We start from the raw sequence: 72,089 nt of genomic DNA, 5'->3' as shown, positions 1-72,089 counted from the left end.
ACACAGGGTTGGAAAGAAGAAGAAGAGGGAAAAGGAAAGGACAGAAAATAAACACAGATCTAACAAGGAGTTTCTTTCTGGCAGTTAGTGATATACATGTATATATATAGAGAGAGAGAGAGAGAGAGAGGGGGGGGGGGGGGTGAGGTGGGTGGGGTGTAGGAAGGCATGCAGGCAGGTACATGTAGACATACACAGAATGGGAAAGATATCATGATAGAAGTACAGGGATAGGTACATGTATACAGTGTCCAAGATAGACCTAGAAGGTGTAAGCATCTGATAGTGTTTAGATTCATGTACATGTAGTTAGTGCGTTTTCATAAATAGATGGAAATCCTTATGTCTGAGTGGATTGGCCATTTTCTACTTTCACCAATGCCTGCATAGTGTTGATAAAGAAAATGCCAATTTAAAGGGGTGAGAGAGAGGGAGAGAGAGAGAGAGAGAGAGAGAGAGATAGGGAGGGAGGGAGAGAGAGAGAGAGAGAGAGAGAGAGACAGAGAGACAGACAGAGACAGACAGACAGTGATACATGTAGTAGAGATTGAGAGAGAATCAGATGTAGAAGAGAGTCTGAGAAAGAAGCTGAGAAGAAAACATCAAAAGATTAGTCTAGAGATGAACAGTGTATTTCAGAATAATGCTTTATTAGCTTCTACACCCATCACTGATCATTGTAAGGCTTTTTCACATATGGTGCTTTAATCTGATGCATTTTTGATGAGTAAATGTATAGCATGATGGGTGAAAATAAAGAGCTGTCTGCAATAATGGTTCTAGTCCTACATGTACTCAATGAGTTTGTTGTGAGATAGAGAAGCGCAAAGTGCATTATCCTTGTTGTAAAGAGTTGCCATGGTTACTGCACATTATGTGTGCACGAGGCTTTATTCATCATGTCAGGAATGTAGTCGAGCAACAAGCATGAGGGCACTGTACTGTCTAATACTCTCGACCTTGCCCTCGAGCTATGGTAATGAGCAAATTGTGCATTTGGTTTGTGAGTAAATAGTCAGCTGAGAGCTAAAAGGGCATTAACTCTTTTCAGAATTACATAAAAATAAGTCCCTTCTGTCTCTGGGGACACAGAGTTTAGTAATGTGCAAGAACAGGGAAGGAATCTTGATGATCTAGGAAGTAGGCAATAGTGACATTTTCAAGGTGGATGCCTCATTCAGTCTAAGTATTTCAAGTGAATAAAGTAAGAGGGAGTGACAGAGAGAGGGAAAGAGAGAGAGAGAGAGAGAGAGAGAGAGAGAGAAAAGAAGAAAGAGAGAGATTTAGTAGGAGGACCATGTCCATGGGATTTCATGTGAATGAAGTAAGAGGGAGAAACGAGAGAGGGAAAGAGATAGAGATCAAGAAAGAAAGAGAGAAAGAAAGGGAGAGAAGCGGAGTGAGGGAAGGAGAGAGGGAGAGGGGGTCAGACATGTCCTCAAGGTACAGTGAAGAGGTAGAGACTACACAGAAAAAGAGGAGATAGATGGAAGCGAAGAAAGGAGATAAGAAAAGAGAGATGGTAGAGCCTGTAGGAAGCCATGCTTACAATAATCATTGAAAGGAGAAAAAGGAGTGTATTGAATTTTGATAATAACCATGAGTGCATACATGTACAAGATAAAGATTAAGTCAACATGCATTTCTTTTAGTCACAAAGAATGAAATGCACTATCCTTCTTTCCTTTTTTTTTGGGGGGGGGGGGGGATTTCGAATAGATTAAATGAATATATTGATGGGTATGAAACTATATACAAACAGGACTACAATAAGTACCAGTGAATCATTTATGTGCTGCTATACTGGTTGTGCTTCGTCTATTCACATGTCTGGTATTATACAGGCACAATGATCTACAGTAGATATGAAATAAGGTGTAGATTGTACAACACAACCTTATTCCTGTAGTGAACCTTAGACCAAACACTATACCTGACCTTAAGACTCTAAGACCCAATCGCAACCCTAACTCTAATCCTACACTTTGCACTAATGAAGCCCAGAGCATTTGCAGCTGGCTGGAGCATATGCTCGGCCGGGTCACCACAGTGTCCTGTATAACTGTATTCCATCATTTTAATATTCTCCTGGCTGCCATAGTGTGTGTTAATGCCATGAAGGTCAACCTGTAATATGAATAGAGATTGATACCAGGTATATATAGCGGAGTGAGATTATGGAATCTCTTGATTGATGACACTCCCGTACACAGTACAGTCTTTATTACATGCATATACCATACATGCTACATTCAATTCAATCCATTTTATTCCATTCATCATATACAAACATACATAATTATAACATTGATATTTACAGATAAGTAAAGAACATACAAATTAACATAACAGAAGATAAACATAAAATATAAATATATATATATATATATATGAATGAGGAACCAGCAAGAAAGAACAATTAAGTCTTATGTCAGTGGTGCTGGTCCCTTGTGACATAAAAAGAATCTTAACCTATTACACTTAACACCTTACAATTATTGTAAAACCTAGCACATGCATTTACTATCGCTGAAACTTTGTTTTAAAAAGAAGAGAAAACAAAGAAATCACACACTCAATGTTTCATACTTTATTTAGATTTAACAATCTTTACAATTTGTAGATTTCAAGAATGAAATATTACACATTTAAATTAATAGTGTAATTTTGTTCAGTATACTTCTTGTTGACAATGCTATACAGAACTTGCTGTTTTGAAAAGGACAGTAATATGGTCATGCTACTGCATGTACATTGTAGATGGCATATTCTGTAATGCACTTGATTTCTGTGTGTAGAAATACATGTCAATACATTGTACATGTAGATGCAGACTGCGGGATACCTTTCAGCAAATAAATATTGCCTCTGATTGTTCAATCATGCAGTACAGCGGTCTGAAATGCTGAATTGTGGTTATGCATTGTCTGGTCATATTGAAGGTGATAATACTATACAGGACATACTCCAATAAAACAAAACAATACAATTGTATAGTTGTATCGTTGTGATATTGGATGTTTGATGTGCAATAGATGTGCATGATCATTTTCCCTCAATAATACATTATTGAGTTCATAACAGATTTTGCCAATGGCAAATGATAAATCATATGATTTAGATGATGCAGAGGTATAGGAAATTCAGCAATTTCCTTTAATAACAAATCAAGAGATTCAAGAGATTCAAGATTAATGTATTGTCATATAAAAAGTACATAAAATTTGTCTTCGGACATTTGAAGGTGTATACATATGTACATAAATGAATATATAAATACAAACAGAATAATCACATTTGAACATAACATTTAACAATCATCACAACTTTAAGCAGGTTGCATTATTAAAAGAATAAGATCATACTGAGGAAGGCAAATCACTAAAGTAAAAAAAGATTACATGGGTAAAGAAAAAATAATTTTATCTTTCCTATCAGGTACTTCTGTTGACATCTTTAATTGAATAACAAAATAGATGTCTGGAAATGAAGATTAATTGTTCACCAGAAATGTCCGTCCTGAATTCTGATCAATTTGTTGCCAGGTTTATTGTGGCAAGCCGAATAAAGGTCAATCTAATTTAGGACATTTGTAAAGGACACATTTAGGTGCAATCTGGCATTGGATAGTATTAACTCCATTAAAGAGATTGCCATATCAAAGCTTATCTAATAACATCATAATTAGATTGTGCCTACGACCACTTTGAGGTTTTTGATTTTATATGCGTTAGTATTAGTAAAAACGGTCATTGATTTTTCGGGTGTGCAGAAATGAAAATGTCATCATGGAGAGGATATATTTGCATTTTTGTGATATTTTGGTTTAAACTTGGTATTAAGATATCGTCGCTGTTTTCACGAAGTGACGGTAGTGAAATAAAATCGCATACAGTTTGCGTGACGATTTTCCTCACTACCGTCACTTCGTGAAAATAGGGACGATATGAATAAAATCCTCTAAAATACTCTTCCTAATTAATTTTTAGGTGCTTTGCAAAGCAAATGAAATAAATTTTTATAAATCAGATAAATCAGAAAGAGTAATATCACACAAAATTTTGAATCTATTTCTAATGCAGTACATGTATGATAATTGTGCCATTCTCAAATAAGAGGGATCTGATTGTAACTAATCATTCAAGTCTTCAAATTGGCAAAACAGAATCACATATAATTACAATATTTACTCTTTTAAAAAAAAAGAGTGAATTTTCACTCTATTTTCACTTTCTTGGGAGTGACGTCCGTGATCACTTGTTTAGGAGTGAAAATCGATTGATTTTAGAGTGCTCTCTAAGAAGAAAAGAGTGAATGTTCACTCTATTTTTACTACATTTTCACTCTCCAGAGGAGTGACGTCCGTGATCACTCAATTTTTTTTAGAGAGTATGAAACAAATTGGCATTTATTCAGTTAATTTTTGCAAATTTTTTTCACATTGGTTTATTTAATAAACATTTTTTCTTCTTCAAAATATGAGTGGGAAATAAGATTAATTGTTGCCAATATGAGGTGGGAAAAGGGTTAATTTAGAAAATAAGAAAACTCTAAATGCTATGGATTGATGAAGATAAAACAGAACCTTAGAGTTGGTCTGTGTAAACAATAGGCATTCTCCATACCTCGCTTGCTCAGGGTGTGAGAACCAATCAAGCAGAGAAATTGTTATTCTTCATCCAGATTAATGACACACTGGAGAGTATGTGGTTTAATATCATAACCTTATATTAAAATGCAGTGCCTACAGCAAACTTATGAATATGAGATGTCATACTGTGTGTGTGTGTACGTCCACACTGCCAGGAGTTTGTGTGTCATACTGTGTGTATGTCCACACTGCCTGGAGTTTGTGTGTCATACTGTGTGCATGTCCACACTGCCTGGAGTTTGTGTGTCATACTGTGTGTGTGTACGACCACACTGCCTAGAGTTTGTGTGTCATACTGTGTGTACGTCCACACTGCCTGGAGTTTGTGTGTTGATGCTCCTGATGTTTAAGTGTCCCCGGAGACTGTAATATCAATGTTTCAGTGTATACACTCCCATGCCTCGATGGCCACTCTAAAAGCACATGATTGTAAAACCTTAAATTACTTTAATAATCATTTATTTTTTTTAATTTTTTTCATAGATTCCTCTTGTTTATTATTACTATATAGAATTAACAATATTTTGACACTAATGTTGACATGCTCATGTTTATTTTTAAACAGGACCACAATTTAAAACAGTGAATTGCAACTTATTCTTTTATCCTGAATAGATTAATATGTTTCAGTAAATAGAATACTTTATTATCTTGTATATATTTACTTGCCCTTTATTTGTGAACAAAATAGAATATAAAACTTTAAATCTATCCAAGTGTGTACTGAATAATGATTTATTGTAGTGACTGCATGAGGCACATGCTTCTTACGATAACAGTAGGATTAGTTAAGCTTCCTTGCAGAGCATGACATGCACCTGCAGTAACACAATTAGCAGCAAGCTGTGATAAGGTATGGCTCCTGTCTTTTGCCATTATTTTGCATCTCAATCACAATGTAATGTGTACCAGCGTGGATTTAACAGTGCTCATTAGCTGGAGGCAGGTTTTATCTAATAACATAGAAATGTACAACTACACCGATATACAAGAATTTGCAGCGATAATGGTGACATGTAGATGTACATATTTGACATTAAGACAGCATTGTTTGTTTGTTTGTTTTATTTTACCTGACTGCTAAGAAAGCATGTGTATGCTTTTAAGTAAAGGCAGCATTGTGTAAACAAAACACTGTATGAGATACATGTACATACAATGTTTATGTAAGAAGGCACAAAATATGGATATTTAATTTGGTTGTGAGTTTTGATAAGATATAGTGTTGCATAATGAATAATTGCTCTAGATATTGGAGGAGTAATAGTTGGAAGTAGCTCTGGTTGCCCAAGTTGCCTTGCCTATGGCAGCACTGAAATCATACAATCTCAAATGAAGCATGAGGCCGAAACTCCCATAAAATTGCCACTTACAACTATTTGGTCATGTCTCAGGATTTCATGGAATTGACAAAAAGTCAAGATGAAAAATGTAACGAATATGAAACGAAGTACAAGCATCTTGACTCCATCTGAGACGAATCTCATAGAGCGTCGCGGGCTCACCACCCCAGCGCTCACCTCACACGATTTCATCTCATCCAGGATCTCACTGTAGCTCTTGTCTTAGCTCTTACGTTGGTGATACCATCAGCAATGCCTCAAGAGGTACTGAGCTAGGGATGAATTAGGAAGTAATTTGATTTGGAAGGATTGAGGCATGTGAAGGGGCACACTGAATCCAAGCTAGCAGTATTGCACTCTTTACCTTCAGCACACCTAGGATGATTAGTTTGGAGACAGAGTCAGAGTTGTTACGGGTGTGAATTCAGTCATTAGGCACATCCCGGTATGCAGAAAATCTCTGATTAGATCATATAAAAGCACCTGTTTCATTAGGGATTTATTTTCTTTCAAGAATTGCTGCTTTAAGTGCCTTTTCACTTCTTAGACTTTCTTTTCGGCTGATAATGAACTAGAACCATCATACTTTGTCATTTGTTGAGAAAATTTGAAAATCTGAATTTCGCTGAATATCCTAGTTCTGTTTTGTTCTGCAAAATTGCCCTTAATGATAATGATAATAATATTATATTTGTAAGGTGCCGAATCCACTTGAAAGCAAGTACTCCAGACGCACTTGTTAAGAAAAAAGAAGAAAAAGATATGATTTAAAAGCATCTGCAGCATAAAACAAAGGAACAGAAGTAAGATAAAAAAATATATGAAAATGACAGAACAATTAGTTATATACCAAATTAGATAGATATATTGGAAGATTATTTTCAATTATCTTCAACTGATCTGCTGTTATGAATCTCTCAAGGAAGGTCCTGAATGAGCAAAGTTCCTCCCCCCCCCCACTTAATATTGAGCTTAGGAAGAACTAAAACAACAGAGTTTTTAGAGCGTAAAGATCTTGAAGGAATGTAATTATTTATCAAAGTAATATTGTGCTGTGGAGCAGAGCCATGGACACAATGAAATAAAGCAAAATTTTGAAACAATGCATTTATGCATTCATGGGTAACCAATGCAGTGCTTTTGAGAACTGGTGTGATGTGACTGTGTTTTGTTGGAGAGACATACATGTACTATACCAGCAGCATTACAAAGATTGTTTAATCATTTGTTATAATTGAAGGTTCCAAACATTTCACATGGTTGTTTTAGACATAAATTTGTGACCTGTATGAACACTGTACAAGTAGCTATCAGGGTAAGATGTTAAAGTATTTCTTTTCATTTTCCAATTTTTTCCTTTTCTATTTTAATTTGTGACAGTATAATTTCTACTGACATCTTTAAAATGTCTTAGAAAAATGGCATGATCATAGAGAGAATGTGATATACATGTAAGACTGTAAAGTGTACATTTGTATGACTGCTGGAAAGGTGTAACAATGCAGGTATTTAGCAGGCTTGAGATGAGGAGAGGGTTTAATACTTCTAAGGTATTTTTTTAGTTCCACGGTGTCTTGAATACTTTAAATAGATGAAGTCAAATGCATCCTGCTACAAACACATTATTGTGCTCTAATCATACTCTAACTGTATGTTAAGTGTATAAACACCTGCAGGAATTAGATGGCTTACTATGTTTGAGCTTCGTGATATCGATGTCACAAAGCTAAAACGCAATGGCAGGCTACATAGATGGAACTATATAATGGAACTCATTCACACAGTAGTCTGTGTGATAAGTTAGCGAAATAAAGTGGGCTCTAATAATACTCTGACTGTACATTATGTGTAACATAAACACCTGCAGGAATTAAAGGGCTTACTATGTTTTAGCTTCATGATATCGATGTCACGAAGCTAAAACGCAATGGCAGGCCACATGGATGAAACTGTATAATGGAACTCATTCACGCACTAGTCTGTGTGATAAGCTAGCGAAATACATACATGTAAGTGGGCTCTAATAAAACTCTGACTGTACGTTATGTGTAACATGAACACCTGCAGGAGTTAGAGGGCTTTACTATGTTTAATGTATTCAGGATATCGATGTCATGAAGCTAAAACGCAACTGCAGGCAATGGCATTGACAGAACATTGGAACACATTCACGCAGCAATCTGTGTGATAAGCCAGAGATATACATCCATACACGTGGCTGGCTGTGCATATAATTTAGCTTGGGGCCATAGGGAGAGTATGCTTTCCTATCTGGAGGATCATATGTTCATTTTTGTTCACATGGCGATGCAATCCACAATACGGGTGTGTGATGATGTGCCAGTGTGCTGCATAGTAGCATACTGATAAGGAATACATTTCATTCAGATCACTAAATGCTTCTGACATACAGAACATGGAAAAAGAACATATTGCTACTGACATACATTAGATAAGAACGCATTGTGGACAAAATGTTGTACGTAACTGGATAGATTTTATAAATCGTCTGTTCAGAGTCAGATAGGTGTTAACTCTGTGTTTAAAGTACAAGAGTTAACGGCCTTCTGGCTCCAAACACGCAACATGTCCTCCAATGTTGGGAGATGCATATTGAATTGATATCAAGCAGCAAACTGAAGAAACCCAGCATATAAAAAGGAAATTGAAAATCATCGATTTTATGGAGAAAGTTTGTCTGTTTGAACAGAAGGACATTAACTGATATCACTTAAAACAGAGTTAACATCCTTCTGGCTCAAAACAGACAATATCACAGTGCTGGGTGAACATTACCTACTTCCTAAATTAAAGCCAGAGAGGTTTTGAGGGGTTATACTTTAATACAGCATGTGAGGAAAAACGTATTTTTTAAAGTAACTGAGTTTTCTACTTTAACTAAACCTAAGGTCTTAACTATTGCATAGCTTGACATTCTACTGAATACATTGGAGATGTTATTTGCACACTCCTAGAAGAGCACTCAATCTACTCCCACGGTATCTTTTATTAGGACTGCTGCACATACATGTACTATGTGTACATTTAAAGTAATGACAATGATTGCATTTGAATTGGTTGTCACCTGCCTCAATAAACACAGTGGAATTAATGGATGTTTCATGGTCTACTTAAATTATATCAGACAAGGTTTTTTCTCTGAAATGGAACAACATGTTCAAGTACCTTCACATTCAGAATATGCGCGAGCAGCTTGATTTTGATGCCTCTTCTTTAATATGGATAATAACCTAGCCATTAGTGGAATTAATTGATATAAATGTCAGGTATTTCAAATTTTAATTAGTTCGTTATCCTATGAGACATGTCACAAATTTCTTGGAAGTAGTTTTGAATAACAATCAATATTTGAAGTCGATATTTCATCTCACGAACGCCTTTATTATGCGAATTAATTTCTTTTTCTTTTTGTGTGTGTATGCTCTTGCTCTCATGATTTCTATCTTCTTATTGTACCCTTTATTACCAGGTTATATGTCAAAAAACATTTTCCTTCCCTATTTACATGTACATCTGATGACATTTGGTCTTTTGACGTTTGCTTCTGGCCTTTTTAAATATCCTCAGAAATTGAGAATCAAATAGAATATGATTGATGATAGGATACATCATGCTGAGGTTGATGCACTTCATCCTTCCTCCAGGTTATCCCTTTTCACCATTAATCTTTAGATTGTGATCTTGGGTATGGCAGGTAAGATCATAAACCCACATTTTTTTCCTATATTATGAAAGAAGAAGGAAAAAACATGGGAGCTTTCTTTTTCTTTCTTTTTACCCAGAGTAGCAAAATAGATTACACTTCTGTATATTAAAATGACACATACATACTGCATGTGTATAATTAGCATGATAAAGCGCTTCATCAAATATAAACTGCATTCTTTAAAAGGTATGGTAAACTATGCAATCTGGCCAAGTGTGTGAAATGTTCTCACTCACACTGGTCATCAGGGAGATGTAATGTTTTTTTAGACCAATTTTTAATTTTTTTTTAATGCACCCCTTACGTTCCACTGCATATCATTCTTAGCTATACAACCTTATATGAAATACTGCCTCCCTTCTCTCTCTCTCTCTCTCTCTCTCTCTATCTCTCTCTCTCTCTCAATCTCTCTCTCTCTCTCTTTCTCTCTCTCCCTCCCTCCCTCCCTCCCTCCCTCCCTCCCTCCCTCCCTCCCTCTCTCCCTCCCTCTCTCCCTCCCTCCCTCTCTCCCTCTCCATCTCCCTCTTCCTCTCCCTCTCTCTCTCCCTCCCCCTCTCTCTCTCTCACTTTGGATATTCACTGGCTAACCCCTCTTGAGGCTGGCATGAAAACACTGCGACCCCCTACAGCACTTTCAATCGGTAAACACTGTCTGCTGGCTAGCTTCGGCCATACGTTTGGGGGATGAGCATGAGGATGGATTGGTTCTATATTTAGCTTCAGGAGATTATGTTGACTTTGTGTGAATGGGTATCCTTGTTTAAAGTATGCCCGGTGCATATACATATAGCTGAGAATATGAACATATGATAATACATGGAGCATCATTTTCTCTCCTACAGCAAACATGTAGGTTAAATAAGAAATGTGTACACTACAGTGTCAATGTACATAGCAATCATTTTACACATTTTACCTGACATACTATTAGTAACATTAAGGACTAATTAATTAATACATCAGTAGACAACCTTGCATGTAAAAATATTCCATTTTCTTCACCAATATCCTATTCTCTACATTGTTGTCAAAATGAAGGTAATGTATGGTGTGTTCCCCAAAATATGTTTTCATGCAAAGAAAATAGTAGTGTGACTTAATGGCTATGTACTGCAACATCCTAGATGGAAAATCAAGTGTAATTGAATATTTGTTACACCCACATGTAGGTCAGCAGTGCAATCAATAGTATTATGTTCACAGAATATCATATTGATAAAAGTACATTTTTGGTGCTGCAATTTTGATATATTTCTTTATTTTTACTAGAATACTTTTCTATTATTCTAAAGCTGAATCTCTGCTCTCATGTATTATTTTACTGCAGGGCGCCTATTGGAATGTCATCACTGACCAAACAATGCATGAAATTGAAGCTGACATTCCAGTGCTATTCTTCCCTTCAATTATATTATTCTTGTATAAAAGCCGTGAGCTTATGACTTTAGCAATTTCGGGAGCATCAGTGCGAAATACTGGAATAAATGCTATGATGAAAAAAACATTTGGATCAGCAATTATTAGATAGTGAAAAAATGAAATGGCAATGTAAATTGTTTTTTAGAAGAAACACACATTAGTGTATGCAACATTCTGCATGTAAAAGATATTAGACAACAAAGTAATGACCTTTTTAAGCAGCATTGAACACCGGATGTATACCTTAAAAGTACAAATGTTGAATAACAAATTTATTATATTACAAAATAATATATTCCTTTCATCATCAACTTCATAATTTATAAAAAGTTAATAATATGATGCAAACATTTCCCAGAAATTGTAATTCTTAAAGTGGAGTGGCTCAATTGCAAAGTCCTGTATCTAAGAAACAACTAACAGCCTGCAGGATAACCCTTATCTAATTTCCCATGGCAATTTACATTTAAATTGCCTCAAAGGACTGTCTTTGAACAGTTGTTATGTTCATTATATACATGGGATATGATCTTGATTGATTATAGTATTGTGGTATTTTCATCCCAGGCTGAGTTGCTTGGTTGCACCCAGACATTTATGCATAGAAGCATGATCCCCGCATTACATATCAATACCAGTTTGTCTGCGGTAACAACCTGTGCTATGTATGTAAATGTATTAGATGGCTTGCAAAAATGCCTTTAGAATTGATTTCATTATTTCAAGTTCATGCATCAATGCAAAAGGATAATTTGAATAAGGAACATATCCAGTTGTTATAGATTAACTATTATTCTCTAGAACAAAACTATTCCAGCTTTCAATTTATGTTTACACATAGTGTATGAGAAAGATCATCACAGCTACGGTTCGAAAGGCACATACCCTAGTTACTTATAATAAGGAAGTGAGCAATTATATATATCTCATAAATGTTATTGGAATAACCTTCAGATATATATTTATACGTCATTATTTATAAAAGCTGTGTTTGCTTCAGTTTACATATTTTATCTATGTATACCTTTATCTCTGTATTATCTCTTTCCATACGCATTTCAGAGATGAGATATAACAGATAGGTGCATAATTTTTTTTAAATCTAAGAGCTATTGATTTAATAACAATACTAAGTAATCATTATCTGCCCATTGATACAGTGCAACTACTATACAAGTATACACGTAAATGTTTTCTACCACCCTTAATACACAGTATACAGAATATCTAAATTTGTTGCAACTATAATGTTTGTTACATTTAGACATCCAGTATATTACAACAATACTAATGCTTATTTGAATGTTCTTGTTTTTTCTTCTTCAGGATATACGGTTTCTATGATGAGTGCAAACGTCGATATAACATCAAGCTATGGAAGACCTTTACAGACTGCTTCAACTGCCTACCAATAGGTGAGCTCACTTCTCTCTTTAATAGTCAAATGATTCTAGAGAATATGATTATCAAAATATAGGCCTTAGATTGCTATGTTCTGTTTTGTTTTGTTTCTACAATTAATAAATGTGTAGAAATTTCCTCCAGAGCTATTTGTGAATCAGAAACACAATACCAAACACTAAAAATGTTGATTCCCCTGTGCATTGCCAATTAACACTAGTGTTCTTTGCATATATTGCTCCGATTGTCTCATTTTCGCTCGCTGGAACATTGCCAGCACAAACCACTGACCTCTACCTCCTGAACGGATCATCGCCCATTCCATTCACTATACGTTACGTACTAAAAGGCTGTATTGTCTGACCGTTCATGAATATTCATGTTTTTGCTAAACTCGGCAAAATGTTTGTTTTTACTAAATGGAAAAATTACGGTGGGGGGTTGGATGAAATGGACATAATGAAATAGGCAGAAGTGATCTATGACAATTCATGCTTTTTATGTTTCGTGTGCTCGACCTATAATCTTCAAATCGCTTGGTAAACTGAGTCCAAAGTTAGACTTGTTTCACATGTGTATTATAGGCAATGACGAGCTTGCAACCTATTTTGAAAAATTATGGTGGGTGAACTTTCAAAAGTCAATGAGACATGAGGGCTCCAATGAAAGAGCTAGTGATAACGTACGTCGGGGTGGATGTGCTTTTCGTTTAAACAAAAAATGAATTTTTAACGATTTAAAAAAAAAACGTCCATAGGCTAACATGTTAGGCTGCTGATTCTGATCATGCTCTGACGATAGGGGGCGTTGTGAAATGAGACTAAACGGAGCTATATGTATGTTTAGTCAAAACAAGATTTCTTGCACATAAATGTACATGTGAGACTCCAGCATTGCCCTAGAGTGAATTTCTTGAGAGGCATTGTATGCACTTGCTGAAGGAGATGATCTAAACAAAATACATCTTTATAAGAAAAAAATAGCATAGCAGTGCAAGCAGATAAAATGTTAAATGACTTTAAAAAAATTGAGGACAATTGAAAGAAGGAACTCATCATGAACAACAGATTTTACCTAATTTCATCTTGCTTAGATATGAACCCACTGATATAATGTCATGTAAAATGACAAGTGTTTGAATAATCTTCTGCGTAGGATAAGCCTGTAAAGCCTATTGTACAAATTTGCATTTAAATTGCATTTAACTGTGCAAGAAGATGACTTAGAAAAATTGTGCATGTCAATTTCGCTTTGCAGGGCTTGTGTGGAGAAAATTACTTTTGCAAATTAAACAGTGACCTGGCCTCATTCAGGCATTCAATAAGTCTGCAGTGAACTTAATTGGGACATTTAAATTCCTATAATGGAATGATTTGATCAGCCATTTGCAGTTTGTGAAATGCATGGAGTTTTTGTAATTTTTAGCAGACATGTGGGGAAATTCTCATGAGATAAAACATGAAACATTTAAAAAACAAAAATGAGTCAAAGGATAAAATGGTATTTGATAAATATAACTTGATAACATATTAGAACAGAGAAGAGTGGAATTTATGGAGAAGAATAGTAAAGAATAGAATCAAATAGAATTGAGTAGAGTAGAATAAAATAGCAAAGAAAAGAATAGAATAGAATATAATAGAAAAGAAGAGCATAGAATAGGAGAGAAGAGAAGAGAAAAGAAGAGCAAACAAAAGAAGAGAAGAGAAGTGAAGAGAAGAGAACAACAACGTAGATTAGAATTATAATAGATTATTAATTAGCACTCCAATTACACATGCACTACTCAGTTAAATGAGGTCATTCAATTGACCTCTTTGGTTCAATATCTGATATTTATTTAATTTAATCACTATCTGGTACTACTACTAGCATGGGGTATCATAATTGTTTCTAATTAATCTAACCCTGATTAATGCTTATTAGCCAGAAGAGTGTTAAACTTAATGGCAAGAGTTCATACCCTTCTGGCTTGTAGCAAATGATCTATCACAATGCGCTATAAAACAAGAAAATTGTGCATGTACATGTAAATGGTAAACTAGTTTATTCTCCTGATTCAAAGACAAGATGTGTTACCAGGGTACTTTGATTAATTACTCTCACATTATGTCACCCCTTTCCTAATGGAAATAACACCACACTATACTATCTGGTATATATTATGCATGATGTGTGTCATGTTAAAGGGGCATGACTGTCCTCCATGCCATCATGCACATGAAGTTTTCTCTGGTATTGCTTTCTGACTTTGCTTTCTGACTTCTTTCGTGTAAACTCTCTCTCTCTCTTTCTCTCACTCTCCGTATGTATTTCTGTCTTTCTTGCTCTACCCCTCCCCTATTTCTCCCCTCTTTCTGTCTTCATGTCTTTCACCTGTCTCTTTCTGTCTGTTTTTCAGCATTTAATCATCATCTCTCTCTCTCTCTCTCTCTCTCTCTCTCTCTCTCTCTCTCTCAGTATGTATCTCTATCATTCTTGCTCTGCCCCTCCACTATTTCTACCTTCTCTTTCTGTCTGTATTTAAACATTTTATCATCATATCTCTCTCTCTTTCTCTGGATCTTAATTACTAGATTATCTTATTTCCTATTCTTTTTTCACATTTCTCTTTCTTTTCTCAATCTCACTGCTACTTGCTACTGTCCATTTCTTGTTGTCTCTTGACGTTCTTTCCAAGTTTCTCTCCTCGCAGTTTATTTCTCTTACTCTCTCCCACTGTCTCAGTCTCATTTCCATCTTTGTTTCACATCACATCTCTATCACTCTTTTTCTCTCCCCATATGTTTCATGAATACATCTTCATGTGTCGTACAGTAAGATGGAATGACATTCAATCCGATTGCGATTCTGAGTCCTCATTAGTACATTCTATGTGAGTTGCACCTGATGGATATATCAGGGAAAAAATGAGACACACACATTTCAAGAGAAAGAGTGAGATTCAGGGTAGTTATGAATAAGGAAAGTAGTCTCTCTATCTGTTCCTCACTCTTTCTCTATACAGTTTTTCATGAAGATGCCTAATTAGTATGCTGTGCAGAAAGATAAGTATAGCATTTGGTTGGGAGATTAAAGTCAGAGATTCATGTCGCACATGATTTTGCAGGACATAGCCATCATTAAATATTGAGAAGATTAATTAGTTTGCTTGCTGAGAGCCAGAATAGTGTATGAGTTGATGTTCTTTTGTCTAAATGGCTAAAAGACTGTAGTGTAAAATTTATATAAACATGAGATTAAAAAATAAAAATAAAAACAATGAATTTTGTGCAGACCATATAAAGGTAAAGTTGTAGAAAGGGAATTTCAAATTAGAGACAAAAGGAGACATTAGAAATGGAGGCCCAGAGCCCAAAATAACCTAAAATCTCATTTATACATGAGATGATAAACTGCTTTAAAACAAAAAAAACATTGGGAAAAACCAGAGACTCGGTCAAGTGTACCTGCTCCACATTTCTATAGTCCATTGCATATAGATTAGTCAGTATAAACTGGAAACATTTTGTGTGGGCAGTTGTGCTTTAAATTTACCATGTAGCTCCTCCCTCAAAACAAAAGGTGAAAACAACAACAGGCCTCTAGATAAGACGTAATTCCAAGCAGCAATAACAGCAATGAGTGCTAAGAAGCAGGAGGCTAGCAGTAATTCAATTCCTCGACCAAGATCTTTCCTGCTGATATATACACCCTCCTTCAACCAATGAGGTCAACTCAGCCAATATCCGTAGCAAATCCTGACAGCATTTCAAAAAGAAAGGAGTCAATATGTTGTCACCTGCTTTCTCGTCCACCCAGCGGTCAAGACTGGTCCCATACTTACGAAGCGTGGGAGCTAGGTCACTTTAGCGTCACATGGTGGAAAAACCTGCTTTCATATGAATTTGGATAATGTAATCTAAAGTAGATCATGGTGTATGTATAGTACGTGTTGTGCACAGGCCTTAAATTTCGTCATTTTTAGGGCAAGGCCAGTTTGGCCTTGAGTACCTCATATTTTTAAGGGCACCAAGGCCAAAATATTTTTACAAAAAGGGCATCGAGGCCAAAATATTTTACAAAAAGGGCATCGAGTATGAGGCCAAAAAAATTGATTCTATTTTTGTTAGATGTCATGTGTATTTTATGAAACTTGTGCGGGATCAATTTCCCATGACTTTTAGCACCAGCTTCTTCACAGAATGTATAGAGGTCTACGGTACATACAAACAAGGCGGCGGCCCGCAAGCCTTAGATTTAGCAGCCAGGAGCAAGGGGCAATTTTTTTTTTAATTTGCCCTTTGCCACGGGAATTTACCAGAGCAAGGGGCAATTTTCCAAAAACAGATAGGCCCCTTATCTAATCATAAGTTCAAAGAGAGTCTACAAATGTTAATTTCATAATGTGAATAGATCGAACGATCAATTTAATAACTTTTTAATCTTAACAATATGAACAGGAAAGATTGATTAAGAACATCAAACTTGCACATTAAACAGTATTTTAAAGTAACTAAAAATATTGATGAGCAAATGAATAAATAAATTGTCAATTTCACAAACATCGAAAGTCAGAAGGACTTGGCAAGTTTACCGGGCCGGGTATCCCAAATCAAAATCGCACCTCACACACAAACCTTCCGCCACTCTCTCGGTAGTAGGAGCAAATTTGAAGAAATTATCTTTTTAAATGTTGTATAGAAAGGTCTAGATAGGCCTAACTAATGAAATAAGATGTAAAAATGTCCTTATAGACATTCGACAGCTGAAAGTGACACGCTCAGCTCAGTTGCGTACCGTGCATTCACGAAACCAAAATCGTTCCTCGCACACACACTCTCGCCACTTTTGGTGGGAAGCTGTCGGGCTGGAAGTTTGCCAGCGAAACCGATGCACCCTCGGAGATTCGCAGCGCGTAATTTTACCGGGACTCGAAACGTTCGTCTTGGGAAGCTGGCGGGGTAGCTTTTTGAAGCGAGGTCGGCTGGTGGCAAAATGAGAGTAACTACGATCGAGAACATCGTAGGTGTTCTTACCTTATTAATAAGATAATTCTAAATTCTATTTGAGATAGAATAATAAACTAGACCTACAAACAAACCTCGACAGATATCTAATGACTATTTGAATGCTTGTTTATTTCTCCATTTGACGATTTGTTTTCTTGATCCTGGCCTTTGATTTGTACGTACGTACGTGCGTGCGTCAAAAGCATGCACCATATGCATATCATGCGATCGCATGAACGTACGTACGTGCGCTAGCGCATTGCCTATATAATAACAAAGGGCGCATTTTCACGTCACTTGCGCCTTATTAGCACTAAATACGAAGCTAGAAGAGAGCTCGTGGGCGGCAGACTGTTCGTGATTCGTGTATTTTTACTGTTCTAATAATTTATGGGCGCATTTTCACGGAAAACACTTGCGCCTTGCCGTCTAGTTTTAGATGATTATGGGCGCAATTGGTGATTTTATGTGCGCAAATTTTTAAAAAAAGGGCACGTCCAGTTGGAAAAAAAGGCACGTCGGCCAGTTTGAAAAAAAGGGCACGGCCTTTTTGGCCGTGAATTTATCTTTTTTTGGGAGGGCACCGCGGCCAGTCATAGGGGCATCGACGGCCTGGCCGTCGATGGCCGTCGATTAATTTAAGGCCTGTGTGCAGGATGAAGGCAGGAGATATAACAATGAGTGTTTGTTTCAATCTTGTATTTTTAGATCATGATGACCCATATATTGTGTGATTTAGAGTGATAGAGAAAGAGAGAGAGAGAGAGAGAGAGAGAGAAAGAGAGAGAGAGACAGAGACAGACAGACAGACAGACAGAGAAAGAAACAGAGCAATCAATGTTGTACAGATATACTTGTGTGCATATCAGACAGGAATTTATGTAATTACACCCTCAATTTAGAAATGAGAGAAGGTGAAGAAAAATAGGGTCGGCATGAAAGCCACCCTTTTTCCTATTACATAGCGTATCTAAAGGGATTTCTCCATTGCATTTTAGTACCTTACATAAAAGATTCAAGAATAGAAAAAAAAAAAAAAAAAAGATTCAAGAATAGATTACACACTCGTGACTAAAATATCTACAGAAATGCTTTTTACTATGTAAAGAATTTCAGACATTCTCATATTGTGTCATTTGTGAATACATGTATGTACATTACACATTACAGCTTTTAATTCCATCTCCATCTCTCTCTCTCCCTCTTTTTTTTGAGGGGGGGGGGGGGAGGGGGTCTCTCTACCTGTCTATTGCTCTTTATTTTATATTTGCCTTTCATTTTCTTCTTGCTGTCTCCTATTCTTGATCCCCCCCCCCCCTGCACATCACCCTTGCCTCCTGCTCAAAGCCCCACATGAAAAATGATCCTCACCGAAGTAGTACGGTGCAACATTTTACATTTTTAATGTTCTAAGATGATTCAAAGTTTCATTCAGTGATATTTCACACTAACCCGATCAAGTTACAAGTTGCCCTATAGCTTTATAATGTAGAGCGTGTATAAGTGTGAACGGTGATAGTAATGGGACCCAAGGGCCTTTTGAATGCAAAGAGTTATTGCTACCCTCTAAAAGGCTTTCATCCATTTGAAGTAATTCTGCTATTCCCTTGCTGAATATTAGCTTTTAGTAATACATCTCTGTGTGTGGGTGGAAAGGATTCAACTTAAAGCATGCATGCCTTGAATTAGTAGGGAAAGAAAATTGATATTTCTTGTGATCCAATATCTTGTTAATGGATTTTAACAATGCAGAAGGCCTACATCTTTCAAGTCACAGAAGAAATAAATATGGTGTTTTGCTTGCTTTTAACTTTGTATAATGCCTCCTATTCCAGGGTTGGGAGGGGGGGGGGGGCAGATGCATTAGCGCTATTCATGTAAGAGTGTGACCCTTACAAACAATGTCTTGTATGTACTGTCTGTGTTATTGAGCAGCTAGAAAAGCCTTTGAAATAAAGCTTGGATAAGACATCATTCTTAATATGTATTTCAATAAGAATTGTGTTACCAGCTGTGCACTTCATAAAACTGAGTTTGACGCTTGTTATACATATACATTTCTAGAAAATTACATACATGTACATGTACATTGTAGGCATACCTCTAGACCTGCCTATGGATACTATCCATGCTTGACCTAAAAACAAGATGGATAATGTTTGTTATAATAACAAAAAGCAAAAATGAAACGAAAGAATAATAACATTTTTTTTTTTAAATCACCATACGTCATCAAAGTTGTTACTAAGTATCTACATGCAGTAATAATACACTCATACTTTTGTCGGAGATGACTGAGATTTAAAAAGCTCCTTGGCATCTTTTGATTAACTACTAGAGTTTATTTATATTTAATTAATGATATAAATATAATCTATGGACCCATTTACTCCTGAACCCATTTGAGCCCATGGGAATGAAAGAATTCAAAATTCAACAAGTTATAGGACAGAATTATTCCTCCCATTTAAATTTGTTATCTGATGGCTTTAAAACCAGAAAGCTTTGTAATAAATGCCTATTCTTGGAACATATTAAAGCAAAAACTTGATTTATCAAAAAGCAAGGATCAACCACAAAATACACACACTCAAAAAGAGATAAATGTGCAAGCTTTATTGCAACATAATTTTTTTGGGTATGTTGGTACATTATCATACAGTTTGGACCTTTTATTTTATGATTGATTTTATAATCTCAATAAACCATTCCATGTATAATAATTCTATTAGCATGCTTGAGAACAATCAATCCTGTACATTAATGTTTTGACATATTTATTACACTCGATAGAGGAATGGACAATAAATGACATAATAGTCTACTCTTTGTCTCCAATAATACTCTGTATGTGATTGTATTAAAGTTATGGCTTGATGAAGGGAAACATGTTTATAGATCCATTAATCACTTGGAGAGAACTGCAGTTAATAGTATTCCAGGTACATGTAGTTATTAAATGATATGAGGGATTCAGTATCAGTTGTCAAGTAGACTATTTGACATAAATAGTGTGATTGTTAAAATGCATTTGATAGCTATCATGAAATGATTGTTTCTACAACCTCTTTGTCTACTGCTTATCTCAATTAGACAATAGTATTGGCACTGATAGCTCAATCTTTCAGGCCTGATAAAAACCTGATTTAAAACGGTTTCCCGATTTTTTTGATTTTTTCCCGATTAAAAAAAAAAAAAATTTTTTTTTCTTCTTCCCTATTTTATCTTGATTTTCCCGATTTCCCCCTTATTTTCTCTATTCTTCCCTTTTTTGCCCTATTTTTTCCACAATTTTCTTACTCGAAAGGGGGGAATGTTGTTATAGATGCCATTTTTTCCCCGCGAATCCTCTTCTTTTTTTTTTTACTCAAGGGGGGCGTTGAGGGTTGAGGGGAAAACAAAAAACCTATTTTTTTTTAGTGCTTACTATCACCCCTGATCTTTTCAGATCCATGTGCTTTTTCTAACCACCTAAATTCAATCATCGGACATGTATGTGCGTTAATTTTTTTTTTGAGTTGTTGTAATTGAAAGTAGGCTTGTGAATTGTATTTTTTTTCAATACCAATACCATGGAGCACTGTTTTGCATCAAGATTGAAAAAACAACAACAACTACCATTAATATCCTGCGTCATGAAATCTTCCTTGTGAAATATGTATGTCATCTTGGCGGCTTCATAAGGGTTAATAGAACAATAATGAGCATATACCGGCATGATAGAGACATCCCTCTTATTGTAATTACGTACCCGATAAGTGGTCCCAGTCAGCCGTATAACAGAATGAGCATGTCAGCATTGGAGCAAGAAGTTAAAAGCTATTGACAATGGTTGTATTTGTACATGTGCTGACATACCCACGCAATACTAAATAAACGTAAAGGTTTTACATTCATCTATGTTCAACATCTAAGTCGTAACTCTAATGTAACTCTAATGTTTGATTTGGGAAAGGTCAGGGCCTAAACTGACTTTGCCCGCATGTAATAGAATTCAATTTAAAACTTGATTGTGTCTGTTATTCAGAGCTCTTAAGAATATACATACCATGAACAACATCAGAGAAATTTTTGTTGGTTCATTTTTAAGAGAGGAAAGCAGTTAATGTTAGATTTCCCTTTACAAATATTGTCTACATTTTATTATGTTAACTTTGATTTTGTGATTCAATGTAGCTGTGAAGCCTAGTTCTGACTGATTTAGTCATCTTAACACAATTTAAAAGTTGACCTTGTCAGCCAGACAGAGTGATTAAAGATTAAGGCCATGAGAACAACCTACTTTGATCAATCAGATTTGATGGCTTGGTAATGAGAATAGCCCCATACCATCCGTGGGGGGAGGTTGCATCACTAATCAACTGGATGATTGAGCCAACCTTGGCTGTTCTACAGTGTGTGTCATATCTGAAGGCTTCATTTGATGTACAACCATACTTTGCCTGTCAAACAGATAGGTGCTATTGTATATTTGTGTGTGTGAAAGTTTAAATAATTACATCACAACATGAAACAATCAAGAAAACAGACCCATACCATCAGTAGGGGGAGGTTGCGTCATTAATCAACTTGATAATATAGTTGACCTTGGCTGTTCTACATTGTCTGTTTTACCTGAAGGCTTTGCTTAATGTACAACCATACTATGCCTTTTAAACAGATATGTGCTATTGTTTTTGTGTGTGTGAAAGTTTATATAATTACTTCATAACATGAAACAATCTGATTTGATTGTTTGGTAATGAAAACAGACCCATGCTATCAGTAGGGGGAGATGGGTCACTGATCGAATCGATAATTGAGCCGACCTTGACTCTCGTTATAGTGTCTGCCAAACCTAAAGGTGTTGCTACATGTACAACCTACTCAGCCTTTCAAATGCAATAAACATTCTACATTATTCATTATCAAATTTGGTAATCCATAAACTCAGTTCCTGGCAAAGAGTTAAAAAAATAAAGAATCATTGCACACATTCACATTTTCTACAGGCTTCTATTATTCAGCAGTATTTTGTTTGGTTCCCAATAATTTGTTTTACTTAAAGTATTTTCATTTACACTTGAACACCCAGGTGTTAAATGGGTACCCGGTAGGATGCGACCGTCATTGTTGGTCAAACAGCTTGTGAGCGTCAAGTAACGCCCGGCTGGAATGCTACCCAGGGAGTGGAGATTGTGCACACAGTGTGTGCGGGCAAGCACTGAATCCAATGACCGGGGTAATAGTATATATTTGTAAAGCGCTTAGAGACATTTGTATTAAGCGCTATATAAAAAAAACTAAAATAAAAAAAAAAAAAAAAAAAAATCATATTGATACAAAAATAGGGGGTGACTTTTCAACAAAATCTGTCCGACTCAAAAAATAAACGAAAGGGTAGTAATTTTTTTTAAATTTTAGAACCACATGAGTAGAGAATATCAGGTAATTGCTCCTCCCCCAAATGGAAGTATTGCAGCCATCTTGTGAGATGGTATTTTAGGAATATATTTGTGTATCTTCATGAGATATGAACGTAGTATATTCTTAAAGTCTCTTTAGGAGCAACCAATTGAAATGAGACAGTGGAACGACACAGGAAAAATACACATGTACAGTGTATATCAAGTCAGTTTATAAATCATTTTTTATCAGTGTTCATGATACTTACATTTAGCAAATAAATTATTCATACCCCTTGTAAATTTGATGATCTTTGTGTACTCAAAAATGAAAGGTGGACATGTTGAATTAGGGCCTTTCCTAAATACTTTCAGATGTAAGCTTTAATATGTCACATTCTCAAGAAACATAAATCTGGACAAATCAAATTTTCACAGGCTTGAAAAATTACAAATTTGGTAAGGGTATGAATAATTTAGTTGTTAACTGTATATACTCGATATATTTTGGAATTGCTTGTCTTCATACCCAAAGTATGAATTAATCCCCCTTTTTTCTTGGTTTTGCTTTGCAGCCGCTGTAGTTGAAGGTACAATCTTCTGTATGCACGGGGGACTGTCACCTGACTTAAACCAAGTGGATCAGCTAAGACATATCAGCAGACCTCTGGATATCCCTGATCATGGACTGGTGTGTGATCTCTTATGGGCTGATCCTGATGAGGTAGGAACATTGATCTACATTCTTGATAAGATTAGATTAGGATTAGGATTAGATTAGATTAAGTGAGTAAGTAAGAGAAGTAAGATGTCAATCCAGAATTGTTCAGTAGATGTTTGTTTTCTTTTACTTTTTCATTCTTAGAAAAAAATCTTTGTTATCCTATTAATTGCTGAAATATGACAAGAGAAAAGCTTTATCAAATTGTCAATCCTAAAGAAATCAGTCATCTATCTTCCTCTCATGAACAAACACATTACATGTAATCTCTTGAAGGCAGAATATACTAAAGTAATCTGATCAAAATAAAAATAATAAATCTGGATTTATATAGTCCAAAGCTCATTAGCACTAAAAGCCCACTGAATAAAGATAACGAGGATGACAATCCTTGAAATGATAATGTCTTACCTTTTAAATTCACTAATGAGGTGGTAGACCTTCAGTAGAACAGTGCAAAGCACATAAATATAATCACCATAGCAACATGCATGGTTCCAATGTCACCCGAGCGTAGGTATATATCTAGAGAAAGTGTAGATATATATATATATAGAGAGAGAAAGAGACAGAGAGAGGGAGAGAGAGAGAGAGAGAGAGAGAGACTGGAATAGAGGGAACTCCATTATATTAGTAACATACAGTGCACAATATTGATTGCTTTGAGTGGCATTGTTCACATTATTACCCAAGGTACATTGTATGTATATGATCAAACTTGATTTGCAGTCTTGAAGTCACTAAGGGACTATGGTTTGAACTGTGACACGAAACATAAGTTGTCAGGTTTTTGTTAGGCATTTGTGACCCTTCTCTCCCCCCCCCCCCCAACAAAAGAAGAAGAAGAAAAAAAAAGGGGAAAAAAATAGTGATATAGTTTTCCTGTCACAACTCATTTGACTATCGTTACAAAAAATACAATTTATGTTACGCCTGCCTCGAAGGCCCATTAGGTAAGATATCTTTTGAGGAATTTTGGTCAAGACAAAATGGTATAAATGTTTTTACTTACAACACACAAATGAAATTGTGCTCAGCTGTGCATTGTTGGTGTGTTTTTCTTATTTCTCCCACAACATCGTCTTTAGCTGTTTAATCAAATGTCAAATTGTGCTTCAGCATATTTTCAGGGTTGTTTGTTGTTGCAAATTCTAAGTAACAGTGATTAAGTCATCCTTCTGAATCTACACAAACAATATGTAATCAAAAAGTTAAGGTAACATCCTAAGCAGCATTTGTGATATGGGTTACTTGTGTTTCATAGAATAAAACGCTCTGCCTAGATATCTACAGGTTAGCTACGTGCATTAGAGCAAGGATAGACATGAAGCATTGAGCAGACTATAGGACTCCAAAATGGAAGCTTATCATATTTCTGTTGAAATAGCCATCGGGCAAAACAGTTCACCTGTCCTCATCTTAGAAACACGATCCCCCCATCCACCCACGGGAGACCACGGGAGACCACGGGAGACGGGTAAAGTGCATGATTCGAGCTCAAACAAAGCTTCACTTCTAAGATGGAGATGGGATATCTGCCGAGTTTGAGTAATACTCGGCTGGCCGTCTGTCGGGTTTACTCAAAGATGAAGAATGATGGAGAGCTGGTGTGTGCCTCCGGGTAAATTAAAGGCTGGTCGACCTGCATCATTCATTTCATCGTGATAGAAGGAAGACATCATACCTCTCTCCATCCTATCCAACCTGCTTGACTTATCTACCATCCTGTGATATGCAAAAGGTCATTGTAGATTATCCCTTTCTATTTATCCTAGAGTGCATTTTCCTTTATTGGATTTCAATCATTTGGTGTGTAATTCACCTGACTAGAGGTGTTGTGTGGGCAAATCAGATGCAAGTCATTGGCCTATAGATCAAAGACCGTGCTGCTGCACTATGGTCCCTGTGAAGACATTATTCTGCATTTGCCTCTTTGTACCCAGGTGGTATAAGTGGGTACCTGGTAGGAAGGAATCAACTGAATGCACTGAGTGCCTTCAGAATTCTGACAAAATCAGATTAAGAATAACCCGGAGCTGAGTACCAATCTTTCTCTATTAAATGTGTGGTATGAAACTGCATAAAATCGACTGCTGAGAGCCACAAGGGCGTAGCCAATATAATTATCCATGACATTAAAGATAATGCCCTTCTGGCTCTCAGCAGACTCTTTAAAATCCTTATCTTTACCTTAGCATAATGACATAATAATATAGTAAGGAAAGCAGTAAAGGAATTCAAGTAGGTGGGTAGATTAATCATAATCCACTGCTCAAATTTGAGCAACGATTGCAACGATTTAAATGCCACCTGAATTCTAATTCCCTTGCAATTTATTATGTATAGTTTAATATTGATTCTGTTGTGGGTAGAGGCTTACTGTTTGTAATCGGTTGATACAATCTCCGTTCCCCCTCTTTCAACCCACCTCCTTTATTCTGGGTAACTCTATTTCCATACGTCAACAGTGGCAGGCTGGAAAATACTGTGTAAATTGTTTAACGCGGTCGTGATGAGGCGCTGCTGAATGACGGATCTGTTAACGCTGCGTTCCGTGTGGAAACGGGATACCTGTTTGCCACGCAGTGACATTTGGAGTATGCCGGGTATTTGTGTACATCACCTCAGGGATGGGACATGACAATGGAATGCCAGGGAATGCCTGTTATTTATTTGATTACGCTGTGGCTTATCCAGCTTTTTATCAGCTTGCCTAGCTGGGAGGGGCCGGGAGAGTGGTTGATCTTGTAATGGCCACTTCCTTGTCAGTTTTGCTATTATTTCTTCAGCGTATCTAAATCAGTTAAATCTTCTCAATCCTTTATATGCCAAACTCTCTTGGCACATGACAAAACATGCAGAACAAACTTGCGTACAACCAAATTATCAATGCATATCACTTGCCAATTAATGCATTATAACTATCCAAGTTTTTCCTTATCTACCTGGGAGGGGTGGGTAAATGGTTAGCCCCACCTAAGTATAGCATTCAAAATGACAAAATTTCTTTTTCTGCCTTCCTCTTAAAAAATATGATTGATTATTGCTTGTCAGTAGCATATTCAGTGAAATCCATCACCCATGAGGAAGGGGAATACAAGCAGTTATTCTAGTAGTGTATCCTCGATCCCTTTACATACCCCTGAATAGAAAAAGCAAGATCAGTTCAACTCTAGTGGTAAGGCTTCTTGCAGCTAGATCAGATTCGACTTCTAACCATGAACCACATGTGAAGTGTCCTCGGACATTCAACCTTCACCACAGACCGAATTAAACAATAGCTCGTAAACATTAACCAAGGAAACAAAAAGGATGGTTTCATTTCTACAACGTGTCGCACTGCATCATTCCCTCATCATTCCTGAAGCACGCTATGCTTGTGAGTTATGGTCACCCCTGTGGTGCATGTGGTGAGCCGAAGACAGACCAAATCTCATCAGTCGTTGACATGTAGTATGTCTGCTTATCACATCATGTTAGGGGCACACAAAAGGGGAGGCTATAGGTATGTCTTCATCAGCTTGAGATTGCCAAATAGCCTGCTATCTCTGATTTGGGAAATAAGCTTGAAGTTAAAAATCGCGTCTTCATCAGCTTGAGGATCAACCTCGAAACCCGAGCTCAAGATATTTTGCTCAGCATAGTGTGCATAGTGGAGTCTTTGGGCTGGTGAAGACGCACCGGACAAATAGCGGGATATTTTGCCAAATAGCAGGATATTTTACAAACTTGCCCAAGATATCCTTGAATGATCATCTCAACCAAATATCCCGCTAATTGCAACTGCGGGCTGATGAAGACGCAAATTAGCTAGATATTCTGCAATCGGGATAGTTAAAATAGCAGGTTATTTGGCAATCTCGAGCTGATGACAACATGCCTTAAGTGGCTGCTGTAATGGTTATTTAGTTTAGATAACCGTGACAGAATCCATGCGATATATTTGGCACTCAGAACTATAAACAGCACATAGGTTGTTCAGATGCATGTCCACTTTGAGAATGTCAACCTAATTTTAGAGAGCAGACGTCAATGAAGTGAAGTCTGAATGAGAAAACATGTTGTCATACGTTATTTATTCAGTTCTGACGTATTCTGTTTAAACCTTTTATTCAACATTTTGGGTGACTGCTTGGTCTTGTCAAACCCTGAACTATTGTTCATCTATTCTAAGTTATGATAATGGCAGAATTAGTTATTGTATATCAATGTATTTTAAGTATTGGACTGGATGCAGGGAACGTAGGGGGAAAAAAAAAATCAAATTTATATCATGAATATATGGTTAAATCATAAATTTCAGCAATTAAATGAAAATGCCTTTAAACCTCTATACAAGCAGGTATTCTTCCATTATGAAATTTGATTTTTGTTTTTGTTTCAAAATACAGCCATGACAGAAATTGATTACATTTACAACAGATGAGAAAGCAGTCTTATGACATCCAAATGCTATAATTAAGAGTATGTGTGTTCACAGAGAAAGGGAGAGAGAGAGAGAGAGAGAGGAGGGAGGGGAAAACAAGGGGGGGGGGGTAATTCCCCTAAGGCTTATAGTCATCTTCAAATTCTTTTGTCGAGTGACGAGTTTAAGTCGAGCGTGAATCCTTCAGTACCAATCTCCCACTCATTAACAGGAAATTTCTCCTTCAAGATGTTCCCAATTTGACAAGTATTGATGTTTCGAAGAGACCATATACCTCCTCTTGAAACCTTGTTCATACATGTTGTGGTAAACTGTCCTGAACAAAAACGTAAACCATTTCACATGTAAGCATGTAGCTTTGTGTTCATCATAGGCCCTCAATCCTAAATATTTATTTGTGTTAGAAGGACTTAGGAATGTGAATGAGCACTATGAGCAAATAGTTACATTTTGCTGTGTATAGCCTTTTAGTTGTTGTTTATGTATTGTGGTGGTTGGTTATCTTGTCATGTGAACAAGGCTAATGGTGTGCTTTCTATACACATGTGAATAACCAAAGTGAGTGGAGATTTCTAGTTGCCCATCCTTCTCCTCCTTCAAAGGAGATTGTATAGAGTTGTCTTAAGGTTAGATGGGATAGTCCTATATTGCCATTTCTCATATATTTCGCCTTGTAAACTGAGAAACCAAGATGCTTAAAGGTCAGTGACCTCTTACTGTTCAAATATTCTACTATGGTAGTTTAGTGAAATGAAGTTGCATGAAAAGACACATCCAGGGACCCATTTCATTAGTACATGTTTCAATGAAAAACCATTTTGGAATCTAAATCCAAATTTGCTTTCTGCAGTAGATGTGAACTCATGAGGATGCTTCCAAATTGACTTGTCAAGATCATCACCGTATTCATTCAATACTATCATCAGGATAATCCTAACTGTCATTGTTAATAGTTTCATTCTCTTCAAAGAGATCACTTGTTTGCATAAGTTGTTGAGAAATGAGGCTTTCACCTAAGGACACTAACAAAGCCATTTTGGTTTAAAGAACAATTGGTTTACTTATTCCTAGACCATTGGTATTAAGTCATCACAACAATCCTTCTGAGGCCTTTCATTGCTGATAAGTTGTCTCAATTTTAAAATGAATCTATTTAACCTATTTCAAATCTAAATCACAGTGTGCTCTCTAAAGTAGATGTGAATATGTTCTAAGCATTTGTCCAAAGTCTCATCACTCTCGACCTAATCATAGTCATGATCATAATCACAACGTTCTTTAATATCATCAATTTAATTGTCATTATTAGCATCATGAATCATCAGCAATATCTTCATCATCACCATCATCAACATCCTCATCAGTCATCACCATCATCATGGTTGTCATCATCGATAATCACCGTTATGCAATGTATCCAATATCACATCAAAGAATGATTTGATTCATTGATGAGCTGCCAGTGGCACCAGCTGTGATTGTGTGATTCCTTATATGTTCCTTTTGTTTTTTTGCAGCTAGACTTCCTCCTTACATGTGTGTTGAGCTTATATTTCATGCCATGGTTCACATTCAATTCTGACACTCTGGCTGAAACTTATTGACAACTGAATTGGAATGTAGATTAGTCAATCAAATCTAGAAATGGGAAACATTCCTGTCCAAAGGCCTGTAGCAATATCTTATAAGTCTACTACAAGATTTGGAGGCAAGTGGCAATTGAGAATAAAATATGAAAAATAAATGAAAAGACTTAAATATCAAGTAACAAATTTCTTACTGATCATAAAACATTCAAAACGAAATTGAGGCAACATCAGAACAGTACATGTAAGTCATAAAGAAAATTATCACAAATGCGATTTATCTTCTATGTGTTACCTTCCATACAATTCTTTCAAAGATTGGTCTCATTAGGCCCTTGGTGTACTGTGTATACTGGGTGCAAAAACAAACAAATTAAATCGTCTTAAGAGCCAGAAGGCATTAATTGATAAGACAGTTAAAGCTTGGCCTTCTTGCACTTAGCAGATGTATTGAGAAATCGAATCAAGTTTCTTTTTTGTTTTGTATCTTAACAGGACATCACAGGTTGGGGAGAGAATGATCGAGGAGTATCCTATACGTTTGGTGGTGATGTGGTCAGGCATTTCCTCAAGAAGAATGAACTCAGTCTCATTGTCAGAGCACATCAGGTTAGCATCACCAACAAAATACTTTGTTTTGATTTTAAATTTGATTATTTGATGAGTGATGTTGAAGAAAAAAGTTCATTTTCAATTAGATGTATCCATGTATTCAAACCTATTGACAATGTGACACAGTCATGTAAGATTTTAAAAAATAGATTCATGGTTTGTATATGAATAGGTTAATTTTCCATAACGATAACAACAATTCTATTTGTGCTAGTGTTGGACATGTATTGACATACATTTTACATGTAGATATCATTTCAACAACAGGAGAAATTTTAAAGGAGATTCATACTATCATCACGCATATCATCCTGCTTGCCATCAAATTATGGACTAAATTTCAATGTGTTAACAAAAAAGTTGATTAGAACCTGCTATATAAAGTGGCAAATTTCAATTCATGTTGTTAATGTTACATGCTAATCAAATGGAAAAGGATAATTCATCGGTTGTTGATACCTAGAAACATATTTTCCATAAAAAGGCATTGTTTTATAATCTCCATTAAGGTTGATTGATGATTGCACAAAATCAGCATTCTCAATAAATTTATCTAAGTAGAGCAAAATATGTGTCACTGAAGTTGCCTGGATACTCACTCTCTTTCTTTGACATTCTGAATATCCTGAGATTCAATAATGCCACAATAATCCAATCCGACAAATTAGAGAACTCATAAGGAATTTTGTATGTGCCATTTGTGGAATTGGCACAAATCGAACAGTCTGATATACACTGTAAACACATGCTTAATGTAATTAAGACAAACTCTGAAACCAAATTCAGTTGTAACCTAATAGTTTTCCCAATCTGCCATCTTCTTGTAGAGATGGGTTGAACATTGTGACTGTATATCTAATTTATGAATAGGAGAGAACAGTCAGGGAGTGTAAGTGAGCCCTGGGAATATCAAATCAGAGCAAGATAAACACTACCCTCGTGATTAAACCAACAATGTCTCCCCTCCCGCGCTCTCTCTCTCTCTCTCTCTCTCTCCACCTCTCTCTCCTCTCTATTTTTTTATTTTTTTATTGTACTCCTGTCTGTCTCTCTCCCCCCACCTCTCTCTATTTTTAATTTTGTATTGTACTCCTGTCTGTCTCTCTCTGTCTCTCTCTCTCTCTGTCTCTCACTTCAAATCTTTGTTCCCATCTCATATGCTCTACATTCATCCCCATTTCTTATTAATCACAACCTCTCTCTTTATCTTTCTTTCTCTCTCTTCTTTTCTTTTCTTCTCTTTTCTTCTCTTTCTTTGTACTGTATCTGTCACCCTGTCTTCCCTTTTCTCACTCTTTTTGTCTCCCTCACTTCTTTTCCTCCCACCCTCCATCCCCCTCTCTTTCCCCTCCCCCCTCTCTCTCTCTCTCCCCCATCTCCTCTCCCCTCTCTCCCCTCTCTCCCCTCTCTCCCCTCTCTCACTCTCTCCCCTCTCTCCCCCATCTCTCCCTCTCTCCTCCTCCTCTCTTTCCTCTCACCCGTCTCTCCCCCTCTTACCCCCTCTCTTCTAATTCTAAACTACAGGTGGTAGAGGATGGATACCAGTTTTTCCAGAAGAGGAAGCTCGTCACACTGTTCAGTGCGCCCAACTACTGTGGAGAGTTTGACAATGCTGCAGGGGTAATGATTGTCACTCAAGATCTCACCTGTTCATTCTCTATCCTTCAGGTAAGCTAGCTAGACCCCATTCAGATTAGACAAAATTACATCTGCGCAACATCATGTGTGGACATTTAAATTGCGACTAGAAAATTCTATAGGAATATATAGTGGTAAATGTTCATTCACCACCTGAGAAACACAAAAATAACCACGCAAAATTATAAATATGTACGCGATTGTTAGTTTGGTGTTCATTTTCCGCTCCTTTGAAACTGGTCACTAAATCCGTGTGTGCACATAATTAGCATGTTTAATGAATATTGTTACCTATGTGATAGCTAATCAGCAATGTCTTATGTGAACATCACCGTGCCTTGCAATACGTTGTAAAATAAAACATGCACAATTTTAACAGGGTTGACATGCCTGATTAGTGTTTCCTAGTTTCACTGCAGCTGCACAAATCCCTCAAATTTTGAAATCTTTCTTTATCTCCCTCAGGACAATCATTCTTCATTTTGTGGTTTGGCTCAATCATGATCACATTTGATTCAGAGCCCTAAGAAATATTCAAGATATATGAGCAGAAAGGGCAAAATTTGCACACCCTGTATCCATTTTTGTTTCATGACTATATTGCCAGGAAATGTTAAAACTAAAACAGCTCTCATCCTTAAATCGGCTACACAATGTGAGCTCTGAATTCCATTATTTTTCAATCATAATTGGCAATTTAAAAAAAACTTTACAATAACATTCTCATCCATGTATATTGTTTTCAGAGACAATATGATTTATTTTGACACTGTAGCATTAAAAGAAAAATATTGTGATCAATTTAATTTAGCTCTAAAACTAAATGCTGTCCTGGAAAAGGTAACATTGTCATTTAAGAGCCAGAAGCATGTAAATTTATTGTTATATGGCTCTCAGGTGTACATGTATTCAAATATATGTAAAATATGTAAAATTATTTTTAAGGCTCAACTGCATGGACTCTCTTCATAACAATCAGCACACTTGAAAACTTTCATGCTGCTGCATGGCATGTTTGAATTATTTGAATAACAACTTATAGGCAATACACCCTGTGGGATTTATCAATCAGAGACTTTTTTACAAACAAGTCTTCCCAATCCCGCTGTATCAGAAGTAACATATGTCCGGGAGGATGCCCAGAAAAATTGGGAAAAGGGCTAGATAAAGCATGCAATCCAAAAGGGAAATTCCCTTTCTTCCTATTTCAAGTTGGTACAAATATGAAATGGGTCACCTGGGTCAAACAAAACTTACATTCACACACCACAGACAAGTTTATTTATTTAATGAAAGAGAAAAAAAATCACAAATGTTAGACCTGAAGTATTTTTGTTAGACATGTTTTCAGTTTATTTCTCAATATTTCTACTTGATGAAACCATCATTTCATATCTAATGTTACAAGTCATTATTCCATGTCAAGATAAATATAAGCTTTTTGGTTGAAGTGGTTGAACTTTTTACAGTTACATGATGTAAACTTCTATTTGTTGCTTTTACAGCCACAAGCTGGAAATGGACCAAAGAAAGATGACAAGAAGAAATGATGGCGCCCTCTTGTGTTGGTAAACCTTTAGTTGGGGAATGTAATTTTAGTAAGCTGCCAAACTTCATTACCGGTAGATGTACAGGGGCCATGGAGAGACAAAAATTTAGCTCACCGCCTGGGAACTTGTTATGTAACCTCATGCAATCTGATACTTCAAAGTCATTATGTATTGATACCCCATCAGCTTTTAGGCAGTCAATATATCTGTTTTGGAAGGCCAGGTTAGATTTGATTGGGAGCCTTCCTTGAGCACACATCGGCTATATCGTCTGTTGAGATGTTAAGCAAACCTTATGAATGACTTCAATTAAATCCTTTGTGATAATCCTTGTTTGATACAACTTTTTGATAGTATATCTTTTTTTGGGGGGGGGGGGGGGGGGGGGGGGGGGGGGAGGTAATTTCCACTTATAAAAAGTATCAATTTTCTGACAATGCTCAACAAAACTACCAATCCAAATATGCCCATTGAAAGTTGCTTCTTTCTTCACAATCAGTGGAAGTATTACCTGTTTTGATAAGCTCTCACTTACTATGCGGCGAGATTCTTCAGACCTTTGTTGTACCTGGTGCTGTTGCCGATGAAGTACAGCAAAAACGGTAATCAGCTTACCAAAACAAGACAATTCTTCCACTTAGATGAAGAAAGAAGTGATTTCCAAGTGATGTCACCTATCAGATGAGCCCTCTTCAGTGAAATATACCTATACATATATACATATATAATGCAAACATTCCCTTTGATGAACAAAGGACCATGAAACACTATCACGATTTATATCATACTAAACCTTGACTTTGTAATTCTGGATACCCTCAATGTTATTCCCCCTGGGGGGTGTTTCACAAAGATTAAGATTGACTCTAAGTTGGACTTAACTATGGCAGGCTGTTCATGCCACTGTTTTCTCTCACCATTTACTGGCATTGGTCTCTCAAGTGATGTTCAAATCATGGTTACAAATCTACAGAATTTACATTTTTTGATAATTCATCATTATTGAAGGAAAAATTATTATCTGAAGATCATAATGGTGAGAGCAGCCAGTGGCATGAATGGCCTGCCATAGTTAAGTCCAACTTAAAGTCGATCTTAGTCTTGTGAAACACCCTCCTGTTAATAATTGCTTCATACACAGTTTAGAAAGCTTCACAGATAAACCCATGGTTCTTATGATGCTATATAGCAACCTTGGCTGAAGGATTTTTGAGAATATAATTATTTTTTTTCATCAGAGTTTATGCTTTAAAGCTTCTAAGACATGATTGACCAACATGAGGAATGATTATAAATGGCTTACTAGTTTATCTTCATTCCATGCATTTTCTACAATGAGTGACGAAAAGAAATTATTATCAAGATGCTTGGTAGTTTTTGAAAACTACATGCATTTTCTTTTGATAGCATAAATAATCTTAAGATGAGATATAGAGAATCGCAAATGTAAATAGTGTTGAACTTGCAAAAAAATGAATGAATTTTATGAAGATTATTCAAGAGTGTTTGAAATCTAAACAGAAATTGACAGATAATAATGAAAACATGTCTTTTTAACCATGATGATATTGTATAAACATTAACATTCAAGTTTGAATAGTGTTGCTAAGATTTTCAAGAAGAAATAATTGTGTACATAAGTTTTGCCAAACCTTGCAAGTTGCTTAACCTTTAATGCCTACACTTTCTTAACAGTTAAGGAGTTTGATTCTGTAATGTTTTCCTATACATCTATGTATTCATTCACTTTCTTTCAAGTTGTAGGAGATCTTAGTGTATTTTACACCAAGTTAATCACAACTTTTTCTTCAGGCCAGTGTATTTTATCGGTAATGCTACACACCCAAAATTGCCATATCAAAACAAACAAGCACATTACAGCAAGATTTTGGGGTACTTGGGTGGAAGTTTTGTGTGACATTTTGAATATGTTTTAGTTTGTCCAAGGTAATTTTCCCCCTAAGTAGCTGATTTCATTCTGCTGTGGATTTACATGCTAGATTCTCCCCACTGTAAAAATTTGACTTTACTATCATCCAATTCTTACAACATTAAAGAGTTGAGTATACATGTACTTGATATGTGTAAAGCCTGTTGGTACCTTTGATCTGGCCAAATATCAAGCAAAATTATGCTTTTAATGTTCATATTCATGTTTGTTAACTTATAAGACACAAACTATACCAATGGCCTGGACTAGCTGGCCCGTTTATTGACCTTTCAACCCTCAGTAAGCTTCCTTTTTGTGTTCACTCAATGCATTCTTCTCACCAAGTTGTACTATGCCCTCTATTGTTAGAATAATGTCATTGGCAGGCTTTATCCTGCCAGCTGAGACAGCGTTGCAGACTTTTGCAGACAATGTTCATTGAAGCTCCTGCAAGTGATTAAATCTTGATGAGTTTGGTAAAAAAAAATCATGGAAGAGATTTATTCAAATAGGCTGCTGAATGATGACACTGTCGTTTGTGGAAGAAATTGTGGAAGAAATGGATAGATGTGTTTTAAACAAAGACATACTGAAGCTTTGATGATCAGTTTTGTAATATGCTTTTAGTTCACAGACTTAAATCTATGAAGATTGTTTAAAAGAGTTTGTTAGGTCATGAATGTCATTCTAGCTAGAGTCTGGTTCTGAGGCTGGTATTCTATTATTAGTGGAAGTTACATCGGAGCTCATCATTTTTGTGTGCACATATGCTTTTTATTGTTTTTATTCAAATTGTTAGGTTCCAGATTATATATTCATTCACCCCACTTACGGTTTGGTATGCAACCATTAAAGCTTCATTATGTCTTTGCTTTATTCTTTGTACAACTATTCGTTGATGTTATATCTTTTTAACTCTATGTTTTGGATGTCAAATCTTAAAGGCAAAATCAAATCTCTTAATATGCACTTTTCAATTACAAAGCAGATAGAGTATTATTTTATGTTATCAGATTCGAAGAGTTTACAGTTTTACATTGGTTTTATTTGCTTTCTTGTGTAAATCACCTCAGAGCAATATGATTGCTGTACAAAAAATATATATGTCTGAAATTCATATCGTTTTATCAAAGGCTTCTAGATTTTAATGCAAAGGCATGAATGGGAAAAATCATGTTTATTTAGTTCTTTCCTTTAAGTGCAATTTTCTTTTATTCATTTAACCCTATTTGTCAGGGCTGGGTTGAAAGTACTTCTCTGTACATAGATGGAATGCAATTCTACACTTGTACAGAAAAATATAATGCAGTGATTCAAGCTGACATTTGATTGCTAAACTTGTCTGTTAATTGTCCTTTATTTTTCAAACACAGTGTGATTATATTTATCAATGTACAGTTTGATATAGGTAATTTCTTATATTTCTTTCGAAAGAAAGAAAGCAAGAATACTGTGAAGACCTCAATATATGTCTGCATGCTGGTGTCGGCATGCTGTGAATTTATGTACAGTTTGAATACCTATGGGAACTTACTATTTTTCCACAAATAGAGGGTTCCTCTCCAGATGACTTCAGATCTGGGTCTTGTATCTTATAAATTGTTACCAATAATGAATGAATGCCACAGGATTTACAACAAATTCACTTGATTGTATTTTAAGATTTCACTAGCTTTCATTGATCATGGCAGCAGGGCATATTGTAGACCCTTTTGACTTTCATATTGTCTGTGTAGATCGAGTCAGGGAGGAGTTATCCCAGATCATTTTACATGCAAAGTTAATGCTCTTATTTGTGGCTTTAATATGGTATGACAATGCAGTGCATGCTTGTTTCTAGATATGCAAACACATTGTACATATATTGGGCTGTGATGTTTTACAACACTGCCATATCAACTATAGGGTTAAATGTGAATAGTTGACTGTCATTGGTATGTAGGCATCTTCTTGAGTATTATTACCGAATCGCTCCCCCCATTGCTTTGTAAGCATATGGACTTAACTGATTGGATCCACAAAAATTTGGTGTTTGCTATGAATGAGATGGTTATTTAAGGAAGCTGCAAAATATAAAAGCAATCATTCAATTTATTTGGAGTACCCCTATTATACATTTTGATGATGCAATCATTAATCTTTATGGAAATGAAAGAAAATGTAATCCAGTACCCCTGCATGGATGTGATGAATAGTTTCCATTTTATCCACCCATCTCTCTGCTTTTCTTTCTCTCTTTCATTCTTCTCCTCTTCCTTCATCTACTCTTCCTCCATCTCCTCTTCTCTCCTCTTCTCTCCTCTTCTTGCCTCTCTTCTCCTCTCCTCTCCTCTCCTCTTCTTGCCTCTCTTCTCCTCAGCTCTCCTCTCCTCTCCACTCCTCTCTTCTCCTCAGCTCTCCTCTCGTCTCATCTTGTCTCCTTCCCCTTCTCCCTCTCTTGCCTATCTCTTGTCTGGAAGAAAATACTGAAATGAACAACATACAAGAGGTAGCATTCTGTTCTAAACACGTATCTTTATTGTATTTCACTGCAGTTCAATTATACAACTCTTACAATTACCGCCACACAGGGTAACCTGCTTTCTTAAATTCCAGCAATATTTGTCTCCCCACCTATTTTTATACACAGAGCCTGTACTACATACTGTCACCTTTGTTTTAATGTCTGGTTCATTAGTTAGTTTCCAACATTCAAGTTTGATCCTTTTTTTTTATATTTATGTGTTCAAGTTTGATCCTTTGTTATTGTTTCAGCGATTGGTCCTTTTTAGAAATGTTATCATTCAGACATTCATCTATGATCTAGCTCAGTCTTCAGATGTACTCAAGAACCCAACATTCAATATTGTGATAATCCATAGGGGAGAAGAAAAAAAAGAGTTTGAGCTGGAGCTTACATGTTTTGTTTTTGTGGTACATACTAAAAGCAAGGTGTCTCGTCATCAAATTATTTTTCAGAGAGTAGCATCGTAGTGGAGCGGTTTAAACTCTTGACTGGGATACAAAGGTTATGGGTCTGAGTCCTGGTGCAGCACTAGAGTCATTTAGCTAGACATTAATCTACATTTGCCACTCTCCACCCATGTGTTGAATGGGTACCGGTAGGAAGGAATTCCTTGAATCATGTGAGCAATGCTATCGGTAGACTAGCTAGAGATGGGGTAATATTTGAGCACCTTGCATGATGGATATGTGTGCTATATGAATATCAAATATTAGTATTTAGAAATATTTTTAATAATATTTGGGTTATTTCCCTTACCAACAAGAAGAGATGCTCTTTTAAAGATCAACTCTTTCTCTTAGATTGTATATTGGTATTATGTGGCTTTATCAGCAGTAAAACTGGAATGTATTTTATGTTGATGGAGTGAAAGATTTTATTGTCCTTTTAAACAGCTATAACAAATGTTAAGCAGGAGTAGAGGGACCTCAAAACAAAATATTCAGCTACATTTACCACTTATTGGGTTATTTGAAAAAAAACATTTTAACGTACAGTTACTGAAAATGTCATTTCATGTCTTTCTTTCATTCTTTCTATGTAATGAAGATTTCTTCTGCCACTACCATGACACTTTAAAATCCTCTGTTTGGAGCCAGAAGCGCGTTAATTCTGTATTAGAGTATTTCTGGCTTCTAAAGACGAGTTGCAGTGTACGAAACAGATTTCTAGCAACAAATGTAATTTGTATAAGCTATTGTTAAATGTTCTTCAGAGTAAACCATGATTTTGTTTTTATTCCATGAAAATTTAATTTAGTCTAATTTCTTTGGAGGGGAGGGGGGGGGGGGTGTTTTCAAAAATTCATTACAAGTATCTTGTAACATTTAGAAAAATATACATACTAATTCATCTTGATTAATACTAGTGACAATGCATCAAAACTATTCATTTCTCTTAATTCATAAGAGAAAAAAATCAATTTAGTTTTTAGATGATTGAAATGAACATTTGGCAGCTTTTGAGAGAAAAAAAGTTCTATTTAAAATGTAATGTAGTTCACTTATATCGAGTTGTAGATTTTGGTTGAGGATGTTGTGATAACCTTGTATTCAATTATTATTATGGCCAAATATTGTTTATTATTCTTTTTTTCTCCATAATGTTATGTCCGCATGTCTTTTAAGAGATTCTATGTAATGGGTCATACATATATTACTCTTGAAATAGTGTACATTTTGACATTTTGTTGTATTGCTTCATAGCTGTGTTAATATTGAATTGTATACAAATTCATTTGCAAATAAGAATTGTTCTACATAAATACATTTAATTCCATTATAAAGAAATCAGAAAAAGCTTCGTGATTTTGTCTTTTTGTTTAATAGAGTATTAGAAGTGACATTATATATGTCTTATGTAATCTCACAAATGCATGATTGATTGATTGATCATGTGCCTGATTATGAAAACATTAATTATGATAGTGATAATTAATTACATATTGGAAAGAGAGAGAGAGAGAGAGTGGGAGATATACATCGAGAGAGAGAGAGAGAGAGAGAGAGAGAAAGAGAAAGAGAAAGAGAGAGAGAGAGGAAAATAGAATGTGAAAGAGTTATTTATAAATGATGATATATAAGTCTTTCCAAATATACCAGAACAACCTTCACTTTTGCCATGGAAAATTTTGTATTAGTTTACAGCATAATAATTTAACATGTACATAATTTAACATAATACAACATCATGAAACATCTCATAACAATTGACAATATAAACTCCTCATTATTTTTACTAATATTGTACAGCCTATCCTACTATTGCAACATCCCGACCTCATTGAAGCACTTTTCTTACACCGGAAAGATCGCTCAAGTCCGAAGCCTAGAGAGCTTACATTGTTAAGGTCGTCTTTAAAGCCATGAGATTAATGAGATCTAACCCAACACAATGTGTGACATGACTTCAGTAACCTTGATATAAGAATATAAAATGGTAAACACATTAATACTGTCTTCTATGTATAGCATAGAATATTCGTTTAAATCTAAACTAACATTGATTAAATACTCTTTATCTATTTTTAGCTTTAAAATGCAATTTAAAAGGATAGATGAGTTCTGTTGCAGAAGGCGCTACACAAAATAACTTTTTTGTGAGATAATGAAAATCTGAGTGTCAAATTTGAAAGAACATAATATTTAAATGACAAAATCATCTTTGTTTGATCAAAATAGGTTCAGAGACGGCTGAAATATAACGATTTTTAATACTTGTGTACCACCACAAATATTAGATACTTTGAAAAATTTGAAAAACCGTTGAAAAAAACGAAATAACGGCCTTATACGTCGTATTTCAGCCAATGCCGATTTGGTGTTTTTTTGTTGGCATTTTTGTGTTGCTTATATTACGCACAACCAGCCGGCCCATGTATTGTTATTTTTAATTAAATTATTAATTAACGGTCACCATGTTTTTTTTTTTAAGTGGAGCTGAATTGGTATGCTCGAATTGGCTAAATTTCACACACATTGTGTGGTCTAAAATTACCTTCATAGCAATTTTAGGTTCTTAAAGGGCACTAGAAATGTCATATAAAAGAATAAGAGCAATAACCATTGACTTTGAAGGCATTTGCAGTCTGAAAACAGAACTCGACTTTCCCTTTAAGCTTTACTCTGTCTAAAAAAAAAAAAATGTCATCAATTTGTCATTTTCATTAAGATTCTAAAATGGCATGTGGAATTCTTATCTTTATCGTTTTTTTTTATCTGCACCATTATCAATGTTAATATGAAATGATTGAAAATTGATAAACCAACAATAACAACCAATGCAAAAGGTCTTCTAACAATCATAATGATAGAAACTTACTTAAAGCAGTTTTTTGTATATAGTATGTATAATGCTGTATATACAAGTATCACTGAAAATGATCATCAAGCACTTGATGAAAAATACTTCAAGTTATGTCAGGAAAACGATAATATGATATTTACAATGATCAGTGATCATTTCATGGTGATGGGTGAGGTAGAGCGGAAAGATATAAACACAAATATGAAGATAATACTTTTATTTACAATCATTATATTTAGCAATGAATTCTTTAGTTTGTATATGAACAAGAAACATCTGAGCCCCGTCTTATAAAGATGTGCGATTGATTCAAACCAGTTGAAACTTAATTAAAGAATCGTTGAAGGTCTTGCGGTTCCGTATCGGAGAAGTGATGACTTTTATGATGTTTGTATTATTATTATTTATCCTAACACAAATCCAGATTATTATTATGATCATTAATTTTACTATCATTATTATTGTTATTATCATTCTTCTTCTTCTTCTTCTTCTTCTTCTTCTTCTTCTTCTTCTTCTTCTTATTTTAATTATTAAATGACCACAACATTTTTGTTTTCAACATGTCATTAACAAACTTTATGAGATTACAATTATTGTAAGCAAATGCAGACAAAATTAATACAAGGCACTACACCTTCAAAACGTAATGGTATTGTGCCAATTATAATTGTTAACCCCTTGAAATTGCAAAACTATGTTAAAAGGGGTAGTTCCTACAATGCCACAATAATTTAAACCAAATTCTCCCCTTTCTCATTATAGGATCTATTGGCGCAATATATTGATGCATACTAAGAATCACACACCAGTTTGTACCGATGTATGTTGCACTGTTGCCACAATGCTGATATCCTGCTCCACTTGGGTGGCGATGATGTCTGGAGTAGGGGTACAGCTTAACCCCCTCTCTCTGGTACGTCTTAAGAGTCGCTGTAACCACGCTGATGGCTTGGGGATCTCGGACCAACGACACCGGACGACGCAGAGGGATACCTGCTTGAAGATCGGTTGCTTGAAACAGTAGATGTAAGGATTAATGCAAGAGTTGATGGCGTAGATGACGGCTGTATGCTTGAAGTAATACAGGTAGCATTTCTCGGTGAAGAGACAGATGGTGTGAGGGAGGATACAGATGAAGTACGCACAGACCACCACGAAGAGGTTCTTGGTGATTTCAATCTCGCGTTTGTCGATGTTTGATAGCATTTTCTTCTTGTTGGAAGCCGGAGCCTTGTTGGAACGCCGGAGAAAGAACTGCATCATATTTCGGTACTGCCTGGTCACGTAGATATAGATCTTCAGGTAACAAAAGCTGATGATGCAGAAGGTGATGACGAAGAGAACCTCCTCGATGACATACATGATCCGGAGCTGCAATCTGGTGCCATCAAAGACGCAGAAGTGGTTGTCGCTGTTATAACCCAGACGTCCGAACCCTAGCGTTGGCGGCAGGACAATCGCTGTGAGAGGGGCCAACCAAGCAACACCAATCATCAGGACGACGTTCCTGTGCCGGTACAGACGTAGATACTGAATCTTGGGGCGGGTGATGACGAATAGTCGGTTAATGCTGATCAGAGCCAGGTGAACAATGCTGGCCTTGAAGGCAATGAGAGTGACTGCTCCAACCATTTTACAAACCCAATCCTGCAATGGCCATCCTCGAAGGGAGAACAGCGCCACCGCATCAAGACTCAGTGTGGCGCAACCGATCAGGTCGGAAAGCGTCAGACTTACCACAAAGATATTCGTCACTGTCTGCAGCTGTCGAGACAATGCGAAGAGAAGGATGACGAAACTGTTACCGAGCACGCCGACGATGGTTACTATGCAGATCACCGAAGCCAGAATGGAGTTGGTGATCACCAAGCCGCGGTTGTCATAGGGATCGGTAATATTGACCGCGGTAGCTGTGGGTAGAGGTGTAACAGGTGATGCCATCGCTGAAGTCACTGCCGGTTAAAATGTGTAAATGAATTCATTGTAACAATGATCTTCACTAGATCGAGTGATTGGTTAAAATAAAACATAAGGACTCATGCCTCTTGACATCGATTTTGTTGGGGTTCATAGGCCTAATCACAAGCTTTTAAACTACTATTTTCACTTAAAAGATTAAAACCGTCAAACACAACCAAGAACAATTGCGTGACATGGGGGTTGTTTCACAAAGATCCTAAGTAGAACTTAACTCTAAGTTGGACTTAAAAATTATGGAGAGCCACTTGTAGCCTTAAAATGAAATACATTCAAAAGCAGAAATTCAAGTATTTTATACTCTTCCACATCAAGAACATAAACTCATCATTTTATGCCTTTTGAAATAACTTTTTACAAAATATTTTCAACGATGCCAACGGCTTTCCATAATTTTTAAGTCCAACTTAGAGGTAATTTCAACTTAGGATCTTTGTGAAACACCCCCATGGTGTCACAAGATCAAAGTTACAATGCATTAGATCCAGCATTGGATATGCCAGGTTTTAGACATTGTGTTTATTATAAGGAGAGCATTAATGGGATGGTCAATTTAGCAGGTATTTGTTGCAATTATCAGATTAATAATGTTACCCTGATCAGGTATATGCTTGAATCAAACTATATATACATTATAAACATCCATGCATCTTAAAGAATGTAAAGAATATTCCAGCAACAATTGACATATTTTATTTATTTATTCGATTTTAAAAAAGTCGAATGTAATAAGGATGGGTTATATCGATAAACCAGCTCGATTGGAAATTAACAGAACGAAGTAAAGTCAGCAAAAATAGACAACCTCGTAGAGTTTGTTTTTCTTCATATCACAAAGAAGAAAAAACCAATCATTAAACTCATGACGAAAGTACACTCAACCACAAAAAGGAAGATGGTTGTGCCGTAAGGCATAGCTGTGTTATTAGATACGTGACTAAACTAGAGATTTATAGGGTATTGAAACTGCCCTTGATTGGACTTCTCGATCATGATCCAAGAAGCTATAAGCAATTATTTTGATACATCAAATACATTTTCTGATTACATATATATACATGTATTATACAGTCATGATAACATTATCTAAATCACACTTTGTTGGAGACTGATTATCAATAAAAAAAAATATTTACCTGCGAAGCAGAGGAAGGTAGACACGAAATTTAACAGTTATTCCCAGATGCGATATAATAATGCATAAAACAGAGGAAAAGTAATTATAAAGATGAATCATTGATGAAATCTGCAGATAAACTGGACATTTTTTAATGGCTATGCTCGGCTCTGATTGGAATGCTAGCAGTAATGGACTGTGGGCCGTGAGAGTATCGTAAAGAAATGATCAATTATTGAAGGTGAGTATAACGGTTCTTAATGACACTGCTTTCCTGCGAAGCACGCTGGCGACTGGATATTTGCGAATATAGCCCAGAAATGAATATAATCTCAGTTGATACACATCATTAATCCAATGGTTATTGGGAATTTGTGGTCGCTCGTTTTCAGATTTGGTGGACTTCCCCTTGTTTTCCATCTACATGGAGAAAGCCCCCCCCCCCCGAGAAAAAACACAACAACAACAACGCGTTATCGGTCAATATCGAAATGGAATAAAACATGCAGGTTTTGGTAGTAAAGTTTGCATATGTGTATTAATCTACAAATCATTGTTTGATTTCATGAATGTATGCACGCTAGTTATTGCACAAACATAACTTGAACAAGGTTAGGGGGGTGAAATAACAAAAAGAACAAAAGTGAATTGAAAAATAAAAAGAGACAATGTTGATTAAAAGGAAGGGGGAAAAACGCTTATAAATTTAAAAACTCTAATACAACATAATTTTTTCTTCGGATGTTTCTCTATCCCTCTCTCCCTCTCTCTCTCTCTCTTTCTCTCTCTAGTTCCAATAATTTTCTTTCTTTTCATTCTCTTTCTCTCCATCTTTCTCCATTTTTATGTATTATCTACTTATCGTTAAATATCTCTCCGTCATTCTCTTATTCTTTCTGTCCTCTTCTTCTATTTACCGCTCCCTAGCTCTATTCCTATTACGCTATCCGTTATCTCTCCCCCCCCCCTCTCCCTCTTCCCCCTCTTTTTTTTTTCTCTCTTTCTCTATCATATTGTATTTATATATATACTTTCACGTATATCTCTCTCTCTCTCTCTCTCTCTCTCTCGCTTCCCTCTAATATTGTCACTCCACAATTATCATACTTTCCTTCATGGCATTACTCTCTAATGTTCATGTCATCACATGAAGATGACAAACATGATGCACTGTCTGCAGCAACAGTTTGTTTCCTTTAATTACGACATCAGAGTTACATGCATTTAATTCACAATCGATACAAATAAACGAACAAGTATAACATGGTATATATAAGCATTGCTTTTATTGTCCATATTTGAAGTTAGCTTACGTAGTAATATACTTTAATACCAACTAAACAAATCAATGGAATACAGCAAATAATAATACCCCCCCCCCCCATTTCCCCAAGTTTTCTTCCCATTTATATACTTCAAAATAATTATATACATATTTTGGATATACTGAATGTTCTCCAGATAGCTGTTCATGGTTACAGTGAAGAAAGTACATGGCCTCATGCACAATGTATTACTCACGTCTGTTAAAGATACTATGTCCCTTCTGCAGCCAACATCAAATTCTGTAGAAATTTGTAGGAATTATGAATATGTCATGTATGTCATTTTGTGAAATATAAACATTAGCAATGTCCTAGTATTCAAATTATGCAAGGAAACCGGTAAACCTTCTAAACTGCACTGTCAGACACTATTGAGTGACTGACTGACATCTTTTTTCTTTGGTAATAACATACATAAAATGAGCTGTAACAGGTACATGAGCATTTGTCTACATCTAAACCCATTACTTGTGATGGTCAAAATTAAACTGATTGAATCTTTGTGTATCAGGTAGGTTACACTTTAGCAGCAGGTTACACTTTAGCAGCAGGTTACACTTTAGCAGCATGTTACACTTTGACAGCAGGCTACACTTTAGCAGCAGGTTACACTTTCGCAGCAGGCTACACTTTAGCAGCAGGTTACACTTTAGCAGCAGGTTACACTTTAACAGCAGGTTGCACTCATCTTTAGCAGCAGGTTACACGTTAACGTCAGATTACACTTTGACAGCAGGCTACACTAAGTCTTTAATGGTAGCTTGCACTTTAGCAGCATGTTACAGTTTAGCAGCAGGTTACATTTTAACAGCAGGCTACACTAATCTTAAGCAGCAGGTTACACGTTAACGTCAGGCTACAATTTGACGGCAGGTTACACTTTAGCATCGGGTTACACTTTAGCAGCAGGTTACACTTTAGCAGCAGGTTACACTAATCTTAAGCAGCAGGCTACACTTTAATGGCAGCTTACACTTTAGCAGCAGGTTACACTAATCTTAAGCAGCAGGCTACACTTTAATGGCAGCTTACACTTTAGCAGCAGGTCACACTTTAGCAGCAGGTTACACTTTAGCATCAGGTTACACGTACTTAGCAGCAGGTTACACTTTAGCAGCATGTCACACGTTAACGTCAGGTTACACCTTGACAGCAGGCTACACTTCAGCATCGGGTTACACTTTAACAGCAGGTTACACTTTAGCATCGGGTTACACTTTAACAACAGGTTACGCTTTAGCATCAGGTTACACGTTAACGTCAGGTTACTCTTGAGCAGCAGGTTACACGTCTGTATAGTGTTTAAAGGGAGTGTTGCCTGACGGCACTACGTGTCTTTCCCGTGGCGTGACTTGGGGGCCAGTCGGGTTTAATACGACTACGGACGACGCGACCGCAGCAATCAAGTTCGTGCAACGTACGCGAAACCGAAGCGTGAGAAAAAATTCGGTCTGTTTCGCGAACGCTGACCATGTAGAGATTAAGTCGCCGACTACCGTTAATATAATGAAGTCCATTCGTTTACGTGCAGTTGTCCACAAGTAGACGTAGATGTCGTTAACCATCATTTGTCAAGCTACACTAGCTCCCTTTAATGTGTGCGTGTTTAATTGATCGCCTTTGATAGCCATGGTCATTTATTATATTTGTCACATACCAAAAATAAAAGCACCATCATGGAACTGATCATCATTTACATGCAGGAAATATTCGTCGGAATCAGCTTTTAGAGCTCCAACGGAAAATTGTATACACACTTGTTCAACATTATTTTCTTTGTGATTTCATCATTTTAGAATATCATCCATAACTATCTCTATTGAAAGTTGATGTCAACTTCTCTATACCGTGTTCCTCATTTTGTATATTCCATAATACTCCTAGTTATATTGCCATTACCGCGCTTTCCTGCGCTTTAAATATCATGTATTAAAATGGCATTGATACTGTTTTTACTACTTTGCGACTATTATCATTATCAAAATGATTATACGAATTAAAAAGTCAAAAATCCAAATTATTTATTTATTATGTGGAACATCATGTCTATAATAATACTCGATGTACAATGAATAGATAAAATGAATCTTCCATAGGCAAACTATCACAGAAATAAGACTTATCCGGCCGAGAAAAACACTTCGGCCATATTCTATTACTATTTAAAACCGACACTGGGTTTATTAGTTTGTTCCAAATCGTGTTTAACCGAGAGAGTTAATCTGAGGACTGAGTTTTCCTTTTGTTCCACTGCCTTTAAGCCAATGGTCGGGTCCAACTGAATAAGTAAAATAAAAATCTTGACGTTTACCTTTACACAACAATTTCTCAACCATAATTGTCTAATAAAGACTGTATGCATTCAGCTGGCTGTGTGGAATAAGAAGAACACCCTTCATCAAGAATGAGAAGAACACTCAAGTATAGCAACAAAACCGACCAGACACACAGCTACAATGGATATCCACAGTCATCGATATATACTGCTCAGTGAGTGAGTTAAAATGTTTCTTCTATATAACTATAGTCGTTGATATTATCATATTTATCATGAACAAACTTTTCTAATTGTATATTCGAAAGACGTCATCTTGATTCCATCTCACAGCGATTAAGTCTCTCTTACTTTCTGTAAGAACATTACTTAATTCACCATGCTCACCACTTCAGTTTTCCGAAAAGTTGGAATTCAAGATCAACTCGCACATTGCACCAAGTGACGGAGATGGGTCAATATACCATCTTTAATCTGGTTGCATCTGATTTACGTGAATAAGCCAAATATAACACGCGAGACTGCCAAAAGCTAAAGAAAGACCTCATTTGTTCAGCAAACGCTTGAGCCATCTCGCTGGTTTTGGTATCCCTGAGAGATCCCCACGGAACAGACATGAGGAAACCTCCCTAAAAGTGGGATGCTTCAAGCAGTAAATGAGAGGATTGGTGAGAGAGTTAATAACTAGAATTGTCGCTGTGTACTTGAAGTTAGTGTTATAGCATTTATCCGTGGTGAGACAGAGAATGTGCGGAAACACAAAAAGAAGAAACAGCAGACAACCATGAAGAGATTTTTCGTGATGTCGATTTCGCGCTTCGTCAGAACTTTGTGCATTTCCTGGGACGACGCGGTTCGTCGCCGCTTCTTGCTCTCCGATCGAGATTTAACATTAATGGTGTAGATCTTTGACGTGACACTCTTTCGCGACGAAGGCGAGTTTGTCCCGGCGTCAAGATAAACATTTGAAGAAGTTGAAGGTTCAACGTCTGTAGTCTCAGTCACCTCGGTAATGCAATCGGGAATATTGAGCCCTCCAGAACTGCGCTCACGCTTGCTGTAGATTTTGATGAGATCACGATGCTGTCGACTTATGTAGACGTAGATACGGAAGTAGCAGGTAACGATGATGATGAAAGAAAACCCGAAGAGGATCTCCTCCAGGATATAGATGATCCTGAGCTGGAGTGGCGTTCCGTCAAACACACAGAGTTGGTTTCCAGCGTTGTACCCTAAGTGTCCCAGTCCCACCGCGGGAGGCAACATGATGAGCAGGGTGGGAAAGGTCCATGCAAAGATCACCATGAAGAGGACGTTCCTGACGCTGTAGAGTCGTAGGTACTGCGCACGGAACCGCGTGATGACCACGTACCGGTTGATTCCTATAAGCGCTAGATGGCAGACACTGGACTTGAAGGCTATGAGGCAGATGGCGCCGCACATCCTACACACCCAGTCAGGCACTGGTGGTCCGTTGGCGAAGTCTACGAAGGTGTATACTTGGATGGGTAGCATCGAACAACCAAGGAAGTCTGTGATGCTCAAACTGAAATCAAAGTGATAAAAGGGTAATTGCATTTCCATCGCCTACAACTTGTAACGAATTAAAGTATAAATCTATTTTTTTAAAATAAATCTCATAAGGACAATCTAACAACTATGGCAAGCAAGAGAACAATTCCTTTTTGACTAGGTATGAACCATTGATACACGAACTTTGATATTTTTTGCAGATAAAGGTAATCTGTTTGAAAACAATCATATTTTTTTAAAAATCAGTCAAATTCACGACATCTGCCAAACTATTTTTGGTAGGAAATGTATCGAGCTAGTTATTATGAACCTTCTGCATACACACCATCTCATATGGTGACTCATGAGTTGGGCTTTCCAAGAAAATTTGTAGTTTTTGTAAGCTTTTTTAAAACTTGCTATTTCAAAAAGCCTATGTACTGCATGATAAACAATTCAGAAAAATATCAGGCAATTTCTTGAGAAATGTAATATAATTTTCAGAACTCAAGTTTAAGTGTTAGGCCCTACTTAATTTTTTTTTATTTACTACTGTTGTATATTACTCTGTAGTCATTAAAACAGTGTCGCATGAAAATGAAAAATATTCAAAAAGCGATAAAGAACCAAGAAATAAGAATCAAATAAACTCATATCTAATCAAATAAAGCATTTTTGGAGTGGTGAGGCATTTAGCCGAGAGAAAAAAAATGAAACCTACCTGATAACAAAGATATTGGTGATGTTTTGAAGTTTTTTCGACATCGCCCAAGAGATGACCACGAGACTGTTACCAATGATCCCAAAGAAACCACAGAATCCAATGATGGACGCAAGGACGAAGTTGATGATGACGTCGGATTGATCGTAGACGTACTCATCGTCGAAGTAAGGCGTGGTCATGTTGTCATTGCTATCCATGGTCATTGTCGACTCCATAGTGATGTCTTCCAACTCAGTTACCATTGCGAAGGAAGTAGATGTCTTTCTTGGTAATGGAGTTAGACCGATGACGTCTATTGAAAGATAATAATAGAAAATGCTCAACACAATATAAGATATTGAAGGCTAGTCCTTCACCATAATCATGATCCTAATAAAGTGGAATATGGGAGTATTGGATGGAGTTCGATAGGATATCGAAGAATAAGTAATTAAATGAATTTTACCTTGTATTAAAATTAACCTATAACTTATAAGTCAGTCATAATTGAACGTATTTTTAGAGCAAGAAGGGCAATAACTCATATTCTTTAGCACAGAGTTAACACCCGTCTGGCGCTAAATAGACTCACAAAAAAATTCAAAGCCAAACTGCATTTCAGTAGCCTATGTAGGTCCAATTTCTAATTCCTTTTGACGTTAATTTCTTCCTAATTTCAGCGTTTAGTGTCATAGTGTCATAGTGTCAAGTGTTTTATAAAAATATCACCTGGCTTTAGTAAACACTATAAATCTAGGCCTGATAATCATGAATGGCAATGTACTTTGTAAGACATTAATATGCTGGTATGCATTTTATGCAAAACCGACAGTTAATATCAATTGGTATTGTTCTTTGATATCAGCGGACAGCGACACTTTGACATAAATCAATGCCTATAGGTCACATTTGCTCTACAGCTATAATACGGTGGCCGTAAGCCCCCAAAATCGAGAGATACCTGCGGTGGCCTCAGGGTCACCGCACAGGTCGCCGTGGGATTATAGCGCGAGTTATAACCTTTTTCATTTCTAGGTACACCGTAGCAATTAGACAATAAGACACACCATAGCCCTGCCGTAGAGCGGTTCCACGGCGACCAAACGTCGGGCGCACGGTGGCATTGCGGCTACCTTGCGCCTGCCTTCGTATTTGTTAAAAACTGTACGGCCGCCGCAGGGAAGCCCTATATGCGATCGTGTGTCATCACTTCAAAGGCCGTACGGCAGCCGCAGGTTTTCGGTGTCCACAAATTCAAAAATACACCGTGCGGCCACCCTAACATAAAATGATGTGACTGCTACCGTATGTGACCGTGGGAATGCTGCGGTGGCCCTATAATTATTGATATTATCCGTAGATAATTATTTTAGACCCCACGGCCGCCGCGGCAAAAGTGAGACCTAGGCATCACTAAGGGTAGAAATTGAACGTTGTAATTGAAGGTTAGAAATCGAAGGTGAGTTTTAACACTCACTATGAATGAATGGACATTGTGAAACTTAATTATAAACCAAAATATCTTCACTTTTAGATCATCCAATCTACGTTATAGACAAGTTTGTTGGAAACAATCACGGTTGATTGCTATAAAGGTTACCTTATTTGCAACAGATTATTATTTAATGACTTTTACATTGAAACTGACACAGTTCACAATGAACTTACACAATTTATTTTACGATGGGAATGATGGGTATATTCATCTTTCAGTCAAGTTCACTTGCTTTTATATCATTATATAACATTCCAAACCCCCAGCACTCATTCTGAAGCATTAGCTAGGAAATGTATATCTTTAAAATTATCCCACGTCTTTCTGACTGTCTTACTTCCCCTTTCGGGTGCCCAAGTTGGCCTGCTTTAGTCAGTATTTTTTTTAAAAAGGAAAGAAAAGAACGTCAACAAAACAATAACAACAACAACACAATAACCTTTAAAACATATCTTTCGCACAATAATTATCATGCTTATGTAACTACCTAACAGCTCGACTTTGCCAGTGCCCCCGGCCACCCCCCTCCCTTTCACCTGTTCTCTCCAGCAGGTGTCATGAAGGGTATTGATCAGATCACACCCGTATATTAGAATAGTACATGGTGATTATGGAACAGGAAATGATACCCTTGGGACTCGGGTTTCCCCATCTCTATCCAGCTCATGTTATTAGGGACTTTTAGATTCGCACGAAGACAATGTGGATTGCTACGGTCGACGTCCTTTTAATGCACTGCCTTGAATGTACGTCACACGTATCAGTCCACGCAAATCTAAAAGTCCCTATTATTACCCACTTATGTCATTCTCCCGTCTCCTTCCCTCTATCTTACCATGTATGTTTTTACTCTCTCTTTCTCTCTCTCTCTCTCTCTCTCTCCCTCCCTATTATAATCTTTTCATCCTTCTCCCTCTAGGCGTTGTGGCGTGCGCCTGTAATCCTGTAAAAGTGGAAGTTACAAACTGATTCAGCCGAGGACGCAGGTTCGAAACTGAGTCACGTCTTTCGGTCCCCAGACGTAAATAATCAGATCTGATTGATACACGTCTGTAAAAACCCAATACACACACACACACCCTCTTTCTCCTCCCACCATCTCTCTCGCTCTCTCTCTCGCTCTCTCTCGCTCTCTCTCGCTCTCACCTTCTCTCTCTCTCTCTCTCGCTCTCTCGCTCTCACTTTCTCTCTTCCACTCTCTCTCTCTCTATCTCTCTCTCTCTGTCCAGCTCTCTTCTCAAGTGTTTTGTATCCCTCCCTCTTCTATCGATCTCTCGACCCTCCCTCTTTCTCCCTCTCCCTTTCTATACCCTTTCTTTCCCCCATTTAAAAATGAAATTCACATTCATTTCTAGACTTCGTCTGTCCCGAATAAATAGTAATAATAATTATAATTGTAGCTTGGCAATCTGAGCATGATGTTAATTTCATTCGTATTTAAAGCCCCACTGTCCTACTTGTAGCTACTTGCTCCCTCTATAAAGAAAACTTCTCAATCGGTGCATGTTGGTCCCCCATGATCCTCTTTTTCTTATGTTAGTTGAGAGCTGAGTTAATGAGATAGCCACCTGTCAGTGACCTCGCTGTGTGGTCTAATCCCTTCTGGCCCAGTAGTATTGACGGTCTTTAAGATTAAGAAGTTCAATGTACTAAGCGACGTGAATTAAATTATACATCGTTCCACGATACCAACAACATGTCTAGAGATTTTCAGGGAAAGGGTGAATAATTAATCAAGCTGTCGTTAATCAATATCGATTGAACCCATCTTTGCTTCACAGAGTTTAATAAAGAAGGTTCCTGCTCATTCACCGGATGGGTATAAAACGATGACACGCAGCTCAGAGTAATATTCAACCCGGGGTGATTATCCGAGGCAGAAGACCGGTGCATGTAACCGGAACACTCCTCTTGAATAATAATTCAGAAATAATGAACATTAAGATTTTACATCTCATTAGAAAATGTTTCATTCTTTGTTCCGGTCAAGCTGATAACTCTTCAAGTTACACAAATATTAAGATACTATACATAATATCTTTAACAAAAGTATAAAATGAAATACTGTGACGGCCATCTGTGCGTCACATGATTACATAATATTTGTCGTGAATCAGTAGACATGATGGTTAATAAAATTTTCATTAAAGAAGTTACTTTACATTAAAGACAAAGGCGAAGACCGAGGCGTCACGTGTACCTATCGAGGAAAGAATAAGTGACTAGCAGGATTTGCTTTCATTGGATCGTCATTCCTTTCAATCATTGTGAATAGTGTATGCTTTTTCATTTTGTAGATGCATGACACTCTTTCAAGTATACTAAGTATGTTCGTAAACTATGATATCCATTGTCATTATCATCTCTTTGTTTTGTTTGCTAGTTTTCTATCCCCCCCCTCTCTCTCTCTCTCTCTCTCTCTCTTATCAACCCCTGTCTTCCTCTCCTCCCCTTCTCTTCTCTTTAGCCCCTCTCTCCCCCATCCTCCCTCTCTTGCTATCTCCCTCCCTCCCTCCCCTTCCCCCCTCTCTCTTTGATTAGGTTTGAAACAGATAAATGGCGCCATTCATGTGCTGTGGATCATCATGAACATCTTTGGTTCCCCCTCTTTACACATTCGTTTTACCTCGAGTCCATATATCAAAGCTCTGTAAGCTTTTTGTAAAATGGCCTTGGAAATTTGACGACTCTTCTCACTTATTGGTATTACTCATTACAAAATGCACTAAGTTCCTCTAATCAAAAGGTAATTAAAATAGCTCACACGGGTGTCCAACTCACCAGATTTATTATGCGAGTGAATTTTTAATTTGAGGCCAAGGTATACAGATGGCTACCTTGCTGTAGATGTCCTGTCTGTGAGGATAGGAAGTACATTTAGGGAGAAGGGGTTTCTGGTCATCTTTTCTTCTTTTCTTTGGACCTTGAATTTGTTATGTGCATGAATAATGATGCAAGCTGACTGAACAATTGGTTGTTTCGGAATATTAAGACTCTGAGCTCATTACATCTGTGAGTTTATAATGGATGGGTGGGGATCAAATCAAGGTTATTTTCACGCTGTCATCGTAGAGAACTTATTCCGGGTGATAACTTCCCTGATTATAAATCAATTCATGACATTCAAGTCCGTAACGGGGTGTAAAGTAATCCTAGAAAAAGAGTAATATAATTTGTGAGTTTTTCTATACCAATAATTCTACTGAAACTGTTAATAATAACAACTAGATATAATTGATTCATCAAGCAGGCATCGATCTAGCCGTCTCGGCCATTTTTCCTCTAGAAGATATCCATAACAAACAAAAAAACGTTTGATATGACAAACTATGGCATGCCTGTATTGATTTTGCCTGAAATGATATGAGCCAATCCATATCAAAGAAGATTCAATTATTGGTCACGTCGTTAGACATGAATGTCCTATTATACATCCACATTATTTCACCTCTCATTGAGATGTGTATCATAATTGTCATAAAGTGATTGGTATGTTTTTTTCCAAAGTAGACGTGCACGTCAACAAAATCTCTTTGTAGCGATAATAATATTAACATGATTAATGGTTAAAATCTGAGAGAGAGTCCTCGACCAAGGAGTACAAATCGACCTTTCGAAAAAAAAACACCTTGGAGCTTGAATTTATCGTATCCAAGAAAGGGGAAAGATTAATTACCAAATGCCACACATGGATATTCAAGATTTTGGGGGCACGTATGTTCTTCTTCAATTTGTGACACATTCGCTTGCGCCCCCCCCCCCCCTTGGCGCCACACACTTGCTCAAACAATAGTTAAAGTAAAATGAAACCCAACAAACATTAGCTCGTAATCTTATTCAATATTAGGGACTTTTAGATTGAGTGGACGAGAACACGACGAACGCCGACTGAGCATGCGTGTCAACGTACTGAACTGCCCATGTTGACTGCAATTAGAAATCTTTTAGATTGCACTCGACGATATACATGTATGCAGGAAGTAACATTATGAACATGACAGACAAAGAAAGAGGACAAAATATACAGTTCCTCATTCTACCCTCAACAATACGCCATTTTCGTAATATAACCGAATTTAATGCATAGGTCTTTGTGAAGTGCCTCAATACAAATTATTTCATTCACCTGATAGGAATAATAGTAGTTCTATAGTAAGAATGCAACTGCATATATTAAGTGTTGCTAGGTAGGTCAAGCCATAATGTTTGTCCAACCTGGCAACAACTAATGTATGCAGTTAGGATTCTGTTTGCATTGAGGCACTTCACAAAGACCTATGCATTAAATTCGGTTACATTACGAAAATGGCCTATATTGCTACATGGTAGAACATCCCTCCACTGCTATTATGTAAAAATGTGTAGAACAGGTGAATATGCAAGTGACACCTGTTCTACACATTTTTACATAATAGCAGGAATGGATGTTCCTTTGTCTACCTGAGGAACTGTATATTTTATGCGCACGCGGCATATACTAGTACCGTACTAGATTAAGGAAAATCAAGGTTGACGCATTCTCGATCGCCGACTGAGACGACGTGACGCATGCGCAGTGCCTTAAAATGACGTCACACGTTGCAGTCAAAGCTGTCAACGTGCAAATCTAAAAGTCCTAGAGATATCGACTGCTACGCGAGGACTGACTGTTTTTATACGCTCAAGGCAAATTTCCCGAGAGCCAGTATAGAAACAGCCAGTCCTCGAGTATTAAAGCAGTCGATATCCCTTTTATATGCCGAATTCAAACAAAAATCTACCAAGAATTCTTACCTTAACTTTTTATCGAGTAAAGATAGGTTAAAAAATTACGGGAAATCTGATAAACTGTCTGTTTATCACCGCCCGAAAAATGACTGAAATTTTCGATCAGCCTTGGGAATCATAGACAAAAAGCACTGTAAACTATGATGTCCGTGCTCGCTCAAAGAACATTTTAACACGTAAACCAGTGGGTATCGCAGCAAGATTTTAATATTTTCTCGATAACTGGCATTTTGCCGGGATCATACACTTGGACTATTAAATGGTTTTGGCATTTTTCGTTTCTTTACGGGAATGGCTAAAATCACGACTGCAATTTCGACCAATCAGATGGCTGGATATCTTAAGTGAGGTATATTATCAGCTATTTTTTTCTTCTTTCCTTTAACCTTGAAAAATTATGACTTTAGTGTCACATGCACATTTTAACCAAAATTATGATGATGGGCAACTTCTTTATTCTTGTCTATCGAAATCCCTATTTCCTGTCATGTCCCGACGTAATCTCCGTTTGTGTGGTAACCATGGCAACAACCAAACACCATCTGAACAAAAAGGAAACTAATTCAGTATTATTGTGTACTTTTTCTCGCCTGAGCACTTTCTAAACTAGGCAAGCGATGAAGGCAAATGACTGGGTATAACTACATGTACATTTAATTGGATGACAATAGATCAGAAACCATTTTCATCACGTCATTATGCCTAACTTTATCGATCTCATGCCAATCAAATAATTTAATGATGCTATTCAACATCCTACACGAACATGTCGGCGAGTCTGTAGCTAAATTTAAAAAAAAAGTAATGTTCTTCTATACAGTATATAAGTGTCCCTATTGTTACGATCACTCACGTTATCACGTGATCATATTTTAAGTACTCTCGTAGATACAAGCCATCTAATCTACGAAGTGTAGGGTTGGCACTTCGTGTCACAAATACGGGCCTACTCACGTTTTTGTGAGTACGCAATGTGTCTATTTTTGCACTTAACCTAATCTTTTACCATTTTGCAAAAAATGATAAGTGCTTGTTATTGAAAAGAAAAAATTATCGTCAGTTCAATATGATATTGCAACGGAAATGGTGGGCCTCGTAACCAAACACTTCGTAGATCAATAGCGTGTTATAAGAAAGTACTCAATCGATAATTAAAAAGTTTTCTTATGTACAACTGATTTTCTTATAAAACTGAAGATATGGCGTAAATATTCAATACTGAATGAACGCCATTAAATTATTACCAACAACAACGATAATTAAAAAACTACGCGGTAACCTACAGGATACAAAAATCTACATTTTGTCGTTTTTTCTTCTTTTTTCTTTTTTCTTTTTCATTTAATTTTAAGGGGGAAGAGAGAAGCCTATATTTTAAATTTATTTTCTATACTCTTATTTAAAAAAGAGAGAAAAAAGAGAAAGAAAGAAATTCATATTAAAAAGAAAGTCGTTGGTGATAATAGTCAGTTCTTGACTGATTGCCATTTCAACAACAAAAAACACAAGAAACGTGATGAAGTGAGTGATCGATACAAGCCCTGTTAGTGTGAACATTTTGGAGCAGGTTCGCGTTGAAGCTGAAAGGACGCGACTTATTATTATAATCATTTCAATAGTCAAAATCATTTATTGAATGAAAATTTGATGAATACTAGAGATCTGTTATCATATAAAATTGAAAACAAAAACTTGCATCACTACAGGCCTATAATTCTCATTGCAAATTTTATGAAATTCATGCAGCTGAGTAATCATTGTATTTAGTATTTGATTTATGTCAATATTACATGTAATATGGATCAAACTATTTTGGCATAATGTTATTGATAACAACGGTGACGTACATTTTTCAAACATTTTGCACTCGAACGGCATTTCATGGAAATAATGCCAGCAGCTGTGTATTTTACTGTTTACTTATTTTTTTTTTACATCAAAGGCAGATGCCATGATATAATATTGTCCCTTGTCTCATAATTACCTGAAAAATAGAAATTCGACGCCAAAATAAATATTCGTGAGCTGTCTTGCTATTTGCTGTTGGATATAGATTTTTAAGCTCCACGGATGCGCTATGATAAAGTAAACTCCCATCACCTTATTCAAACACGGATTGTAGTCCAGTTATTAAAGCACTTCCCTAGCCTAATTATTTACTGAATATTTGCTTGCTAATATTTTAGTGTTGAAACTGCTGAGAATATTTTGAAGGATGATTATTATAATTGAAGTATCGTCGCTACTCTGCTGCCCGACGATTGAAGACGGGATGATTTCAAATAATGAATATCATACTATGAAACAGATGGTAAACGGAATTTGTTTTCTTCTTCTAAATTCTCATTTTCATAAACTAGGCTAATAACGCCAGTATACCAGGTGAGTTGAAAGATTTAAAGCTTAGTGGGAAAATAATGACTATTAGTTGTAAAATCGACTTTAGGGCTATAGAGCCTAAAAGTAATAGTCTTGATTTTCAGACAATTGTACCGAATGGTCATACGTTTTATGCTGCGCAAAGATTCAATCAGTTTAATCTTGGCCATCACAAAAAGTGGGTTATTGATGTAGACAAATACTCATGTACCCTTTACAACTCTTTTCATGTATGTTATTACCAAAGAAGAAAAAAGCCAGTCAGTCACTCAAAAGTATCTGACAGTGAAGTCTAGCAAGTAAACGCTTTTCCTTGCATAATTTGAATATGAGGACACTGCTAACGTTTAAATTTCAGAGATAGGACATACTTGACATATTCATAATTCCTGCAAAGTTCTACAGCCTTTGAGGTTGGCTGCAAAAGGGACATAGTACCTTTAAATTATTGATTGTTATGTACTCAAATTACAACTCATGCGCCTTTCTCAGAGTACAGGGGATGAAAAGCGATAAATTTGACAGCGGATAAATATATGATCAGCCAGTGTCTCTAATGTGGCGGAATAATGCCATTGAAAGTTGCTCATCTATGGCAAAGATTAAATATTTTACATGAAGTCCATTAGAGCAAAAATAATTGTGTATTATGAGCCAGTGGCGGATCCATGCTGGGGCGAAAAGAGACGCATGCCCCTTAATTTTGGGATCGACCCCCCAAAATTATTTTGTTTGCATGCAGGTCTTGAGCACCCCACCACTAGCATTATTTTTCCGACTTCAATTGCAAGCACATGGGTTAACTTTTGCGGGCATTAACTGTATTCAAATAACATGGACTGCGAGGACTGGACAGCTTATATTACAAAAATTGCAGAAATTCAACGTGTGCATCAAGTTCAATATATACATTCATGTGCCTTCTGATACCTGATGTACGCTTGTCTATGTTACCTGCTGAAGTCTTTCCTGGACCTAAACCATGCATAACAATCCTTACCCAAACCAAACCTAAAACCCAATTGCAACCCTCACAAACCCTATAATATAATTATCGACGAAATACACAAAACCTGGAACTATTATTACCGCTGGAGCAAATAATGTCGGTTCACCATCTTGAAAAAATAATACAGTGTACCAAATTCAGGGGAATTCTATTTTGTATTTACCAATATCTTGATAAACTTATCGTATTAATATTATTTTTTATTTTTCTTAATGTTAATCTTATTTTCTTCTTGATTCAGGATGCATACATTGTGTATGTCTGTTGTCACAAACTTTCTTCACTCTTCTTTCTTATGAAAACACTGCATATTATTTAATTATTGTCTAAGGATACAATCGTATAATATTCGTTTATTTTATAGATGATTTCTTACCTGTTGCCCCAATAGAGAAAGGAAGATTGTTGCTCCAATATGTCACTTATTTCAGTATTTCTAGACGAGAAGACCAATTGTTCGATCTTGCAATCATCTTATAAAGTATCCGATATAGTGATCCATTACAGAAAATTAATCATAAATATTTAGGCGGTCAGTGTTGAACCTATTTAAATTGATACTCCAGAGGTGACCAATTTTCCAGGGCCAACTGTTCAAGATCGTCTTATCGGGACCCGGTGCCGTTCCGCTATTCCTCAGGTACCTGTCTATAGGCAACGAGCCAACTCCGAAGGAAGGATAAGAAGTATGCCCAAAATGTTTAAAAAGTATGATGTAGATAACCCTTTCCAGTGGCACTGTATAACCAGGGAGTCGGAATCAAAGGCACGAAGAATCCAAAGATATGTCAGCTCAGTGTTTATACCAGTTAATATGTGACACTTTCTTGTCACCACATTGAGCCGTGAGAGGCTTATCACAACTCCGTGTAGACTGATCGGATGAGACTAGTGTGCTGGGATCCCTCTATAGATCGCACCTTCCCTATACCCGCACGTTGATTCGTATTGATGAGGCGCCATGCATTGTTACGTCACACATAGCTGGGAAAGGGGGAGGGGGAGGGTGTAAGTGGCTTCAATGCATAGAAGAAAGTCTACGTGGTCCGAACACGGTGAAATAATAATCGATATCTGTTTTTGAATAAGACTGTGCCGCTATATTATTTTACTTAATTGAATGTCATAACACTTTGTTTGTGTCTGAAAAAAACAAAGAATAATACGCCCGCGTCATACACATTTGCTATGAGGCGAGGGGTACCAGTACCGGTGTTAATTACGATACTGATTTTTATGAACTTAATTTTAATGGGTTGCCTAAATATACGAGAAGAGCGAATTTTTCATCAACATTATAAAACGAAGATGTCAAAGTATTACAGCATGAAGCGGAAATGAATTAGTGTATTATTTCTTGTTTATTTGTTATCACAGAGCACCACGGAAATGAAAAGTTGTTCTTTTCCTCGTCAAAAAGTTATGATGGCGTATTGCATGTCAGTACATTTCCTTTCTTTATTCATTGGCACTCTGTTCTTCAACAAACTACTGCAAGTACTTTAGACTGTAAGTCATGATCTGGGTTTAGTCATGTAAAAAAAAAAAAAAAAAACTTTGAAACCAAAGTGATGTATTTCATTAATATATTTCGTGTGTTTGCTTAAAAGAGAAATTAAAAAATCTAGCATAATTATTAATATCATCTTGTTGTTCGTTAGGCTATCACATACCCAATCAAACTACACGCACCACCACATCCAATGCAGACTCAATGCAGAAAGAAATATTATTATTTTTTTAGTTTAAATTGGAATTGATGGTTTAATCAACCCGATTTAGAGTTCGTATCCTGTGTGATGTTACGCTCTGTAATTTACTCTAATTTATGTTTCCCAGTTGTACAGGTCTACATCTCTTGATAAGAGTATATTATACATGTTTATTTTAAAATCCTAAACTAGAAATATATATGTGAATTGTTCAAATATTCTATGTACAATAGATTTATAAATGACGTAAACACGGTTTAGAAATCATGACGCATGTTAAAAACACAACCGTCACACTTGCAAAATATCGTCAATGAAAAAGCTACGAAAAATCCACGACGTAGTTTGTTAAGCATAACACTAACTTTATATTACTCTATATCCCTTGTTCGGAGAGTAACCATAATTGACCATATCATCATCGATTTTCCATCCCTATAACGTAACTTGTGGCGTATAAAGTCAATACTCATCAAGAAATGGGGCATTCATCCGTGCAATTACGGGGCATCTTCCTTTGAGCGCGAGCAGATGACTGAGCAGTAAAGGGAAGATTACGCAATACGTTGCTGGTGCTTGAAAATACTTTCTTCAACATTAACACCAGAGGAACTTTAATAATAATAATAATAATATGGATATTTATATAGCGCCGGTATCCGCCAGGCTCTGACGTTCATGGTGCATTTTGTATAACAATCACGAACTTATCACTTTCTTAACTAAAGTACAGGTAAACTAAAACAACACAAAGTATTAAGCCACAATAACAGCTTTGTTTAGAAAGAGATGGGTTTTTAGAGTAACTTTGACGTCATGGAGGGCTGTTAAATTACGAATCCAAAGGGATGGACCAAAATGAGAAAATTAAGGCTCTATCCCCCAGGGACTGCGCGTCTTGTAGGAACAACTAATAAGGAAGATTTGTATGAACGAAGATGTATTGTAGGCTTATACTTAACAATCAACTGCATATTGAATGAAGGAGCAGAGTCATACAAGGAATGGAAAACCAGTAACAACGACTTAAAAATGATTCGGTCACATACCGGGAGCCAGAGAAGAGATTTGAGAATGGGGGTGATGTGAGTTCTACGAGAAGAAAGTATGACAATACAGGGCAGCAGTATTTTGCAGTTTCTGGAGTCGAAGAAGAGCAGAGAATAATAACTTTGCATGGTATTAAAGTCTTTCATTCGTACTCATCATAGAACATTGCAGTGTCATTCAGGTTGTCTGTGCATTCTTGCGTTTTAGTTTGATGAATGCATAACAAAATGCTGTAAAACTTCTTCGATAATCCTGAAATGCGTTAACTAAATTTATGATCATGATCCATTTCATGATTACTTTTTCCATTTATGAAATTTTGCCATAAGAGCGTAGCATTTGGTTATTTTTTTAAATTTTTTTAATGAATAATTAATGAACATCGTGAAAAAGAATCCGTGTCCAGACTACTCCCCCAGACACCTATCCCCTAGAGCAGGGCTTTACAAAGTCCTGACCACTGGGCATATCAATCCGGAACGCCCGGGAGGCTCTGTTTTTTAATTTGTTTTTTCTAAGAGGACTGGGGACAGAGTTCTCTCGGCTCCTATCTTTTGATACCAAATTTCTATAATTTCGACCAAAGGGTACGGGCACATTGGGCCGCTTGCGCTTTATTTGCTGTTGACATCCCTTCAATGGAAATTTCAGATTGATACATTTAGCCCCCCCCCCCTCTTTCGCTCTCTCTCTCTCTCTCTCTCTTTCTTTCTTTCTTTCTCTATTTCTCTCTCACTTTAAATTCATCACGGAATGCATGACGCAGTCAACTCCAGCTTAACGGACATGACACTCTTCTTTTTCTTCTTCTACTTGTAATCTTCAAAGGGCTATGGAGCCTATCCCAAAGATCAGACCTATTTGTGGCTATTGAAGATAACGTGGTTCATTGCAGCTTCCTGGTTTTAACATGTTCACGGAACTATGAAAAGCTCTTACGTACCGTTAATCCTTGTTCCCTTCATCATAATAAAATTTACCAAATCTGAACCGCATGTAGCCGAGACCCGACGGAAGACAGAATATTTTGACCTATAATATAAACTGTTGCCACATTTTGCCCCCCCCTCTTCCCTAATTATTTCAAAGCACCTCCATTGGACAGGGTATACTTCCCAAATCAAAGAGCTCATTATAGTTTGATACTAAGTCATATAAACATTTCTGAAGATATCGCAAATTGTATATTTTTTTTAGCAAGTGAACCTTTTTCCGTGGAATTGCCCATATACACTATGTAGGCTTCCTCATCCTGCATGCACGAAAGAAGGATAAACGGTTAGTGTAGAGGTCATAGAACCGGGATATATTTGTGTTGTTGTTGTTGCCTTACTATTTAACGGGTCCAGTTCAGATGGGTAATTACAATGCCAAACCCCTCTCGTGTATACGCTTGATTTTCATTACGGTTGCGTAATTTTCTTAATCTTTCATTAGCCGTTGTTCTTTTCGGTTATGAAGTGCAGGTGATGGATGAAAACATGCCATGGAAACTGAGCAGTGCAAGCGTTTTTCAACCTGTCAATAGTCACAGCATTCTTTTGAGAAATAGAAAAGTTTAGCGTCACCGTGCACATCAAGTGTCATGTACACCAATCAGACACAATTTGTTTCTAAAATTTGCGAGGGAGCAACAAAAAATATTTGTTTTAGTTTGGTAAAAATGTTATTTTGATAACAAAACACACTAGATAAGATATAATATAATATTATGTATGCAGGCACCTCGCTGCCCAATATATGAACACAAAATTCAAGAATATAAGAATATTCAGGCATCTCGTTGTCCAGAATTATCCCATTTTAAAATTTTCTGAGCGAGTAAAGCGAACAACGAGCTAAAAATGTAATTTCGACATTAAACAAAATATAAGATATATTATATTCGGGCACCTTTATTCGCGAATGTAACGATATTCTGGCACTTCACTGACTGTAATCATTATACTGTTTATTGATTTTGCGAGCAAGCAAACTGATCGTGGAACAAAAGACACTTACATAATTATGTTGTCTTTAAAAATTTTGTTATCTCCTCATGAAGATGCATATCGGTTTCTTCTTTTTAGTTTTCACGAAATTGATGTTTATGTTATAATGGACCCCCAAATAGACTTAAATCCTCTTTAATTTCTCTCGCGGCACCCCTAGGCAGGTGCACATGCTCCTTTGTCCCTGGATCTACGCCAGTAGCTCTACTTAAAATAGTTTGGATTGTACAGTCATAGGTTTTATGGCTCTGTTTGTTGAAATCCTGCTTTAAGGAAATTGTACACTCTATTGTACTTACCCATCATCATGGAAACCAAGACTATTTTGAAATACAAAACACTCAGCGCCAGGAATAGATGAAGTAAAGATGAACGATAACAATGGGATGAAGAAAAGAAAAATAAACACGATTATGTGAAAGGAAAGAAAGGGATATGGAGGGTGGATAAGTATGCATTTTTAGAAGTAATACAGTTGAAGGGCAGTTACATACGAATTTTATCCGTGTATTATATAAATACAAGAAGATGCTCCGTATATAGACGAAGAAAGTAATTTACAGATGTTCGCCCTTAGTTCTATGATATAATACATATAACATTTTAATTGTACGTGTACATGGGATTGATCTGAGATATATTCACTCAATTCTCCAATTTCAACAAATTTATACGTGGCAGATACTTTAGGCTATCATACCTCCCTCCAGAAATTTCTCCATATACGACATCGGAATGCACAAATTCTGACGCGTTCTCGTGACTTCTTTTTTCCTTTAAAAATTAGTAAACGTCTTTGACAGCAAAGTTTCGAAAAGTCAGGCGAACTACCGGAAACTACCCCAAATAAAATATTGATAGAATTATGTGTTTAAAGAGATATGATTTCCCAAGTTAAGGTTATTTTGAATTTGTACTTTATCTGATTGAATGCCTTAAAAAGCGTACAATTACAAAGTAATAAATAAAAATAAAATAGTTAATAATATGACTGTGAAATATATTTAATATGTTATAAAGTGGCATATGATGTGCTTGGGCCATAGTTAATCAATGATGTAATAATAAAACCTAAAAAATATTTTGTTTCTCATCAAATTCATAACAAAATGTATTTTCATGAATAAATTTGCATCAGAAAATAAACATTTTCAAGTAACATCTACCCAATCTATGCGTGCAAAACTTCTGCTCTGCGGCTGCTCTCTTTCATCCCGCTTCTTATATGAAGAAAACAACAACTGGATAAAGTCCATGGTCTGCAGTATATGACTTAGCTCCGTCTCTACGCCTTTTGGAAACTACAACAATTAAGTTACCATAATCCCCCTTTTGCCCCCTTCTCTCTCATCTCAACCCTTTTGTCTCTTCCAGACCCATAGATTTCCTTTTGATTCCTTATAAGCAGATTACCAATCGTATTAAGTCACGAACCGCCCATCCATGGTGTATTGTTTAGGCCATTGAAAGCTCATAGGACCTACTTCGTAAACGACATATAAAAATACCAATGACATGTATACAGGCAGTACACGGAGGCACTAATGTAGACCCCCTACCTGCCCGCGACCCAGCTCATCGTGTAGTAGATTTTTCTTGCGATTTTTATTTTATTTTTGCGATCATTTTTATCTTTGCTCTTTTCATAAAACTGTTCATAATTAAACTAAAAGCAGTGTTAAAGTAGAGAAACATTACTGGTTAAAGGTTTGTAGCTGTATATTCTTGGCGATGCATTCCCAACTAGAGATATTAAACCTGCTTTCCATGCAGGAGGCCGCTCTTCCTGTCCTCACTATGGTTGGAACCTCTTATAAAGGTTTCAGAATGCTGTAAACTATATCGGAGCATGTTTTTTATTTGCACATCACCATTTTATTGAATATAGTAAGTTTTACACCGCTATGTTGTTGTCTGCGCCATCACCTGTTGTCACAACACATCCCATCCCAGTTTAATTAGCTTCTTAAAGCTGCTTCAGAGATAATTTCAATGTTAAACGCTTCTTACAACATTTCCTAGTTTTATGTAGACCGTGATAAAATGTCATATATTCTTACATTATTTTGTACTCATAACCAAGACTTCCAGTTTATTTTAATGATTATTGATGCGTTAACACTAACCGTCATTGCATGAGACTGAAATATAAGGATTCACGTGGTTCATTCAAAAGAAAGACGTTAATAAATCTAACATATTTTTATCATTTTAGCTCGAATCCCATTCCCGTTTTTGTTTTGCTGGGCAAAATTACAAATCTTCTATTTCTGTTGTCTCCATCTATAATGTCTAGGACTATATTTTCCATCCAACTTCAGTTCCTTCACGTTTGCTACGGTGAACAAAATATTTTCCTAGCCTTTTTTCAAACAATATAAAATATTTCAAATTTCAGGAGTTACTCTGTACGTGACATTAATCAATTATGCGTTTTGATAAAAGTGTTTTAGTCAAATACGTTGTTTAAATCGTTTGATACAGAATGAAGCCCACTGATACAGGCCGAAAATAGCAACCAAGGCCAAAAAAATCAATCAAACAAAGACAGTTACAAATTATTAAAAAAAACAAGGGGGGGGGGGTGGAATTACCAAACACGATTATTTTCACGATATCTGGTTTTAGCGCTCTTCTTATCACTCACTTACAAACCGATTTCACCTCCTGAAAAAAATACTTTCAGATCAAGACTAATAAATTCTAAATTGTCTCACCTGATTTTCAGCATTTTATCATTCCGGCGTTGTATATGTTTCATCCGCCATAATCCATACTGAACATCACAAACAAATACATGAATCAAGAACACCAAGATGCTCCTGCAGTGTTCACAAGCTCATCATGTGAGACCAGAGTTCTAGCGTTGATAATGGGGGCAGTGCACTTCACGCGCCCTTCACATTGGAGAGCTTTTCCGGGTGAATAAAGCTGAGCCTTATTCTTTTGTCGCCACTGTTACCAATACAAAAGGATCCGAGGTGGAACAATGTTTTTCGTTTCGGTTCGACGCGTTGCTTTATAGAATCGCCGTTTTTCCCATCAAAATGAGTTTAATAAAACAATCCATATAACATAAAATGGGAGAATGTCATGATGGAAAAGCCTCAACCCCCTGTTTGAGACTAATTAAGGAAAGGGAAAGCATGGGCTCGAAACTGTTGCCCCAACTGTGGTTGAGAAATTTATTCAAAAAATTGATAACACTTAGGCCTAATTATACTCCCCTTACTGCTCAAAACTCATTCTATATCACTGTCCAATGGGAATATCTTTATGGACGCAAACCTCTAAATAGGTCGGGAAATAACGAGGAAGCTCTTCAAGACTGAATAAGCATAATTATAGTGGTTGAAAACAGGCGCTGATCCATGGGCCGATTCTACCGGCCCGGCCCCCTAGCCCCCCAAAACGGTAAAAAAATAATGAAAGTAACTTAAATTTTTACATTTTTAAAACAAAAAACAAAAGCGGGCCCCCCTGCCCCCCAATTTTTTTTTTTTTTAAATGTTGCCCCCCCCCCCCAAAAAAATATATAATTAGCGGTCCTCCTCTCCAGCACCCCCTCCCCCGCTTAAAACTAGACCAACACAAAATTTGTATGTGCTCTTACCCCCCCCCCCCCCCCACAGCTTATTCGCCGTTCACCGGCTTGCTGATTCACAGCTTAATATTTTCTCAAGATTTGGCCCCCCCCCCCTCATGCCGCCGGCTGGATCCGCCCCTGGTTGAAAAAACAAAAAACAAACAGAGAAATCTTATAATAATGTCTCTTTGTCTCTTTCTCTCTTTCAAGTTTCCCCCAATAAAACTGAAGCAAAGATTTCATGACTTGGCATACACGCCCTCTATCGTCGACCTCTTTTCATTCTTGCGAAGCAGGTAGATATTTTTTCGACTTGTTATATGGAAAACATCGAATAAAATCACAATAATCCAAACCTTTTATACCCTCCAAAATATCATTCTACGTCATTTATACATTTATATTGTAACTACTCTGTTTTTCGTTCTGTTAAATTATCATCTCACGTTGTTAGACATGTTATGAATTGTCCTTGTATTGTATCTATTCGAATGAAAAGTTACACTGGCCCATACTATTGACTTCTACGTTGGTAAATGTAGCGTCGAAGACGGAGTTGGTAGAACTAGAAATACTATTTCCACGTTCATTGCACTTTAATTTTAGCTACCGGATGTATACCTTCTTGATTTTTATATGGCAAAGAAAAGGACCTAATGTAAAGGGTAAAGTTGGACGTCGAATTTCAATCGACGATTGAAAATTTCGAGCGCAGTGTCAAGTGTGTGTGTTTGGACATGGTGAAATTGATATCAACGCGACATAACGTTCATTCATCTTTGCTTGCAATTCGCATCACACACATAGATCTAGACTCTATCAATAGCTTAGAATTTTTGAAAAAGGAAAAGTTATGGTCTGCAACTAGCTCTAGATAAACTCATGCCATATTGCTAGAATTGATTTGTCTTTTTACTCAAATCATGGGAATTCCATGTCTAAACTTGACTGAAGAAACAAAAATAAGTAAGGGCGCTGGTCCGAGAATGAGGATCGTCTGCATAAACGCGGACAAATTGCGTCCTTTAGAATGAGGATCGTCCACATTTTCGCTGACGATTCTGATTTCCAATCTGCGTGTTGGCGATGTGAAAAAACGGATTCCGAAATGCTTTTCTTGATGCATTTTAGAATCTACATTGACTTATAGTTAGACAGTGAACTTGTGGCATTCGTTTTTTCGCATTGCCAGTGCGCAGATCGGGAACCTGCAGAGCGCGGGGAAAAAAACATTCACGGATGATCCATATTTTTTAGGAGCACTTTGACTGCGTTTATGAGGATATCCTCGTTTTATTCGGACGATCCTCATTTTCAGACTGGCTCCCCTATAACTCCGGGAAGCTCCAACACCGGCGCCGCAGGCGTCGGAGCTTCGGGTGGTTTCGTTGGTTTCTCGTGGGGGCTAGTAAAACAACCGATTGGGTGATATTATCGTTGAATCTGCAAAGGGAGTACTTACAATTTTTACATCATAGGGTGCACGACTCCTCAGGGCTCAACTCCAATCACTTGAATGTATAATTTGAAGAAGTCTTCGATCGGAAAAAAAGGTTAATGCGGGGTACTACACCAACGATCCTTCCATGTCGCAGCGTTGATTCAAAATAACGATGAGAAGGTACACATGCGCGGCAGTGGCGAAGAAAATATGAATATTCATGCTATCGAGCACCGATCGCTCAAAATCGCTGAATATGCACGAGGTTGAGAAGGGCTCTGTTTGTTCGAGTCGTGCATATTCAGCGATTTCGAGCGATCGGCGCTCGATAGCATGAATATTCATATTTTCTTCGCCACTGCCGCACATGCGTACCTTCTCATCGCTATTTTGAATCAACGCTGCGACATGGAAGAATCGTTGGTGTAGTACCCCGAATTAACCTTTTTTTTCTGATCGAAGACTTCTTCAAATTATACATTCAAGTGATTGGAGTTGAGCCCTGAGGAGTCGTGCACCCTATGATGTTAAAATTGTACATGTAAGTACTCCCTTTGCAGATTTAACGATAATATCACCCAATCGGCTGTTTTACTACCCCCCACGAGAAACCAACGAAACCACCCGAAGCTCCGATGCCTGCGGCGCCGGTGTTGGAGCTTCCCGGAGTTAGCGCCCCTACTGAAATAGAGCTCATGTGCAAAAAAGACCAGGGGCTTGCAGCATCCAATCGCAAGTGTCTCGTCACACGTTGCAGTCATTGAAAGTGCTTGAGACACATGTGAAAGCTTCATTATAAAGTTTCGGAATCTGTGGAGGTGGATTTGAGCTTGAACACCGCCTTCAGGGTTTCGAGTTTTTACTATACATTTGGCCGAAAACCACCAGCAAGAAATGGGATATATTAAGGCAGATTTGTCTATTTTTGAAACAGTTACACAGTGTACTTCCATACTTACGAGTCGAAATGAAATAATCCTGGAATAAAAAGTCTTGAAAATATTTTTTGTCTTAAGTGGCTATTAATCCCTTCCGCGCTGCCAAAAAGGCTACTTCGTAACATCGGCATAAAAATTTGAAAGTCGTTGGGCCTTTTAGTCTGGTTATAAGAAATGGGTCAGCAAACGTGTTCAAAGTCGAAATGCGAGGTCTTGATCTCTTTATATTGCAAGCCATGATACCGATGTACACTTAAAGAGTGGGGTACCTAACACATTTATAACACAATGCAGGTTCGATTGGACTTGACATCTCAAATACTTTTGGAATTATGAGTCTATCTGTAGTTATTCACATATGGCCAGTTTTATGCACAATTCACATAGAAAATGATTTTTAAGGAGAAAGGTGCTTCAGAGAAAATCAGAAATTAAAGATACTTTAACATCCAACAAAAGGTGATTACGTCACAAATCACTTGCCACCTTGCCATTTTGAGATTTGATTGATATAGTAAGTTTTGTGATGATACATTTTAAAGTTTCACAACTTTCTCATATTCTTTAAACTTTTGCCATTCCATTTTTCTCATTTTCTGCTTCCAAATGAATATGTATTATACAGGTTGCATTGACATTTAATCAACTTTGCTCTCTGTTTAGAGAATTAGTACTGTTATGTCTTATCTCTTCTTTTATTTTTACAGATTGTTTCCAAGATATCTTGTAGCTGTACCAACTCAGCCACAACACAGCCAAGATGGTATGTATTACAAGTCAGGGAGCAAATATGTGTACAAAATCTGAATGCTTAATTATTCAAGACCTTATGAATGTTACAGAATATTAGTTGGAACAGATATTGATTCATCCATAGATAAAGATAAATGAATATTGAAGCTTAAATTGAATCTAATCTGATGTTGTTTTTATTTACTCATTGATAATTATTTTTTGTCTGCTTTTATGACCAATTATGTTTATTAGTTCCAATTGGCATTTGTGCCATAGGATATTGTAGGAAAGAATTTTGTACAATGCATGGGATATCATAGGCCATGAAAGTGAGAATGATTTTAGATTATTGTATATTTGATGATTGTGATATTTATATAATTTTGGATGGCTTTGAGTATGAAACATGAATATATTGCTCAAGCTATGACAATATTGGACAAGTCAAAGACGAGCCTAATATTCACTATGAACGTGACGGACAAAGAAAGCGGACCAAATATACAGTTCCTCATTCTACCCTCAACAATGGCTATGGTAGACGAAGGAACATCCCTTCACTGCTATTATGTAAAAATGTGTAGAACAGGTGAATATGCATGGGACACCTGTTCTACACGTTTTTACATAATAGCAGTGAAGGGATGTTCCTTTGTCTATTATAGCAATTGTTGAGGGTAAAATGAGAAACTGTATATTTTGTCCGCTTTCTATGTCCGTCATGTTCATAGTGATTGTCATAGCGAGAGCAATATCTTCTTGTATCACACAAAAACAAAGCCATACAATATTATTATTATCAATATTATTCTGGCTAGCGAAATAACAAAATTTAAATTACCTCAGTAAATATGGCTTTGTTTTCATATGATATCAATATGATATT

General features: G+C 36.7%; 3 protein-coding genes and 1 non-coding gene across 5 annotated transcripts; 2 read left to right on the top strand and 2 right to left on the bottom strand.

Moving 5' to 3' along the window:
• The first annotated feature begins 11,749 nt into the window (after nt 1-11,749).
• LOC589944 (serine/threonine-protein phosphatase PP1-2) lies at nt 11,750-33,827 on the top strand. The gene is made up of 6 exons (XM_030984945.1): nt 11,750-11,805; nt 12,467-12,555; nt 23,492-23,640; nt 30,145-30,258; nt 31,786-31,929; nt 33,405-33,827. Exons 1-6 carry the CDS (start codon nt 11,750-11,752, stop codon nt 33,447-33,449), a joined length of 597 nt encoding a protein of 198 aa, XP_030840805.1. The 3' UTR covers nt 33,450-33,827.
• Nucleotides 33,828-41,954: 8,127 nt separating this feature from the next.
• Nucleotides 41,955-43,342, bottom strand: LOC589079 (melatonin receptor type 1B-B-like). The gene has a single exon (XM_788735.2). The coding sequence runs from the start codon at nt 43,130-43,132 to the stop codon at nt 41,990-41,992; it is 1,143 nt and encodes a 380-aa protein (XP_793828.1). The 5' UTR covers nt 43,133-43,342; the 3' UTR covers nt 41,955-41,989.
• A 3,213-nt stretch (nt 43,343-46,555) lies between these two features.
• LOC100888030 (melatonin receptor type 1B-A) lies at nt 46,556-67,392 on the bottom strand. 2 transcript variants are annotated; one of them, XM_011684800.2, is made up of 3 exons: nt 67,221-67,392; nt 50,119-50,413; nt 46,556-49,431 (listed from the first exon to the last, which is right to left on the bottom strand). In XM_011684800.2, exons 2-3 carry the CDS (start codon nt 50,361-50,363, stop codon nt 48,570-48,572), a joined length of 1,107 nt encoding a protein of 368 aa, XP_011683102.2. In that variant the 5' UTR covers nt 50,364-50,413; nt 67,221-67,392; the 3' UTR covers nt 46,556-48,569. The 2 variants fall into 2 exon arrangements, with proteins under 2 accessions (XP_011683102.2, XP_003728196.2); XM_003728148.3 differs by lacking the exon at nt 67,221-67,392 and adding an exon at nt 60,127-60,866.
• Nucleotides 67,393-68,317: 925 nt separating this feature from the next.
• On the top strand, nt 68,318-71,229 carry LOC589123. Its single transcript, XR_004063883.1, has 2 exons — nt 68,318-68,385; nt 71,176-71,229. It is a non-coding gene; the product is annotated as an uncharacterized LOC589123 (transcript).
• The last annotated feature ends 860 nt before the right edge of the window (nt 71,230-72,089 follow it).

This window comes from Strongylocentrotus purpuratus, unplaced genomic scaffold (assembly GCF_000002235.5).
Source record: "Strongylocentrotus purpuratus isolate Spur 01 unplaced genomic scaffold, Spur_5.0 spur5_scaffold_14, whole genome shotgun sequence".
NCBI classification, from domain to species: domain Eukaryota; kingdom Metazoa; phylum Echinodermata; class Echinoidea; order Camarodonta; family Strongylocentrotidae; genus Strongylocentrotus; species Strongylocentrotus purpuratus.
Note: the sequence above shows the minus strand (reverse complement) of the source record. Positions and strands in the feature narration are given on the sequence as shown.

Excerpts from the sequence above, each read along its gene's own strand:
- LOC589944 (XM_030984945.1), top strand. The coding sequence starts at position 11,750 with ATGATCCCCGCATTACATATCAATACCAGTTTGTCTGCGGTAACAACC. Across the intron at positions 11,806-12,466 it reads GCGGTAACAACCTGTGCTAT|GATATACGGTTTCTATGATG; the intron begins GTATGTAAATGT and ends TTTCTTCTTCAG. Across the intron at positions 23,641-30,144 it reads TATGGGCTGATCCTGATGAG|GACATCACAGGTTGGGGAGA; the intron begins GTAGGAACATTG and ends GTATCTTAACAG.
- LOC589079 (XM_788735.2), bottom strand. The coding sequence starts at position 43,132 with ATGGCATCACCTGTTACACCTCTACCCACAGCTACCGCGGTCAATATT.
- LOC100888030 (XM_011684800.2), bottom strand. The coding sequence starts at position 50,363 with ATGGTAACTGAGTTGGAAGACATCACTATGGAGTCGACAATGACCATG. Across the intron at positions 49,432-50,118 it reads ACCAATATCTTTGTTATCAG|TTTGAGCATCACAGACTTCC; the intron begins GTAGGTTTCATT and ends CTTTGATTTCAG.